Source organism: Arvicanthis niloticus, chromosome 11 (assembly GCF_011762505.2).
Source record: "Arvicanthis niloticus isolate mArvNil1 chromosome 11, mArvNil1.pat.X, whole genome shotgun sequence".
Lineage (NCBI taxonomy): Eukaryota > Metazoa > Chordata > Mammalia > Rodentia > Muridae > Arvicanthis > Arvicanthis niloticus.
Genome location: NC_047668.1, coordinates 11,173,303 through 11,245,391, shown reverse-complemented (window position 1 = coordinate 11,245,391; position 72,089 = coordinate 11,173,303). Strand labels below are relative to the sequence as shown.

At 39.7% G+C, this 72,089-nt stretch overlaps 1 protein-coding gene and 1 long non-coding RNA gene across 4 annotated transcripts in view; both read left to right on the top strand.

The window, feature by feature from the left end:
- Positions 1–15,586, top strand: part of Ttc6 (tetratricopeptide repeat domain 6) — a 204,124-nt gene extending 188,538 nt beyond the window's left edge. For both annotated transcript variants that reach the window (XM_076941850.1, XM_034514438.2), the window contains exons 28-32: positions 1,046–1,256; positions 3,868–4,020; positions 4,809–4,979; positions 14,770–14,995; positions 15,368–15,586. In XM_076941850.1, the coding sequence (XP_076797965.1) occupies positions 1,046–1,256; positions 3,868–4,020; positions 4,809–4,979; positions 14,770–14,995; positions 15,368–15,504 (898 nt within the window). In that variant the 3' untranslated portion in view covers positions 15,505–15,586. The remainder of the gene's footprint in view (positions 1–1,045; positions 1,257–3,867; positions 4,021–4,808; positions 4,980–14,769; positions 14,996–15,367) is intronic.
- A 35,759-nt stretch (positions 15,587–51,345) lies between these two features.
- LOC143443839 (uncharacterized) lies at positions 51,346–71,518 on the top strand. Of its 2 annotated transcripts, none has more exons than XR_013113137.1 (5): positions 51,346–51,764; positions 62,578–62,846; positions 64,701–64,820; positions 66,537–66,701; positions 69,785–71,023. It is a non-coding gene; the product is annotated as an uncharacterized LOC143443839 (long non-coding RNA). The 2 variants fall into 2 exon arrangements; XR_013113136.1 differs by having other exon boundaries at positions 51,347–51,764; positions 69,788–71,518.
- Positions 71,519–72,089: the final 571 nt, after the last annotated feature.

Here is a 72,089-nt window from a genome sequence, read left to right as displayed (position 1 = left end):
TGAGTTTATGTGTATCACATGTATGCAGGGTGTCTATGGAGGCCATCAGTTCTCTGGAGGCTGATATGATATGCGCTGCCTGATATGGGTGGCTGGGAACCCAACCTGGTCTTCTGCAATAGAAGTAGACATTCTTAGACACGGAAGCATCTCTCAAGCCCTCAATTGTTTTTGTTGCTATTGTGGACAAGCATTGAAAAAATACCTCTTAAACAATATATGAGGCCTCTGATGTTATTTCAATGAAATGGGCATGTTCCTTAAAAAAGGAAATACTAAATATACATACATTTATTTTTACTGTATGCTATAAGTCAGTCAATGATGGGATAAATTCTATAGGAAGCCCTATTAGACAAGTTTGTTTTGATGTGGGAGTCATGAGGTATTCTTATATAAACTAATGTTATGGCATCTGTAGGTGATATAAGCTTATAGGATTATCACTGTAAAAATGGTCCTCTGTAAACTGAAGCATTATTGGGTATATTGAGACTGTAACTTAAATATCGTATGTTATCAATATAGTACATGTTTTTCTATGTTGGTAACATATCATAGTTAAAACAAAGTTTAGGACTGCCATTTAGACTTCTATATTTCTGGAAAATAAAATTCTAAAGTAATATTACACATTCTTCTGTGAAAATGGTATTTATTTATTTTTTATTTATGTGTGTGTGTGTGTGTGCATGCGCAAATGTGGATGTTAGATGGCTTTTCTTCTACCACATGAGTTACTGGGATCAAACTCAGGTCATCAGGCTTGGCGGCAAGTGCCTTTACCCATTGAGCCATCTTGCAGCCCTTCAAAATGGTTTTTACTTTTCTCCTTCTCCTCACCAAAAATCTCTGGAGATTCTTCTTGACTTTTTTTAGATCATCTAATTTATATAATTTCTACATAATAGAAATCTTATATAATAAAAGTAAGAGATTTTCTATAAATGTCACTACATTTTGGAGAAGTCGTATGCAGAAAACGTTGACTAGCTTGCTAGCGATCAGTGCGCTGCTGGAAGGGATTTCATTTTCTATTTTTCAGAATTAAAGAATTTGAAGGAGCTGTTGAATTCTTTACCAGAGCTATTAAAATTAATCCACATTATGTGGATGCTTATATTGGACGGGGGAATTCTTACATGGAATACGGACAGGATGAAGCTATGATCCAAGCCCAGAAGGACTTTCTGAAAGCACTTCATACTGACCCATCATGTTTAAAAGCCAGAATTAGTCTAGGCTATAATTTGCAGGTAAAATGTAACAACATTTTTCACACTGAGAACACTGTTTGGACAGGAGAAAGAGATATTTGGTTCTTTACCGGTAAGGCTGTCAAATATTATTTCTCAGGTTAACATTTAGTTTGCCTTTAGTCTGGTTATGGAAGGTAGGAATGGAGGGCAAGGGCTCAATTAAATTCAGAGACCTTGCTTTGATGAGTCTGAGCTCATCGAAGATTCATGATAACGTCTAATGCCGGAAGTGACAGTTGTCACCATGATGAATGCCCAGGAATGTGTTAGTAAGAGAAAAATGATTGCTTTACTAGAATTAAACCTAAGGTTAGCATTATGATCACGATATAAACAATGCACAGTTTATTTAAAGAATGGATTAGACGACTTTCAAAGAGCTGGAGCTGAATGGCAGCCAATGCAATGCTTGCACCATTTACAGGCTGAGCACCCAATATGGACAAAGACTTGCTCCCAGCCCCCAGAGACAGCAGTCTATAAGAAACAAAGTTTCTTTTGGATTGATAAACTCCTAGTTTAGAGAGAGAGGCATTGTTATGTGTACGAGTAATTATTTGATTATAGCTGTGATAAATGTAATAGAAACAAAATGAAAAACAAACCCCAAAGAGTTTTTAGTAGAAAGGAGTCCAACCAAGGGGTAAGAGAACTTACTGATAAATTATGCTGGGGTATGAAAGACTAGTATTTAGGTTGAGGGAGGGACAGAGGCTAGGATTTATTTAGTCTTGGTGACAGAGGGAACAACCCTTTAGGAAACATTGTAAGAAGAGGCAAGGGGCCAATATAAGCAGAATGTAGTGGCAAGAGAGTGATCTGAGATGACATTAGGTAATTAGACATGAACTGGAATAAAAGCCTTGAAGTCCAGTTAAAATAGGAGTATCACCAATCAGAGACATGACATCAAGTTTGTGCCTCGTGAAAATCCTACTGGGTATATAACCAGGAAGGGCCATTGAGAAGCACATCAGTATGTAGGAGTGAATCAGGAAAGGGAGGGGCCAATAAAGAAGAGTTAGGCCATCCAAGTGCTGTTCAGGGAAAGAATGGCGGTCTTTCCTACAGATACATATAGATTCCTTGCTGTTTGCCAAGGACTGGGATTATCACAGTGAGCACAGCAGGTATCAAGAGCAGCTGGCAAATTAAATCCTTTCATGAGGTGGTTTGCCATTTAATATTATTACAGTGCAACCTCACTTTGCCTACTTTGCTTAAGTCAACTTGTGACGGCCACACAGATGTTTGCTAGTTAGAAATCAGGATCTAGTTCCCTTAATAGATACCTTTCCTCACAGCTTTATGTGAGAGTCACTAGGTTCAGGTTAGTTAGAATGTGCCAGCCTTTGAGATCCTGGCAAGTTGAGTTTTTGAGCCTGTGAGAAAAAGAACAGAAGCTGGACCATCATGAATTAATTAACTCCCTGCCTGCCTGTGGGAAGGTGTTTAGTTGCCAGATGGCCTGCTCTGGGAAATACTCTGACATCTTCTATTAATGGTTCCCATCTTCTGATCTTTTTTCTTTTCTTTTTTTTTTCCCAGTTGGCACAAAAATTGTTATAAACAGATGCTTGGTAGATTTACATGGTCTTCTGTGGAGTATGTTGCTAAAATTTCACATGCTGGAGCAATTCATTTGTATTATTATTTCATTTATTTATGTAGCACACACTAATTTTGTTTTGTGTGTTATGCATATATTATAGATATCTGGTGTCTTAGTTGGGGTTTCTATTGCTGTGAAGAGACACCATGACCACTGCAACTCTTAAAAGGAAAAACACTTAGTTGGGGCTGGCTTATAGTTTTAGAGGCTTAGTCCATTATCGTCATGGCAGGAAAACATGGCAACTGGCAACATACAGGCAGATATGGTGCTGGAGATAAGCTGAGGATTCTACATTTGATCCATAGGCAGCAGGGACTGTGAGCCATACTTGGAGTAGCTTGAGCATAGGAGACCTCAAGGTCCAGTCCCTGTTCAGTGACATACTTCTTTCAACAAGTGCACATCTGCTCCAAAAAGGCCACACCTCCTAATAGTACCACTCCCTATAGGCTAAGCATTTAAACACATGATTCTATAGGGGCCATTCTTATTCAAACCACCACATCTGGAGATATTTATCTCTGTCTATCTATCTATCTATCTATCTATCTATCTATCTATCTATCTATCTATCTCTGTATCATCTATCTACACATCTACACACACACACACACACACACACACACACACACACACACACACTCTTACTTGAGACAGTGTCTCACTATACTTATCAGGCTGGCCTCAAACCCACAGAAATCTGTCTACCTTTGCCTCCTGAGTACTGGGTTCAAAGGTGTGTGCTACCACTTCTAGCTATTTGTGGATATCAATGTAAGTTTTTTGTTAGTTAACAGAAGAACAGTTTACATATAGTAGTTATGACTTTAGGTTGTTTAAGATTACTATAGTAAATGACAATACAATTATATTTACTTGAACATAATTTGATTATAGATGCTTAGAGGTAATTAGTCAATTGAAGATACTCATAGTTTGTTTTGTCATGTTAAGTACTGTTTCTTGCTTCATGATATTGTATAACTATTTTAGGCCCAAGGAAAATTCCAGAAAGCTTGGATACACTTTACTATTGGCATAGAAACTAATCCAAAGAGCTATCTAGCCTATGAAGGACGAGCTGTGGTTTGTCTTCAAATGAGTAATTACTTTGCTGCAATGCAGGATATCAATTGTGCCATAAAGGTAAACAATCTATATTGATGATACTGTTAATAAGATTAATGGTTATTCACACCATCAGTGAATAAGTCTAAGTGTGTTAGTCTTTGTTACCTATTTAAAGTGATATGTAGAGAAATAATGTTTTGGTCCCCCAGAGTTTGCTTGTTTTGCAGTCTAAATGCATTTAAAAATTAAAAGCACATTCTTGATAAGTATTGATCTCTCTTAGCAAATGCAGCTTGTATGTTTCATGGGACCATAATAGTATTTTGTAATACAAGATGGAGTCAGATTGTAACAGTGATATCCTATGTTTGAAGCTATTGGAAATCAGCATAGATGTTTGACGTCTCCCTGTAGTGAAAGAACCACCTTCTCGTGCTTTGAATTCTCATCTAGCTGTTCAGTTTTGTTTCTATAATTTTGAGATATTACTAGGGTGATATAAAAAAAGGTAAAAGAATGAAAGTAATTGTTTCTACATAGGACAGTGAAGTACGTTAACTGTTCAATTTAATGCCTTCTCTCGTTTAACAAATAAACAGATAAATGTCCCCCATGCCCATTCCTTGCAAAGGACTTAAGTAAAGCTCTACAATTATTTGTTTTATGGCAGCCATTCAATAAGCCATTGACAAACCAATTCCGTACTATGCCCTTTCTGAAAACATTTGCTCTAATTTTTTTTTTACTTGCACTGTAAAAATACTTGTTCCCTCAAGTGGATTTCAGAACATTCACTCCACAGACATGATATTGGAGGTCAATACTATTCCTAGAGGGCAAATCCTTCTGTGATTATGTTGCAGATCAATTCGACAGCAGAATTCCTAACAAACCGTGGCGTGATTCATGAGTTTATGGGTCAACGACACAGCGCAATGGCAGACTATCAAGCAGCGATTTCTCTGGACCCCAACTACTCGCTCGCTTACTTTAACGCGGGAAACATCTACCTTCACCACCGGCAGTTCTCTCAGGCAATGTGCATTTTCCTTAACACTTTCTTTGGGCACTATACGCTTCTTTGTTATATAGAATTTTGAAGCTCGGCCTTGATATCTCAGGCTAATAAATAACGCTCCGTTCCATAAAGCTGCTTATAATTGTCAATGGTTACATGTGCATACTTGTGCAGATGAACGCCCCTCAGTGTTCCTGACTGTTCAGTATGGCCTAGTAAATGCTGATTTTCATTTCGTAGTGCTTGGCCATCCCCTTTGTCTGATCAGCCTCTAGGTGGGAATCCTGCTCTTCACTGCACTTAACGCCTCCCTCGAGATCCTCTTTATGCTGGGAGCATCTGACCCATCTTAATTTATGTTTTCTAATCCGTCACAGGAGTACAGGAAATAAGAAGACATGTTTAGTTGTGGTTTTATGTGACCATTTAACCTCTAGTCATTTCAGCTTACACTTTACTGTATGAAAAAAGCTTGCTAGACTTTAGTTGAGATATATTTGGGTTTACTGTACTTGGAATATAACCACAGGGAAACCTCTTTTTTTTTTCTTCAATCTTTGTCTTTCTAGGTAAAGTCACTGTTTTTATGCTCCCCCCCACTTCATTCTCTTCAATTTTAAGTTGATTGAATTTTATCAACACTTATTCATTTATATTACAATAGTTTATTAATGCTGTGTCTATTTTCTGAGTGTTGTTTTAGCAGAATCCCATATAGTTTTATTTTTTTTTAAAACCAAGTAAGATACAAATGATATGAAATTGATAATCTTAGCCACTAATTAAATTATATTTCTATCATGGTAAATATATGCCATAATGCTTGCTAGAATTTTGCACACGCAACTTGAATTTTCCTGTTGCTTGGGAATAAATCAGTTGGGAGTTTAATCAGGTGGAAGGATTTTATATTGTCAATGGTCTATGTGTACATTAGATGTATTTTACTCTGTGTTCTGTTCCCTTTTGAGTATTTTATTTTATTTTCTGATTGACAGCAAGGTTTATAGTTTTGCTCTAGTGACTATAAAACTACCTTTATGACCCTTAGTCATTATTTCTTTACTTTCTCTACTATGAGCAAAAATTACACTTGAATGTCCTTCTCATCAACACAGCAGCACAGATCTATACCCTTCATCCTTGTTTTTGCTTTCGATCTTTTGATACAGTCTCCCTTCATAGCCCAGACTAGTATCTAACTCGAGGTCTTTCGGATTTGCGTCTCCAGAGAGTGCAGTGCTGGGATTATAGGTGTGCAGATATGATGCTGGCTGCGATCTTTAAGAGGAGGTAATTCATACCTACTCTAGCCCCCTCCTCCACTTCAATACCGATCTCCACAGAAGGACCCTTTAAGTAATGCCTACAGTGGTTGTCTCAGCCTCTGTCTTACATTCTCCACACATCTGCCTTCTCATTTCAGCCTTTGCCCCACTTCTCCCCCAGCTTCTTCTTGCCAGCATTCCAGTGACTCCTCTAACCTCCTTTCCTGGACCCCTCAGGAGCATTTGATGTAGGGCACTTACTGATTCACAAACATTTTTCCACTTGTTGATACTGTTCTGTCCTGTCTTTCTTGTCATACAGCTGTCTGGGTGTTCCATGCTCAGTGATGACCCTGCAAACTTGCTGAATTCTGTGATGAATCTGGTTGATCTTGGTATGGATTAGATGCAAGGACAGTCATCAAAGGTGTAATTATCTAAGACATGAATGGGGTTGTCATTACTTAGATGCAACTGGGCAGACTGACAAACCAATGCCTTAAATTTTAGATTATTTTGCATCGTAAGACAGGTAAAAAGACTGGGCTCAGTGGCACAAACCTATAATGCTAGATACTAGAAAGACTGAGGCAGGAGGATTGCAAGTTCAAAGCAACTCTTAACACCTTAGTGTTCAAAGCAACCTATCTCAACAAATAAAAAACACATTGGTGATCTGCCGCTCTGCTCATGGTATTGTACTTGTTTAGCATATGTGAGGCTCAATGCTCAATTTCCATGACTAAAGACAAAAAAATAATTAATAAGATTTAGAAAAATAAAATTCCCAAAGCAAAATTCTGTTTCTAGGGATGATTAAACTCTGCAGGAGGGAGAACTTTACTCTTTAAATTTATTTATCTTTAATAACTCAGTGACCATCATATATAAAATTTTTAGTTTAGCTCTAACATGTATCTCAGACTTAAAATAAATCTGTTTAGGGATGGGAGAAAGGATGACTCAGTGGTTAAGAACACTTTAAGGGCACTTGCTGTTTTTGCTGAGGACCAAGGTTCTGTTCTTAACACCCACATGGTGGCTCACAATCATCTGTAACTTCAGATCAGGGGATCTGGTGCTTTTTTTTCTGGCCTCTTTCAGTACCAGGTATACATGTGGTACACGTATATACATACTGACACTCATCCATACACATAAAAATAAATCTCAAAATGTTTAAAGTATGGTTCTATTCTCCCAACATTGCATTTGTTTTACTTTCACAAACACATCATCTAAAGTGATTTCCTGTCTTGATGATGTGAATGCCTGAGAGTTACTTCAGAGACTAACAAATGGGTTTTTTTTTAGATTTTTTATTAGATATTTTATTTATTTACAGTACAGACATCATCCCCTTTCTGCATTTCCCCTCCCCAGAATCCCCTATCCTATACCCCCTCCTCCTTTTTGCTTTTATACCATTTTGATTACATGCATGTAATAAGGTCAGTTCTAGGTTGAGGATCTAGCAATACAATAGATGCAAATAGTCGAGGAACAAGCAATACAATAAAGAAAAATAGTCACAGAAAAAGCAAGGCATTAAACCCAGTTATGTAAACAATCTCGTGATCACTGTTTCTAAAGGTTTACCAGGATGACCAAAGTATCTGAGCCTACTTCCTTATCCTAGCCCAAGGTCATTTTCATGTCTGAAGCCTACTTCCTTGTTCTAGCCTAAAATTTAGAATCCTGTCTGAAATTACTTCTTTGTTCTGGCCTAATATTTAGATTTCTGCCTGAGATTACTTCTTTGTTGAAGCCTTTGATTTAGACTCCTACCTGAAATTACTTCTTTGTTCTAGTCTAATATCAGATTCCTGCTTGAAGCTTACTTCCTTGTCCTTGGCCTATGTCATATTCCTGCCAAGCAGCCTCTTTTCTTGTCCTTGGCCCATGTCAGCTTCTTGCCAAGCAGCCCCAAAGGCTGTCCACCTTTCCTCCTTTTTAATTTTGTTAACAAGACTGAACCTGTCTTAGGTCATTCTGACAAGAATGCCTTCCTTACCCATCATGGAATATGCATTATCAAAGGCAATGCATTTCTGTCTTAGGTTGGTAAGGCTCTGTGCATAATCTTACCAGTCCTTGGCTTGCCAGCCTGTTAATTTAATAACTTTGTCTGGGAGTCCATTTTCAGGTTTAAGCCTTGTACTTTGGCTGCCAACATGTTAATGTTGTTAAAGGTAAGCTTTAACAAGATGGGCAGGAATAAAAGTATTCCCAGGATAAAAAGGACTAGCCTGAGCAAGCTATATATGCCATTCCTGAGTTTCTCCAAAATAGAAATACTGAGCTCAGGCCATGGATAATTTTATTGGGATTATATATAGCATCAAAGGTCAACAAAGCAGCATTCTTTAAATTCATAATCTCATTATGCAAAGTTAACACACCCAGAGAGGTGTTAGGATTATGCCAAATATCCTACAGGTGTCTTTAAACTTTTTTCTAATTATGACAATCATTGTGAATTTCAAAAGTAACACTACTCCAATAATATTTGTCATGACACTTGGGATGGCTCCTAACTCTTGAACCCTGAACCTCCTTCAGATAATTTGAATGGGTTATAGAGCATCTTTCGTTGTTCCAGATACCTATATAAATCCTTTTGTATACTCAATACATTAGTAACATTGTTTGCTAGATGGTTAACAAAAGTAGTTGTCTTAACTCCTTGTGTCAGTGCTATTGCAGAAGCAGTGGTACTAGCAATTAATGGATTTAAAGCTGTTATACCAGCAATAATTAGGCCTGCTACCCGCTTGCTTCTGCTTAAAGCCTAACTCACTTCTTCCAGCACTTTCAAGCTTTTTTCAGAGAATCAAGGTCTTCCAATACTCAGGGCAGTGAGACAAAAGCTGGTTGATAGACCCCCGTAACAGACATGCCAGGTTTCAACACACTAACATAATTGGAAATTATACAGTCAATACGACTTTCAATAAATACTGCAGAAGAGACAAAACCAGTTTTAGATTGACAATTAAAAGAGCCTTAAAACATGCACTAACCCTTGTTTGAAATACAGAGCCTGTCCCAACATTATCTCTTGCTATTCTAATATCATAGCAAGCTACAGATAGCTTCCAAATATGTTCCAGACAGAGTCCAAATACAGTCTTCTGAAAGTAGACTGTTATTTTCCATATAATTGATTGATTTCCATATAAAGGATTGATTTCCAGACCAGCACATGATTGAGTCCTAATAGTGAAGCACCTTTAAGAAGAATACAAGAGACATAGTTTCTCTTTTCAATTCTCTATCCCACAGGGTCTAAAAACTTGAGGCAAGGCAGCTTGTCCCATCTGGAATATAGTCAAGCAAAGGTGGGTCAGAAACATATGTCCAATGCAGCTCTCCAGTCACCCTTATCAGGGCACTCAGCAAGCTCACAGGTCGGCATCATTCTTTGTCTCAGCAACAGTGTGTCTCACCAATCTTTTTAAAGTTCTATGGGCCTCTTCCACAATACCTTATTCTTGAGGATTATACAAAATCCCAATAATAAATTGTTGACAAAAAGTCTCAACTGCTCAACTATAATTGCCAGACCCTTTATCTTTATTTTTTTTAATTGGATATTTTATTTATTTACCCTTCAATGTTATCTCCTCCCCCCACCAAAAAAAACCTTACCCCATCCCCCCTTCTCCTATTACTATGAGGGTGTACTCCCACCATCCTCCCATTCTTACCTCCCTGTTCTCGAATTCCCCAACATTAGGGAATCCTAACTTTCAGGCACCAAGGCCGTCCACTTCCACTGATGCCTGGCAAGTCTACCCTCAACTACTTATACAGGTGGAGCCATGAGTCCCTCCCTTTGTGTTCTTGGGCTGGAGATTTTAGAGTGGCTACTCCAGCTTGTTTCTTAGGACCATTTGCTTGAAAAATTGTTTTCCAGCCTTTTACTCTAAAGTAGAGTCTGTCTTTGTCACTGAGGTGGGTTTCCTGTATGCAGCAAAATGCTGGGTCCTGTTTGCGTATCCAGTCTGTTAGCCTATAACTTTTAATTGGGAAATTGAGTCCATTGATGTTAAGAGATATTAAGGAGAAGTGATTGTTGTTTCCTGTTATTTTTGTTATTAGAGATGGAATTATCTTTGTGTGGCTATCTTCTTTTGGATTTGTTGGAAGACAAATCCAAAGATTTGTTTCTTGCTCTTTCTAGGGTATAATCGCCCTCCTTGTATTGGAGCTTTCCCACTATTATCCTTTGTAATGCTGAGTTTGTGGAAAGATACTGTGTAAATTTGGTTTTGCCGTCTGTGATAATTGAGAGTTTTTCTGGGTATAGTAGCCTGGGCTGGCATTTGTGTTCTCTTAGGGTCTATATGACATCTGTTCATCATCTTCTAGCTTTTATAGTATCTGGTGAGAAGTCTGGTGTAATTCTGATAGGTCTGCCTTTGTATGTTACTTGGCCTTTGTTCCTTACTGCATTTAATATTCTTTCTTTGTTTTGTGCATTTGATGTTTTGATTGTTATGTGAAGGGAGGTATTTCTTTTCTGGTCTAGTATATTTGGCGTTCTATAGGCTTCTTGTATGTTTATGGGCATCTCGTTCTTTAGGTTAGGGAAGTTTGCTTCTACAACTTTGTTGAAGGTATTTATTGGCCCTTTAAGTTGGGAATCTTCACTCTCATCTGTACCTATTATCCTTAAGGTTTGGTCTTCTCATTGTGTCCTGGATTCCCTGGATGGTTTTTGCTAAGAACTTTTTGCATTTTGCATTTTCTTTGACAGTTGTGTCAATGTTTTCTATGGTATCTTCTGCACCTGAGATTCTCTCTTCTATCTCTTATATTCTGTTGGTGATGTTTGTGTTTATGACTCCTGATTTCTTTCCTAGGTTTTCTATCTCCATCGTAGTCTCCCTTTGTGATTTCTTGATTGTTTCTACTTCCATTTTTATGTCCTGGATGGGTTTGTTCAATTCCTTCACCTGTTTGGTTGTGTTCTCTTGTAATTCTTTAAGGGATTTTTGTGTTTCCTCTTTAAAGGCTTCTACCTGTTTACCTGTGTTCTCCTCAAATTCTTTGAGAGTGTTATTTATGTCCTTAAAGTCCTGTAACATCATCATTAGAAGTGATTTTAATTCTGAATCTTGCTTTCCTAGTGACATGGGGAATTCAGGACTTTCTAGTGTGGGAGAACTGGGTTCTAATGATGCCAAGTACCCTATGTTGCTGATACTTATGTTCTTGAGCTTGCCTTTATCATCTGGATCTTCTTAGTGCTATTTGCCCTGTCTCTGACTGGAGCCTGTCCTTCCTATTATCTGGGTTGTATCAGAACTGTGTGGGGTAGGTGTTACTACTGGGGTTAGAGCTGAGGCCCAGGATCTGCTCAGTGCTCAAGATCAGACAGGAAGAAACCAGTGCTCCAGGCCAGGATGACTTCATGGGTCTTAGTGGATCCCAGTTACTCCCTGTTTGGGGCGGGTGTTGCTGTCTCCTTACCTAAGATACTGCCTGGGTTAGAGCTCCTGGGAGCCCTGTTTCCTCTGGGTTTTGTGAGCTTGGGGGTAGAGCTGCCACCTGGGATCTGTTCAGTGCCTTGGCCCAGACCAGAAGCAACAAATGTTAAATATAACTTCTCAGCTGTGCTGCAATGTCTGGGTCCTTCTGTGAGGAAAATGGCTTCCTTGTCCTCTCCCCTTTCCCTTACAGTTGTTTCTGAAAGAAGATATTGGAACTGGAGAAAAAGTTCACGAAGGATTATTTGAAATTCTTCTTTTATGGAAATTTCATTTCATTTCATTGAAAGAAAAATTTACCTATAGTAATTGACTGAACACTACTACAGTTTGCACACTTCTCTCAGTACTTTACATATACGCTCTTTTCGTCTCTACGTCAACAATGGAAGTAAGAGTGAGCCACTTTCTTTGGAAGATTAAGAAACTAATACAAATAGAGCTTTATGACTCAGCCAATATAGAGGCAGGATCTGAACCCATCATTCTGGTTTTGTGGTCTTAGCTGAAGCCATCATGCCATTAATATTTATACTAGCCCAGAGAGAAGATGATCTTGAGGAAAGATCCCTGGGAAAACTGGAGGGAAATGGTTTTAATGATGGAAGAAAATGGTCTAAGAGGGAGAGTCACAATGGAGGATAAAAAGTCCAAGCCCAATTTGGAATTTGTAAACTCATCAAAACCCACCAATCCCTGAGCCTGAAATCCCACCAATCCATGATCTTACAATCCCACCAATCTCTGGGATTGATTTGAAATTCTATCAATCCCCACCCTGGAAATCTCCACCCTGGAAAACTTGTCCCCCACGAAACCCTATAAAAGCCTGTTTCCTGCTCAGTTTCTTCCTGCTTCTCACTGAGCAGAGGCAGCTACCCTCTTGTGTCTCTCCCAATAAATCTCTTGGGTGAGGTTTCTTGTGCCATGTGAATTTTTTTTTATCTACCACAAAGTCCTGGCTGCTGGCTAACAAGACACCTTTTCCTTCCAGAGATCCCCAGGGTCTAAACCATCAGCCTGGGAGCACATAGGAGGGGACCCATGACTCCATCTGTATATGTAGGGGAGGATGGCCTTGTCAGGCATAAGTGGGAGAGGAGATCCTTGGTCCCATGAAGGCTGAACACCGAGTGAAGGGGGAATTCGAGGGTAGGGAGGTTGGATTGGGGAGGGTAGGTAGGGGCACATCCTCATAGAAGCAGGAGGAGGAGGATGGGATAGGAGGTTCCTGGGTGGTGGGTGGAATGGGGTAAGGGGATAAAATCTGAAATGTAAATATAATATCCAATAAAAAAGATACCTTTTCCTTTAGAGATGCCACATTTCCATTGGTGAAACCTTCCCCCTCAGAGCTGTAGCACCACTGTTGGGGAAGCCTTCCCCTCAGAGCTGTAACACATACAGAGAGAGAAATTTAAGGACAGAAAAATGAAGAGTGTCTATGCCACAGAAATGCTTTGGAGAAAACAACTGAAAAATGTCCACAAGACTTGAGGACATTCACAGCCCTATCCAGAATAGAACTCGTAGAAAGGATGGAGTCCAGGTTGCAAAGAGACTGAGAGGCACACTGCCTGAGAGGCCAAGCTGGGTTTGATACTCATTTTCCTTTATAGGCAAACTTTAAATTAGGAGTCAGATGTTCATCCCTCACTGAGTTAGAAGTGAATTTCTTAACAGGAATAGAATGGTGTCAGATCAGCATCTTGTCTCTGTGTGATAGGAAGTTTTCGTTGTTGTTTTTAAAATTCTGCCTAATGTACATCAGTATTCTTAAAACAGAATCTAATGAATTAACTAAAACAGGATCATGTGATGAGATGCCACAGTTGTGTCCAGGGATGATAGAAGTTACTGGTTTATTCTAAATGTTGATACTTTCCTCTCTGCAGGCTTGTAACAGTTTATTCTTGGGCCAGGATTGGAGACCTCATTTTGAAAATCCCTTTGAAAACCAAATCACAAATGAAGTTTAAAATAAAAGCATTGGCAGATTTTATTGAGAAACAGAATAGATTTGTAAGTGGATGACTCCAGTTCAGTTTAAACTAAGAAAGTTTCACCAAAGAGAAGGAGAAAACTGAAGTTTTTTTAAGGTTGAGAAATCCACATATAATCTGAGGCTTACAGAGCAGTTCTCTTTTAACCAAACTGTAGCCATCTTCACCTTCATGTCCACATCTTCCAAGTCCATGTCAACTCTGAATACTTTAATCTTCACTTATATTAACAACTTTGTTTACTTCCTCTTCTTATAATTTTCATAGTACAATCAATTTTATGTTGCTTTTGGTGTGGTTTATACTCTTCTTCTGAAAACTCATCAATCTCTTCACTTCATCTCTTTATCTGTTATTACCCAAATTTCATTTTTTTCCCATCTGGTCTCTAATTTACCTGTTGTTTTTGTTGTTGTTGTTGTTGTTCTGTTCAGGCATATGAGATTTGGGCTTGTGGGAAGTGGGAACATTTCATTTTATCAAGTAAGTATTTTACCATTAGCATTGTCTGGAATGCTGGCACATGGTAATATGTCTTAGATCCTAAGTTTCTCCTTGCCATAAGCTGATGTCATAGTCTCCAGCTGAGGTTGGAGCCAGGGCTGGCATGGCCCCGAAGGAGGTACCAATCCCTGAAGCCCCCTTTCTTTTTTTCCCCAGGCTTCCATAAGGTAAGCAGACTCTTGCCTCATGCTCCCACCAGGATATATTTACTGTGTGGACACAAACCAAGGCGACAGGCCAGGGGCCAGGGTTTGGAACCTCACAGCCAGTCCTAAACAGACAGTTTACCCATGTTTATCTCCCTTAAATGTTTCATCACATTTACAGAAAATTAACTAGAAACCAAACAACAGAGGACAGCTTTTAGTTCTTGTTTTTCTTTTAGAAAATACATTTCTGTATTTGGGATGAAATGCCATCATTGCCTGCTTAGAAATCTGTTGGCCTCAGCTCTAAATGAAAAGAAAAGTACTCCAAATTTCTTGAAATCTGCTAATGAAAGCCCATTAAATTATCATTATTCTTACATTTTATAGGCCAGCGACTACTTCTCAACAGCCTTGAAGATTAATCCAGAAAATGATTATGCTCTCATGAATCGAGCTGTTACAAACTCAGTATTAAAGAAATATGAAGAAGCAGAAAGAGATTTTTCACACGCCATGGAACGCTGTCCCCACTGGGCTGCACTGTACTTTAATAGAGCGAGTTTCCATTTCTACTTAAAGAAATATGAGCTTGCAGAAAAGGACCTTGGCATAGGTAGGTGTATTTCTTAATCCTGTCAAGAAGATTGCAGTGATTATTGTACCTTCTTTTCAGGCTCCCCCCAAAAAAGAATTTCATCAAGTCATTTGTTTATATAGAACCAATGGATGTAGTCCTGTGTCCTTAATGTGACCAATACAGAGTGCTTTGCACAATGTCTCATCATAAAGCATTTGTAAAATGAGTTCGAATTATTAGGAAACAACATACAAACAATGCTAGTCCAAGGACTGTACCATGGTCCCATAATTAAAAACATCTGATATTTCTAATTGAATTGCATTGTTACAATTGAATAGAAACATTTAAAATGAGAACGATGGGGGAGTTTACATCAATGTATCTCGATTTTGTTTTCTCTTGCAGCCCTGTCTTTGAAGCCCGATGAAGCTATAATGTACAATCTCAGAGCACAAGTTCGTGGCAAAATAGGACTGATAGCGGAAGCTATGAGTGACTATAACCAAGCCCTTGATCTTGAAGAGTGCTCCACAGCAGTGTGAATACAGACCCTTGTGGTTTCTGTAGTAGGTTAAGTATGTTTTCTTCCTGAAGCTGAAATATATTTGTTGTTTAGAAACGCCACCATTGTTGTTGTATTTATCACACTTATCAAGTGGTTATTCTTTAAAACCACTTAACATTTCTTAATACATTAAGTATTAAATAAAGTTTGTTAAATAAACCTTAGAAAAATATTTATGTTATACATTAACTACAAAACCTTTACATGAGTTCAGGTATGAGTTGGTTGTCCAATACTCTCCTTGTTTATCAATAGTGAAGTAAAAAGAAAAGATTCCCTAATCCATTTAGTACCTGGATAGATGAATATCTTCTTGGGATAGAAGGTCTTAAAAAGGAATATTAATGCCTACATTATTTTCTGACATAGTAGAATGATAGAGAAAGTATCACCAAATGTTTCTTCAGTGCCTATTTAAACATATTCAACAATATCCAGCTTGAAAAGAATAAATGTTAGCCGATGGATAATATACCCCCTCTCTCCCTTGAAATGCTGTAATACCAGCCTGGCTTCTTCTTGGTACTGGAGTTCTTCCAATACAAAACACACTTCTTTCTTATGTGCTGCTTGACTTCCAGAATAACATTCACAACGATTTTGAGCATCCCGTTTCCTTGACACAATCCATTCTTTCTCTCGTTCAGATTTCACAAACATACAAATAAATATTTATAAAAATCTGTGTACACTTATCACTAATGCTTCATAATGAATGTGAACAAAACCGAAACAGTTGATTTTTTTTTTCCAAAAAAAGTCTCACCAGGTGCTTAGTCTAAGTCAGCTTTGAACTCATGATCATCCTGCTCCAATCTCCCAAGTGTAAGATTTCAGTTATCTGAAAATAACACAATGCCAGCTTTAAAAGTATTTTTTGTCATATAATTTCATTTTTTGTGTATTCATTTTACATCCTGCTTACTGCCCCACTCCTGGTCACCCCCTTTAACAATTCTTCTCCTCTATCCCCTCCCCTTCTCCTATGAGGTGCTGGGGGCCCCCTGAATATCTCCTGACCCTGGCACTTCATGTCTCCGTGAGGGTAGGTATTTCCTCTCCCACTGAAGCCAGACAAGACAGCCCAGATAGAAGAACATATTTCACATGCAGGCAATAGCTTTTGGGATAGCCCCTGCTCCAGTTGTTTGAGACCCTCATGAAGACTAAGCTGCACATCTGCTACATATGTGTAGGGAGGCCTACGTTCAGCCTGTTTATGTTCTTTGGTTGGTGGTTTGGACTCTGAGAGCCCCCAAGGGTCTTGGTTAGTTGACTCTGTTGGTCATCCTGTGAAGTTATTATTCCCTTCAGGACTGCAATTCTTCTTCTTCTTATTCATCTACAAAAGTCCCCAAGCTCCATCCACTGTTTGGCTGTAGGTATCTGTATCTGTCTGAATCAGTTGCTGGGTGATGCCTCTAAGAAGACAACATGCTCCTGTCTACCAGCATAATAGAGCATCATTAATTGTGTTAGGGATTTGTTAGGAGCCGCGTGAGGGTGATAGCATTCGCCATTACAAGATGGCGCGGGCATCCTGTCCTCCCACTAGTAAACAACTAACTATGCAGGTGCAAAAGGCAAAAAGCGCGCCAAAGTCACTGCCCATCCCGGGGCGTATTATGGGTAATGAGTGAACAGCCAATCAGAAGTGAACACGCCACTCTAGGGTACATATAGCAGTGCCTTTTCTGGGCTTGGGGTCTTTCCGCTTCTGCTGATACAAGAATAAAGCCTCGCTGTGGTAACCACCCGAACACGGCCTCACGTGTCTCTTTCGCTGGCGAGGGGGACACGGAGGGGCTCAGAACAGGGATTGGTACTTGCCTATGGGATGGGTCTCAAGTTAGCCAGTTATTGTTTGAGCATTCCTTACAGTCTCTGCTCCATCTCTCATGCCTGCATTCTTTGTCAAAGATCCAGGATAAATTTTGGGTTGAAAGTTTTGTAGGTAGGTTGGTGTCTCTATCACTCCACTGGGGTTCCTGTCTGGCTACAGGAGGTGACTTCTTCAGGTTCCATATTTCCAATGTAGTGAGTCACAGCTAAGGTCACTACCATTGATTCTTATCCCAGGTCTCTGTCACCCTGGAGATTCCCCTCCCCCACCTCCTCACTCCCTTCAGTTGCAGATTTCCATTTATTTTCGTGGCCATCTAGCCATCTCTCCTATCCTTCCCATACTTGATCTTGAATGCCCCATTTTCCTCCCCTCCCAATCCCTTTTCCTCCCACTTCCCTTCCTCCATCTGCCTCTTATGACTATTTTATTCCCCCTTCTAAGTGAGATTCAAGCTTCCTTGCTTGGGTCTTCCTTTTTGTTTAGTTTCTTTGGGTCTGTGAAATGTAACATGGTAGCTGTATTTTATGGCTAATATCTTCTCATAAGTGAGTACATACCATGCATGTCCTTTGGAACTGTTTTTCCTTACTTAGGATAATATTTTTAAGTTCCATCCATTTGCCTGCAAAATTCATGAAGTCTTGGTTTTTAGTAGCTGAATAGTATCCCATTGTGTAGATATACCACATTTTCTTTGTGTATTCTACAGTTGAGGAACAACTAGGTTGTTTTCAGTTTCTGTTTATTACAAATGAAGCTGCTATGAACATAGCTGAGTGAGTGTCTTTGTGGGATGTTGGAGAATCTTTTAGGTATATGCCCAGGAGTTGTGTAGCTGAGTCTTAAGGTAGAAACTATTCCCAGTTTTCTAGAGAAATATCAAATTGATTTCCAAAGTGGTTGTAAAAGTTTGCACTCCCACCAGCAATGAAGAAGTATTTCCCCTGCTCCACATCCTTGCCAGCATGTGCTGTCTCTTGAGTTTTTTACCTTAGCCATTCTGATGGGTGTAAGATGAGACCTCATGGTTGTTTTGATTTGCATTTCCCTGATGACTAAGGACTTTGAATATTTTTTTAAGTGCTTCTTGGCCACTTGAGGTTCCTCTGTTGAGAATTCTTTGTATAGTTCCTTACCCCAGTTTTTATTTAAGTTATTTGAGTTGTTGGTGTCTAACTTCTTGAGTTCTTTGTAAATTTTGGATATTAGCCCTCTGTCAGTTGTAGGGTTGGTGAAGATCCTTTCTCAGTCTGTGGACTGCAGATTTGTCCTATTGACAGTGTCCTTTGCCTTATAGAAGCTCTGCAGTTTCATGAGGTCTCATTTATCAACAGTTGATCTTAGAGCCTGAACCATTGGTGTTCTGTTCAGGAACTTGTCTCTTGAACCAATGCATTCAAGGGTATTTTTCACTTTCTCTTCTATGAGATTTAGTGTGTCTGGTTTTATGTTGAGGCCTTTGATACACTTGGACTTGAGTTCTGTGCAGGGTGATAAGTATGGATCTAATTTTCTTCTTCTACATGTAGACATTCCATTTGTCCAGCATCATTTGTTGAAGATAATTTCATTTTCCGTTGTATAGTTTTGGCTTCTTTATCAAAAATCAAGTGTCTATAGGTGTATTTGATTATTTCTGGGTCTTCAATTTGATTCCATTGATCAACAAACATGTCTGTTTCTATACCAATAGCATGAAGTGGTTGTTTTTTTTTTTTTTTTTTTTTTTTTTTTTTTTTTTTTTTTTTTTTTTTTTTTATCACTATTACCCTGTAGTATAGCTTGTTGTGGGATATTTCCGAAGGATCTTTCAGTGAACTAGAGTCCTTTATTTTGCCTCACTTTAAATGTTCAAGGCTTCCTGATTTCTAATTTACTCAGATTTGCTTCACTCAGATCATATTCCTTCTTGGTGTTTTATTCTAGTATATCTCCAGCACAGCACTTTGGAGGACTGCTTTCACGGTGACAAGGAATAGTTTTCCCCTTAACTTTTTTTTTTACTTTTGACTTGATAGCCAACATGATATAATAGAAAGTTGATGGTTGTTTGTAAGTACAGTGAGGACATGTTACCTCACTTAGGGTTAATTTTTCTGGCAGGATACACAGATCCATGTGAGAATCAATTCATCTCAGTGAGTTATTTCAGCCTATTAATAAAACACATTTAACCCATCTTTTAGAATCTTCTTGCTCTGCTAGTCTTCCAGTCCTTTTGTCCTTGCATGATTGACCCTGTGGCACATATATGTCCTTCACTGTCCTGGGTTTCTTTGCTGAAGTGCAAGTGTTAGATGCATGCTGGATATAGGAAACCTAGCCAACTATGTGGTACTAATTAAGTTGTGGATCTTGGAAGAAAACCTACAAGCACTAGTTTACTAATCTAGAGTAATTCCTTAGCAGAAATCTAAATATTGTCCTTATACCCACAAAAAAGTGTTGTCCTTGCCCCTCATCAAAGAAACTTCTCTTTGCAGCAGAAAGAAACCACTATAAAAAACGATAGCCAATCAAATGCAGAGTTGTGAACATTACAAAAAAATGACATGGGTCAGAAACATTGTAAGAGCCAGAGGATCAGAGAATTTGCTGTGAAATTTTCTCTCCTAGTAATACTAGAAGCTATACCCATAGAATCTCACCAGTATGAATGCCTAATATTTATTACTGTATACATATACACATACATATATGTGTGCATATACAGATACATATATGCTTGTAACAGCAATTAAGGAAAAATGTTATGAAATTTAAAGAAAGCAAGTAGGGTGTATTGGAAGGTTTAGAGGGATTAAAGAGAAGGAAGAAATGATGCACTGTAGTATAATTTAAAATTTTTATTTTTAAAAATCCTCAGTCTTTTTCCATTGATAGTTAAAGTGGACTCTTGAGCTAGACCCAACAGGGCAAAGGCTTGAAAGAGCCCACTCAGTCAGACAGATCATGCTACAAGGTATGATGTTCCATTCTGATTACACCCTGGTCATCTCTTAGGAACTACTAGATGGTGTGTATGTGTGTGTGGGGTTAAATAAAGTTTCTTGAACATCAGAATGTGTATGGCCCTCATGCCTCACTGAACAACGACAGAAGGACCAGAGCCATTACAAGGTCCCCTTTAATTACTGGAGGTCAGGCCTCTATCCCCGCCTTTGCAAGATTGGAATTGCCACAGTCCTTCTATACTTGAAGAAGGGAGAAGATGTTAGGGGAAGCCTTGCTTATACACTGAAGGCCTAAAATCAGCCATAGGCCTAAGTCAGCCTGCTAACACAAAGCCTTGGTCTCTGTGGAAAAACACTGAAACAGATAGCTGTAAGATATTGTAAACAGGCAGCTTTGGTGGAAATTTCCCAGCCTGGATAAGAACTAATAGCCATAGATCTTGTAGATAGGTAACCTTGGTGGATAGTACCAGCTTAGATAAGAAACAAGTGATTCACAGACAGAGTCATAGTGACATGTTCTCTGAATCTTCTTCACCCAGCCGATACTCTGTTCTGGAAGATATCTGTACTCCCCCTGAACACCTATGCTCCTGTGTCATCCCCTTCCCCACATCCTGCCTTTTTGTGTTTATAACCCCTGTGTGAAAAAGTAAAAATCAAAGTTTGATTAAAAAATAAAATAAAATAAAAAATAAAGTTTCTTGAAATACATCTAAAGTGATGAGGTATATTTCACTTATGTGAGTAAAGAAAATGTGGATAATTTGTTGTCTACAATGTGGGCCAACTGATGTCTTTTAACCTTCCTAGAAATACAATTTAATATATTTACAGAAGGAGGAGGCATTAACTTGCATGGAGTCATGTGATGTTTTCCCTTATTTTGGAACTTTCATTTTTCTAAAAATATAAAGATTACTAAAGCCTCCGATTAAAAACTAAAACCACTGAAAATGTCTCAAAATATCTAACAGCCTTATGACACAAATTTTAGTAGAAATCAGAATATTGGGAGACTGATGTTTTATGCTGAAGATAATTCATGGTTTTATAGCCATTATCTAGAATTACTTAGGAGTAATAGCTTAAGGTTTTATGCCATGAACAGACACTATGACCATGACAATCCCTATAAAAACAACATTTAATTGGGGCTGGCTTACAGGTTCAGAGATTCAGTATATTATCATAAAGGTGGGAGCATGGCAGCATTTTAGGCAGGCATGGTGTTGGAGGAGCTCTGAGTTCTACATCTTCATCTGAAGGCTTCTAGCAGAAGACTAGCTTCCAGGCAGCTAGGATGAAAGTCTTAATGCCCACACCTACAGTGACACACCTACTCCAACAAAGACACACCTCTAAATATTCTATCTCCCTGGGCTGAGTATATACAAACCATTACATTGTGCTCTCTTGCCCCCATAAACTTGTTCAAATGTATGAGTCTATGGGAGCCATACCTAAACATAGCATAATGCAAAATACATTTAGTCTAACTTCAAAAGTCCCCATAGTCTATAGCAGTCTCAACAGTGTTGAAAGTCCAAAGTTCAAAGTCACTTCTGTGATTCATCCAATCATTTGGTTGTAATCCTCAAAGCAAGTCAAAAAACCAGTTGGGCAAACTCTAAATTCTGCATCTCTGTGTCTGATGTCAAAGCAGTCTTCAGATCTCCAACTCCTTTTTCATCTTTGCTGACTGCAACAAACTTTTTTCTTCTGGGCAGGTTCTATTTATTCCCTGTTAGTAGCTTTCCTCAGCAGATATCCCATGTGTCTGGATCTCCAACATCTTGGAGTCTTCAAGGCAACTTCAAAGTTACAGCTTCTTGTTATAGTGTCTGGGATCCACACTTGATCTGGCCTCCTCCAAAGGACTCAGTCACATCTGCTTTGCCCTCAGTAGCACTCTAGGCTCTGGTTGACTCAACTTCACTGCCACTACTGTTCTTGGTGATCATCCCATGGTACTGGCATCTCCAATATCCTGGAGTCTTCTATTACAATTAAACGTTTCCAATAGCCTCTCATAGATTCTCTTTATGGTGCTAAGCCTCAACTTCTTTGCATGTTCTCCAGTACCAGGCCATCAACTGCAACTGAGGTTGCACCTTCCCCAGTGGCCTTCCATGGCCTCTCACAGTGCCAAGCCTCAGCTGCTATCCATGACCCCTTAATACCTTCAAAACCAGTACCACCTTGGTGATTCTAACATACTACCAAGTCCAGCTAAAGCATGAGGTACAACCATGGCTATCTCTGGAACACAGCTTCTTTGTGCTCTCAGAAAACACTTTCCAGATTTCTCCTCACTGATGCTGGTTTCTTCTTCTCCTTCTCCTCCTTGTCCTCCTCCTCGTCCTCCTCGTCCTCCTCCTCCTCCTTGTCCTCCTCCTCCTCCTTCCTCTTCTTCCTCCTCTTCTTCCTCCTCCTCCTCCTCTTCTTCCTCTTCCTCCTCCTCTTCTTCTTCTTTCTCTTCCTCCTTCTTCCTCTTCTTCCTCTTCCTCCTCCTCTTCTTCCTCTTTCTCCTTCTCTTCTTCCTCTTTCTCTTCCTCCTTCTTCCTCTTCTTCCTCTTCCTCCTCCTCCTTCCTCTTCTTCCTCTTCTTCCTCCTCCTTCTTCCTCTTCTTCCTCTTCCTCCTCCTCCTCTTCTTCCTCTTCCTCCTCCTCCTCTTCTTCCTCTTCCTCCTCCTCTTCTTCCTCTTTCTCTTCCTCCTTCTTCCTCTTCTTCCTCTTCCTCCTCCTCCTCCTTCCTCTTCCTCCTCCTCCTCTTCTTCTTCTTCCTCCTCCTCCTTCTTCCTCTTCTTCCTCTTCCTCCTCCTCCTCTTCTTCCTCCTCCTTCTCCTTATTTATTTTTTATTGGATATTTTATTTATTTACATTTTAAATGTAAATAAATAAATAAACCTTTCCTGGTTTCCCTCCCAGAACCCCCCCTATCCCATCCCCCTTCCTCTGCTTCTCTGAGGGTATTCCCCCACCCACACATCCTCCTCTGCCTCCCCGCTCTCTAATCCCCCTACACTGGGGCATCTAGTCTTACAAGGATGCTGGCCTCTTCTTAATCACTATTGTCCCAGAAGTAACTTTTATTCTTTTTTTTAATTAATTTTTTATTGAATATTTTATTTACATTTCTGATGTTAACCCCTTTCCTCATTTCACCTCACCCAGAAACCCCCTATCCCATGCCCCCTCCTCCTGCTTCTATGAGAATATGCCCCCACCCACTCACCCACTCCCACCTCCCCACTCTTGAATTCCCCCACACTGGGGCATCAGCCTTCACAGGACCAAGGGCCTCCTAATCTTGACTCTAAAGCCAGAGCCACACGGCTGAATTCTGATGCTTGCTGGGGCCAGAATATCCCCCCCGCCCCCATTACTGGAACAATCCATTTTATAGTTTTCTTAGCTTTCTTCTTTTCATTAAAATGTTCTTCATAAGAACAAAGAGAACAAATTCTCTGCTGGGCTTTCTTGAGACTTCTATTGTTATTGCAATTAATATAAATCCCTCTACTTTAGGTTCAGGTAGATTGGTCAAACAAGCACAAAAAGCAGCCACATTCTTCACCAAAATATTACAAGAACAGTCTCTATGGCACATACTGAAATTCTTCTCCACTGAAACCTCTTGGGTCAGAGCTACACAGTTCAAATCACTCTTAGCAACAAAGTCTTCCATGTTCCTACTAGAATAACCCATTAAGCCCCACTTAAAGCATTTCCAAATCCAAAGTCCCCAAATCCATATTCTTCCAAACAAAAGCATAGTCAGACCTATCATAGCAATACCCCAGTCCCTAGTACCAACCTCTGTCTAGTTAGGGTTTTACTTCTCTGAAGAGACGCCATGATCAAGGCAACTCTTTTAAGGACAACATTTAATTGTGGCAGGCTTACAGGTTCATAGGTTCAATCCAGTATCATCTAGGCAGGAACACATTAAATAGTGTCTTCAAATAGTGCCACTTCCTGGGCCAAGCAGCACAAGTATAGAATTTATGTAGAAGAAGTATTGTTTATAGACTGATATAAACATATCACTTTATTCAAATGGGTAATAGGTTAGACAAGTCTATGTCAAGCTGCCCCACATTTTGTCACAAGACACTTTGAAATATACATTTTATTTATATGGTTCTAAGTTCTATGGGAAAGATCTCTACTGTTTTGCATGAATAGTTAATCCCTTTTATCTGTAAAGTTCTTTTAGCTCTATATAAGCTTGTAAATCATATTTCATGTATAAGCTTAAATCATATTTCAAGAAACTGAAAGTAACTGGAAATTAACTTGTTCTATTGGAGTTCTGACAAGCAGTGTTTGTTTATTCATTCATTTATCCATTCATTCATTTTGCTGTTGTTTTTGTCTTTTTTTATTCATTCTTAGTAGAGCTTGGTATCTAAATCATAATTTTCAAAATTATCTATTTATTTAATTAAATTGGACAAGGTAATACAGAGGAGGTAAAGACTCCTAAGAGTAGGCAAGAATGAGAGATAGACTTGTTCCCACTGTCAGTAGTCCCACAAACTCACCAAGCTAACATCCATGGCATGAATGCAAAGGACCTGGTACAGCGGCGTGTAGCCCGAGTGCTCACTACTTCAGTCAGTGTGAGCCCATATGAGCCTTGCTTAATTAATTCAGTGGCCATGTTTCTTGGTGTCCTCCATTCCCTCTGACGGTCTTTCCTCCCCCTCCTTCTCAGTTCTGAATCTCTGAGGGGAAGGGCCTGATGGAGGTCTCCAACTTAGATATTCTATCTACATAAAATCTGGCTGTGGGTCTCTGCATCAGCTATCATATACTGCTGGAGGAGCATCTCTGATGACAACTGGACATGGCACCATATAGCGGAAGACCATTTAGGAATCCCTTCTTTCTTCCTTCCTTCCTTCCTTCCTTCCTTCCTTCCTTCCTTCCTTCCTTTCTTTCTTTCTTTTCTTTTCTTTCTTTCTTTTTTCTTTCTTTCTCTCAGCTGTTGTGTTTGGTTTAACCCTGGGTCTCTGAATTTCTAAATTTATTAGACTAAGAGACTACTATTTAAATACATTTACTTTCTTAAATTGGTTTATTCCATAAACTGAGAGATTAGTTGTTTGCTTTTTAAAAAATACTAAGGCAATTATTTGATTAGTCTCAGACACCTATTTAGAAAATGTACAAGTTCTCCAGTAGCACTGAACCTTTGAAACATGCTGCATTTCAACACAAGTTTTCTGAGTGTACCTTGCCCTGAATAATGTATGAGGCATGTCATGACTCTGCAGGAAATTCTCCTCTCCACAGAATGCCAGCCTCCTTGTATTGCATCTTCCAGTCTCAATTCTTCAGCCCTTCGCTTACTATATTGGATCTGTGATGGTAAGCAGGCAAGGTGGGGTGAAGCGTAAGAAGTGAAAATCCTTGACAGTCAACGAAATCATTTAATATACTTGAACTCTTCTGACAGTGTTGTTGGGAAAACATGATTTTTCTCAGAGAATTTTCGTTTAGAGTTTCTGAAAGAGGGATTCTTTTACTAGCAGGGGAATAGTGAGTGTCCATGTCCTTATTTTACTTGAATGTTGGAGGGGTGTGCAGGGGTGTGGGGAAGAGGGGGACAGGAGAGAGGAATAACAATTGGAAAGTAATTTTAATTAATTAATTTTTATTAATTGGTTGTTTTCTTTCAAGTGTTATTTCAAATGTTATCCCTCTTCCAAGTCTACCTTCCGCAAACTCCCCATCCCATCCCCTCTCCCCTTTGCCTCTATGAGGGTGCTCCCTCACCCAACCACCTACTCCTGCCTCACTCCTCTAGCATCTCCCTATGCTGGGGAACAGGCCTTCACAGGACCAAGGGTCTCCCCTCCCATTGATGCCAGATAAGACAATCCTCCGCTTCATATGTAGCAGGAGCCATGGACTGGCTCACGTATACTCTTTGCTTGATGCTCTAGTCCCTGGGAGCTCTGGGAGGGTCTGTTTAGTTGATATCATTGTTCTTCCTATGGGGTTACAATCCCCTTCAGCTCCTTCAGTCCTTCCCTACTCTTCCATTGGGGTCCGCAGACTCAGTCCAATGGTTGGCTGTATCTGCACCTGTATTAGTCAGATGCTAGTGGAGCCTCTCAGAGGACAGCCATATGCGGCTCCTGTCTGTAAGCATATCATGACATCAGCAATAGTGCCCAGTTTGATGTCTGCAGATGGGATGCATCCCGAGGTGGGGCAATCTCTAGGTGACCTTTTCTTCAGTCTCTACTCCATTTTTTTGTTCCTGCATTTCCTTTAGGCAGGAACAATTTTGGGTTAAAATATTTGAGATGAGTGGGTGGTCCCATCCATCATCCATCAATAGGTCCCATGCCTATCTACTGTAGGTGGTCTCTTCAGATTCTGTCTCCCCTCTGATGGGTATTTCAGCTAATGTCATCCCTGTTGGGTCCTGGGAACCTCTTGCTTCCCTGGTATTTGGGACTTTCTGTAGGAAGCCGCGGTTAGTGGTGATACATCCGCCATTCCAAGATGGCGCGGACATCGTGTCCTCCCCACTAGTAAACAACTAACTGCGCAGGTGCAAAGGCAAAAAGCGCACCAAAGTCACTGGCCAATCCCGAGGCATAATATTGGGTGATGAGTGAACAGCCAATCAGAAGTGAACACACACCACTCTAGGGCATAAATAGCAGTACCATTCCCGAGGTTCCGCCCTTCCGCAGTCTTCACTTCTGCTGATACAAGATTAAAGCCTCGCTGTGGTAACCACCCGAACACTGCCTCCCGTGTCTCTCTTCCACGGGCGAAAGGGGACACGGGAGGTGCGCGGAACAACTTTCTAGTGATTCTGCTATTCTCCAATCCCCACTGCTACATGTTTCTGTTTATTCTCCCGACCTTCTGGACTTCTCTCCAGTCTCTTCATACCTGATCCTGCCCCCCTTTCCCCTCCTTCTCCTTTTTCCCTCCCAGGTTTCTCCATCCCTCTACCTCTCATGATTATTTAGTTCCCTCTTCTAAGTAGGATTGAAGCATACACACTTTGGTCTTCTTATTACGCTTCATATGATCTGTGAGTTGTATTGTGGGTATTCTGAACTTTCAGGTTAATATCCGCTTATCAGTGAATGCATGTGTATTCCTTTGGATCTGGTTACCTCACTCAGGATGATATTTTCTAGTTCCATTCATTTACCTGCAAAATTCATAAAGTCATCATTTTTAATAGCTGAGCAGTACTCCATTGTACCACATTTTCTGCATCCATTCTTCTATTGAGGGACATCTGGGTTGTTTCCAGCTTCTGGCTATTATAAATAAGGCTGCTATGAACATGGTGGAGCATGTGTCCTTGTTATATGCTGAAGTATCTTTTGGGCATATACCCAGTAGTGGTTTAGCTGGGTCTTCAGGTAGAACTATTTCCAGTTTTCTGAGGAACCACCAGATTGTTTTTCAAAGTGGTTTTACCAGCTTGCAATTCCACCAGCAATGGAGGAGTGTTCATTCTCTGCATTCTTACCAGCAAGTGCTGGTACCTGCTTTTGATCTTAGACATTCTAATTGGTGTGAGGTAGAATCTCAAGGTCATTTTGATTTGCATTTCCCTGATGACTAAGGATGTTGAACATTTCTTTAGATGATTCTGGGCAGGTAGAGATTTCTCGGTTAATAATTCTTTGTTTAGTTCTGAACCCCATTTTTTTTTTTTTTTTTAAATAGGGTTCTTTGGTTCTCTGGAATCCAACTTCTTGAGTTCTTTGTATATTTTGGATATTAGCCCTCTCAGATGTAGGGTTGGTAAAAAAATCTTTTCCCAATCTGTAAGTTGCTGTTTTGTCTTATTGACAGTGTCCTTTGCCTTACAGAAGCGTTTCAATTTTATGAGGTCACATTTGTCAATTGTTGTTCTTACAGCCAGTGCCATTGGTGTTCTGTTCAGGAAAATTTCCCCTGTGCCCATGTGTTCAAGGCTCTTTCCCACTTTATCTTCTATTAGATTCAGTGTTTCTGGTTTTATGTGGCAATCTTTCATTCACTTGGACTTGAGTTTTGTACAAAGAGATAAAAGTGGATCAGTTTGCACTCTTCTACATGCAGACTGCAAGTTGAACCAGCACCATTTGTTAAAAATGCTTTCTTTTTTCCACTGGATGAGTTTGTTTTGTTTTTTGTTTTTTGCCAAAGATCAAGTGACCATAGGTGTGTGGGTTTATTTCTGGGTCTTCAATTCTATTCCATTGATCTACCTATCTGTTTCTGTAATAAAACTATATGGTTCTTATCACTATTGCTCTGTAGTATATCTTGAGGTCAGGGATGGTGATTTCCCCCAGAAGTTCTTTTATTCCTGAGAATATTTTTTGATATCCTTTTTTTTTTGGTTATTCCAGATAAATGTGAGAATCATTCTTTCTATCTTTATGAAAAAATGAGTTGGAATTTTGATGGAGATTGCATTGAATATGTAGATTGCTTTTGGTAAGATGTCCATTTTTACTGTTAATCCTACTGATCCATGGGCATGGGAGACCTTTCCATCTTCTGAGGTCTTCATTGATTTGTTTCTTCAGAGACTTAGAAGACAATATTACACCATGTAGCAAAACTTGAAAACGTCACATAAATTTTTATGAATTTGGAATATAAAAGTCTAAGACTTTGGGGATTATGTTAGAGAGTCTTCTGTTTTTTAGTCCTGTGAAGATAATATTAACACTGAAATGGAGGAAAATTTTATTTTAGATCATTTTTTTAGAGACCTCAATAAAACAATCCTCTGAATCCATTGCTTTGTGCCTGAAGTAAAAACAAAACAAAACAAAACAAAACAAAAACAAGAAAACAAAAAACCAAAAAAAGCATCAAGGTGTCAGAGGAACACTCATCCAGGAGTAAAGAAACAGGAGTTAGGCAAGGTGTGACTCTTACAAACGTGCTCCAGTGACCTGCTTCCTACAACTGGGCCCCACTCCCAAGAAAGTTTCTACCACATTCCATTGCCACCGAAGTATGAATCCATCAATGGATTAGCTCACTGATGAAGGCAGAGCCTTCATGGTCCAATTACTTTCCAAATTCTCCAAAGCCCCACCTCTGAATAATGTACTGAGTGAAACTGAATTAAAATATAATGAAGCAATTTCTTTGGCAGAGGGCTATGAGCAAGCTTCAAACGTCAGACCAGGAGAGTGCAGGTAATGGAGCAACTGTAATTGTTGAAGAGATGAGCTTCTCTGTCAAAGAGAAATCTGGTGCTCAGCATCAGGGCAATGAGAAGTGCACCTTAAGGGCAAGACCCCACCCACAAAAAGCTTCAACTTGTGAAGATTCGATTTTATGTGAAAGGAGAAAGCTTGAACTGTGGTTATGCCTCGGGAACTTCTTGTTCTTCAATGCACAGGCCTAGGAGAGTACTTCAGGTGCAGTTATTATCCAGGGGAGCTAGGCTTGATTCCTAGCTGGGAGAATAATTTGACAGCATCCTCCACACTGTACTTGTTTTATAAGCATGAAAGAGACAAGATTAAGCGGGTATCATAGAGTCTTAGTCCATAATTTCAGAGAAGCTGAGACCAGGCAATGCCTGGCAGGGTATGAGTCCCAGCAAGAAAGCCTGGGGGGCTATTGCTCGAAGCTGTGAAGGCAGATTGTAGGTTACAGTGGAGGCTCCAAGATATTAGAAATACTAGAGCCAAAGTCTGCCAAGGAGGGCTCTGGACATGTAGCATGCCTGGGATTGCTAATCATGGTTGGCAACCTGACTATCAACTAAAAGCCTGGGTGAGTCTATGAGTGATTGTTCTTGCTTGGATCATGAGGAAACCTACCCTCAGTCTGGATCACTTGAGGTTGGAAGATCCACCCTATATCAGGTTACAACTTCTGGTGGTACCTTATATAAAACGACATGAAGGAAGCTTTTGATGTTTTGCCCTCACTCTCTCTGGCAAGTTTATCTATCCTGCTGCTATAGCATTCTTTCACTGGTATTAGAACCTACCATCTTGGGATGCCAATGTATACAGAAGACTGACTGAGACATCAGCCCTTGTGTCAGGAGACAGCCATTGCTCAACTATCCAGACTATGGCCTGTAAGCCACTCTTAATAAATTCTTTTAATATGGATTTATTCTATCAGTTCTGTTCCTTTAGGGAGCGTTGACTAATACGTTGTCAAAGCGAGAGGACATGTGCTTTACAGGTGGGTGTGGAGTGTGATGAGACTATTCAAACCTTTTAAAGCTCAGCTAATTCATCATTCTCTCCAGATACTAAACACGTTGCTGCAAGATTTGATAGTTTCTAGTGTGTTTTGGTCTTGATTCGCTCTGATTATTCTTTGTAAAGTCCTGATTTGTTCTTTGTAGAATAGGAGTATTTTTTTCTGTGCTACTATTTGTTGGAAGTATGTAGCTTGTTTTTATTTTATAGGAGCATAGATAAGAGACTTTGGACTTTTAAAGTGTTGGGACTGCTAATGACTCTACAAACTTTTGATGTTGAACTGAGTAAGTGTTAAGATGGCCACGAGCCTGTGGGGCAAAAGGGTGGAAGCTTATGGCTTGAAAATGATGTTCTTGGGAGTCAGATTGACAAGGGATGGGATGTGAGCTTAGTGTTGTCAGTTTGAAAGACTTTAGAATACTGGTTTGGATCCTGGACTGTGTACATGCAGAAAGGGGCATAAGCAGCAGCATCCTTTATTGCTCTCTGCTTCGTGGCTGCAAATGTGATGTGACCAGCCACTTCAAGCTCTTGCTGCTTTGGCTTCTTCACCAAGATGGGCTGTCTTCTCGAACTATGAGCCAGAATACATTCTTTCTCCCTTAAGTTGCTTTTGCCAGAGTATTGACCACAAGAAAAGAAATTAGAGCAGGAATCAGGACTTCAACACATGAGACTTTTACAGCGAGGAAGTACATCGCCATACACAACCAGAATAGATCTTTCTTTTTGTGAGTGACAAATAAGAAATGTGCTTATATGGGAAAACATCAAATATACAAAATTGATAGTGTCACTTTTACTGAATGTGCATGGCTTATAAGTTTGAAACCATGAGCCATACAATTTGAAACATCCTAGACTGAGGACCATCTGTGTATATATAGCATAATTCATTTCTCAAATTACATTTAGGGATGCACATGATTTTATTTAATAACTTAAGTTCTATCTTCGTGCTTCCCGGGACCTATTCTATTTGTATAAAATATAGAAAATAAGAGAAAAACTTGGTTATTATGTGTCAATGACTCTATATCTTAAACTATTGCAGGTACACCATGAAGTTGATGTGATTAACATGCCCAGGTTATAGATAAAGCTGAAGCAGAAAAAGGCTGGGAAATTTGTTCAAATCATGTATGTAGAGTAAGGACTGAAGTAATTTGGAACTTGTACCTCTGACTTTTTTTAAAATCGGAATTCTGATAGGAAGTGAGAAGTAGAGGCAATCAGGCCTCTTCAGTAGTCTTCAGGCAGGGAGGGCAACTATAGCCTGAAAAGAGTATCTCTTGGCACCCCCAGAAATGATAGGCTTCTTTATGTTTCAGGAATTTAACATTTTGTACTGTTTGGAATAACCCAGGCCAAGTGGACAAAGAAAGCTTATTATGTGAAGAAAATTATGGACTAGACCACCGTTTTAACACTAGTAATTAGCCTCACAACATAGGGGAGTCCTGAAGCTGAAACTTAAGTTCTCTAGATGCTAAGTCACCCTGAGAGGTCTCCCTGAAAGTTCACAGAAAAAAGGAGAGAATCTCTGGGAGAAATGGCTAACACTGACCTTGTGCTCTAAACAGGACAAGGCTTTAAGAGTAATTTCTGCCATTAAGCTCTCCTGTGACCCACAAGCAATAAACGACAGTCTTCTTAAAACGGCGAAGGCTTATCAAATTCTTGAGCATCAAGCAGGAGAGAACTCAAGCAATTTCTTTACACTTGTAATGTCAAGAGGAGTCACACTTGGAGACCTCTGTTATAAAAGAGGAATTGTTTATGGCTATTGAAAAATCCTGGTGGAACTGTCCATCAAACTTTATGAAATGCGTGAGTTACTTAGTTATCAGCTCTCAGATCTAGTTTTCTTTCTAAGGCATTCAGAATCAAACCCTTTCCTGACTGGATGGTTTCATCTTGATAATCAAAAGGCTATTTTTATCTCTCCTTACCTTTCCTACCTCATTTTAGTGGACTCTTTTCATTTTTCCTCTCTAAAAATGAAACAAAAAAGACTCCTACTCTGAGACTGTAATTCAGCATTTCTCAGAATAGGGTTCTGTGGTGTGTGCCAGTCAGAATATCATGACTGCAGCTTATTAAGAATACACACTAACCAGCGTGAGGGTGCACAATTTTAATCCCAGCACTGAGGGGGCAAAGGAAGGCAGACTCCTGTGTGTTAAAGGCCAGCCTGGTCTTCAGACCAGTCAGAGTTACATAGTAAGACCCTGTTTCAAACATAAACAAACAAACAACAAAACCTCCAACACATCACATGCCTTATTTTGACTGTTTTAAACCAGATCCAGTCTGGAAACAAAGGAATCTGCATCATAAGAGTGTGCCAAGGAAGTTCTGATCCAGATTGAAGAGCAAAGATCTTCTCTGGTTTTCAAGCTTTTACAACATAGGCTTGTGGTTCTGCCAGAGTTTCTGATGCAGGAGGACTTCCTGAAGACAGAACTTGTGCTTTCCAATCCAGTTTCTACTCCTAGTTCTGAAAGCTGTCTCTGAGAACGCCCAAGCACTGAGAGGTGCTAATTTAATATTTAAATCTTGAAATAACACAACTCAAGATGCAAATTACATTAATGATTGGACTTGTAAAGACAAAAGTACAACAAAAACATCCCTGAACCCCATTCCCCAGGCCTTCCTGCACAGGGTGACCATCTCCATTGGGCGAGCATGTTTGAGTGGCAAGCTGAGAGTCACTTCTGTCTGCTCCCAAACCTCCTCATTTCTTCAAGGACACCGACTTCTCTCCTTGGGTACTTAGTGCTTAGAGCTTGAGGAAGAGGCTCATCTTTCCCAGCACACCCTTTTGAGTCCTCAGCCATAAGGCTCGCGCCTTTTAAGTTCTGTTTACATGAGACTATAGAAGTAGGGATAGGTCGGCACTCTGCTGGCGTTCACCAGATTTTGGTTAAGAAGTGTGAACCATGGCAGGTAAAGGATACTTGCAGTTTCTTTACATCCTTGTCTGGCACTTGAAGCCCCCTCCTCATGGTAATAAAGCCATGGACTTTTCTGTCACTTTGTTCAAGAGGTAGGCAGCATTTGGGGAAAAACTTTTATATAAGAATTACCAGAATGTAAGGGAAACACATTACTGAATCAATGACTATTGTTGATTACAGAGGGAACTTTTTCTGCTCTGTTTGCACAGTGTTTCTGGGACTAGCCATTCCAATCAGGCCTAACCCTGGAGATGGACAGAAACACAGGCTCTTGAGCCCCATTGTGAGCCCCTGAGTGAGACTCTGAAGGTCCTCTTCTAGTTCTAAGGAACACTGAAGTACTGATAGGAGGTTTCTTTTGAGTAAAACACAGGACTTAGAAGTGGTGGTGATTCAGTATTGGATTTTTTTTTCCTTCTTGTTATTTATTTATTTATTTATTTATTTATTTCAGGATAGTCTCTTAATAACTGGGAATGTAGCTGGAAAGAGAAGGGTTGTAGCCACCTCAAAGGCTCTCATTAAAGGAGTATCATGTCATGCTATACACTATTAGAGAAATATAATTAATCTCAGTATTACCATAAAGTCAGATACCACTGATGTGGTATTTAAGACATAATTAAATACATGAAGCATAGATATGGCATCAATACAATATGAATAGATATTTTAAAAGTTGTTATTCATCCATTTCCTGTAGTCTTTGCCAACCAATACATTTCTAGCTATTTGGCTACAAAGACTTGGAAGTTGCCCTGATGAGTTATATAAAGAAAAACTTATGATACTGAGTACTTTAATTTACAGTCAGAAGAGTCAGTAACCTTTGATATTGAATATTAGTTATGCCGTGTGGCTCCAAATAATGGCATCTTCTCTGAGTTTCATTCATAGCATAACTCATTTGTAAATGAATACAGCATCAAAGGTGTAATTAACAGTTTAAATAAATTGTCAGAACTAAGGGAAAGTGTTTATGTGCTTTGTATTAAAATGTTTGCCCATAATTTAGGGTTTGGCATATGTCATCACTATACAAATATAAAAGCATTCATTTAAGCTTATTTGAGATTACTGTATTTAGAGTATTGATCCTTCTTGCTCTCCTGTGAGTGGATTATGAAATATTTAATGTGTGAGGCTTACATGGGATATGAACTTTCTTGGTTAATAATATCTCTTTCCTTTTATGACAGTTGGGATTCTTGTAAGACACTCATTAGAAAGGTCAGAGGGGCTGCTTTGGAAGTGTTCCGTTAGAAGAGGAGCAGATCTCTCTTGCTATTGAAGGGATTTGGAAACTTTGTCTGTCTTGTTTAATACTATGGTCTTTTTCGTTTCTCTTGGAGGTTTTATGTGACTCAATTCAGCAAAAGAAGAACAGGGTCATTAAAAAGCTATTCAGAATATGGATGACATTCCTGGCTGCAAACACACTTCTTTCTGAGGCCTTGAACTGCTTAGAAAAAATGAATATAACAGTTAATTATCTGAATATCTTCTTTGCATTTTATACAATGTTTCCAGATTTGGAAGAATCGATTCTGTAATGTTGAAGACTTTCAAGTAGGGCACTTACCAACTGTATCTTTTTTTGTTAAACTTCTAGCACATAATAATTAACTTATTATTCATGATAATTTTAATTTTCTGATTTTATCTCTGGTACTATAGAATCGAAAGCAGCCAATTGACACCATCGCTTCAGAATTCAATGAAATCATGATGATCATTAGAAGCGGAAATAAAACCGCCCCCATCTTCTGTGGTTGCAACATTAAAAGTTTTAAAGCAAAAACTACTTTTAGCAGTTACTTGAAGTAGCATTGAAACCTTTTATAAACATCTTTCACCCTGAAGAACTTAACTTTCTTTCATGAGCATAAAAACTCAGAATCCTGGAATTAGTAATAGCGTACATAACCCACAGTAAGCGTTTGTTTCATGTTTATTGAAATTAGTATTTTTTTTAAAAAATTCTTAAAAAAAATACATTTCAACTGTGAACTCAATGCTGAGAGCCAGGGTATAAGAAGTATGTGTGTTTTATAACTGTGTTAGTAAGCAGGTAGGCAGTTTAGTTTTGTATTAATTTTCTTTAATGTTCAGGAGAATAAACTAATCTTCCTATGCCAATTATTTGAATCTAAGTAAATTAAAAGTAAGATAAGGTTGGTTTTTAGTGATGAAATAGTTCAAAAGACTAAGGCTTTTTAAAAAGTGCACATCAGGACTAAGGTTTAGAATTGCATGTCTGGAAAACTATTCATAATCTGCTTTTCTCTCCCTTCCCTTTTATTTTTGCCCGTATTTATTTTGGCCAGCTGGCGAGACAGATCTTTTTCAGGGGCTCAGCCTTCCAGTCTGAGTTTGATTCTCCAAAACCAATCTTGGATCAAATTCCTGTCTTACTTGCTCCGGTGTCTGAATGGTGTTGATGTCACAGGGACATGGTGACTCAGTTGCCTGTCCCAAATAGGTTAGAGCTTGCCAAGTAAAGACCTTAGCTGGGAGACCAGGGGAAAGAAGTTGGAGTGGAATCCTCAGAAGCCCTGTCTCGAATTTGCATTTCCCATGCCAGCTGTTTAATAGGAGCTCTCTCTCTCTCTCTCTCTCTCTCTCTCTCTCTCTCTCTCTCTCTCTCTCTGTAATACCTTGTCTCTTGTCTCTACATCTGATATGCTCAAAGACTTGTCTGTAGAGGCTGGGGATGGACAAGTTTCCATGTTTGGGAAACACCCCATGACTTTGAATTAGGAAAAAAATGTAAAGTTTTGTTCCATTTTAAGTGCAGTTTGTTTTAATGGTTTATTTTAATTAATTAATTAACCAATTAATTAAGACAGAGGATCTCTTGCAGCCCAGGATGTGCTCAAACTTACTGTGTAGTTTGTGCTATCATTGAACCTGTGATCCTTCTACCACTATCATGGAAGTGCTGGGATTGTATGCTTGCACCACCATGCCTGCGTATACTGGGCTTCTAAAATTTTGAACTTTTTGGACCTTGAACATAAGAGCTGGCCTGGGAAGTTGTATCATTTCTCAGAAAGCTCGAGAATTCAGAGCCAGGCACCATTTGCAAATATTGATATACTCGGGGAACTCATTCTTGCTTGGGTGCAAGAACTGGGCAGGTGGGGTAAGAAGCACTGACCTCCGTGACAAACCACAATGTAAATGACCTTATACCTCATATCCTCATTACTTTGAATATGAGGTTCTCAGACAATGTAATAAACAGAGACTTTTTATAATGGAGACCTTTGAAGGCACCAGTCTTCTTCCATGGCCACCCTCCACCATGTGACTCCTTGTGCCTCTTTCTGTGGAGATGGTATAGAGGAAGGCAGAATTGCTGGCAACAGGACATGGTTTTCTAGTTCCATATCCATTCCTGTGTAACCTCAGTTAACTGTTCAGTATCTATTTTCTTATCTTCAGGAAGAGCCTTTAAGTTCTTTCTAACCTTAAGGTCTATGGATTTGGTAGGAATAATATTACCTGCTCAGTCTACCTGACTGTGTTGTTAGGGGGTTAAAGGAGATCATATTTATGAAACTACTCTATAAACCCCCTGCAGAAGATTAAGGAACATGATACTGTTAATTCCCTCTGAAGAATCAGAAGAGCTTGCAATTTACTTTTAATCTTCCAGACTGTGTGTATATCTTTTGTATTCAGATCTCTACTAATGCTGTCTACAAAGCAAGGCAAAGAACAGACTAATCCCTCTTTCCTGGATGTTACCCAAAGTGTCATCCTAAAACAGTATGTGTGGGGAAACTATTATTATTATTATTATTATTATTATTATTATTATTATTATTTCAGAAAACAACTGTGAAAATAATTCCAAGTACCCAGGGTTTATGGGCTCAGGACTCCGCTTCCCCTGACTCCTTTCAAAGTTCTGAAAATCAGTTTCATTCCTGAGACTGATTAAATGGGTCTAAAACTCAGCATTTGTTGATGGTGTGGGGTAAAAAGTGGAGGTGAGGGGGTGAGAAAGTGCTGTCCAAAGCAAAGCACAGCCAGAGTACTGAAGAAGTAAGGGACTGCAGGAGAGAATACTCATGGCCTAAAGAAACAGAATGGGATCCTGGCTGCCTGTGTTAACACGATCTTCTACCAGTTATGATAGTGGAAGAATAATTTATATTTTTTCCAACTCAAAGAATAAAACAGAAAATAAAACACACCTAATGCTTTACATATCTCTCATAGCTTCAACACTACTTATCAGCACACCCATGTACTGTCTAAAGAGATCTGTCTATAATACCGTATCTGTCTATCTAATCATCTATACAGTATCTATCACTTACTTGGTATAACTGGGAGAAATTATAAAAATGAGAATACTCTTTGTATTTACTAAACTCTTTAATTCTTCACACTTATTAACTATCTTACCAACAAAGCTACGTGTTTCTTGACAGCAAGAACAACATCCTGGAGTCTTTTCATATTCTTCTCTGTACTTAACAATATTGAAAACAGTCCTTGGCTCATTATAGGTGGTTAATAATTTACACTGATATCCAGGTGAATGATAAGACATAAAAGTACAGCACTGGAGTCAAAGTGAGATTTAAGCTTATGGTTGAAATTGAGGGTGTAGCAATATCTATCCAGCTGCTAGGGAAACTTGTTAAGATATTACAAGGTGGTACCAAAATGCCTGGGAGGAGTGCTCTGATAGCCTACCTTTGCACATTGCTCTATATTCTAGATCAATTCATGTGATCAATCCATCAGGAGGGGCCACTAAAAAGAGGCTTTGAGAGAACTAGAGCTGGAGAGTGGGTTGGATGAAATCAGAGAGACCAGCGGTGTTTATAATGGTGCTGAAATTTAATTTTAGTGCTGACCTTTCGTTTGACATTTTAGGTAATGCTATGGATGTGTGCAGTTATTTGTTCTTAACATATTTTTCATCTTTTGGGGGGCACTAATCTGCTTAAATTCAATGTCAATAAAAGAATAAAGTAAATTTTTGGTTTAAAAACTACCCTTTTGAAAAAAGTTCATTCGCAATAGCAACAAAATATGCAATGCATATGAATTAGCTTAAGAAGTGTTCATGACCATGAGAAGGTGCAGAAGTTTATGATGAGACTAAAGGTTTAGAAAGGTCACGTTCTGAAAGGAGAAGAGCTCATAGTATACAAATGCTGCATCTTCTAAATTAATATGTGAAGTGAAAAGATTTTAGAACTCGATAATAGATTTTTAAAATTCATTTAGAAACAAAATGAATTGGTCAGTGTCTTAGGGTTTTACTGCTGTGAACAGACACCATGACCAAGGCAATTCTTATAAATGACAACATTTAATTGGGGATAGCTTACAGGTTCAGAAGTTCAGTATATTATCACTAAGGCAGGAACATGGCAGCATCCAAGCAGACATGGTACAGGAAGAGCTGAGAGTTCTAAATCTGCATCCGAAGGCCTCTAGGAGAAGACTGGCTTCCAGGCATTTAGGACAAGGGTCTTAAAGCCCATGCCCACAAAGATGCACTTCTTTAAACAAGGCCACACCTCCTAATAGTGCCACTCCCTGGGCCAAACATATTCAACCCTCCCTCCCCCGGTAAGATTGGGGATAGTTGACGAGCTTAAGCACATGAAAGTTGAGATCGTGGAAGGTGGAACCTCATTAGGAAAGTAAATGCTTGGATCCTCTGAGGAGCAACTAGACAATACCTAGGTAGAAAGTGTGTTCAGTCGATCAGTCGATACTTTTACTCATGAGGATGGATTCTTAAGGAACCCCTACCCAGGTTTAGAGACAGACAAGAGGATGCAATGCCACATCCTTATTTAATGAGACATTCTGAAGTAATGCATGGAAGAACCAGAACCATATTTATCAATCACATAAACCTCAGACCTGATGGTAGGCAACAACAATAAAAATAAGAAATGATATTAACATGATGTCAATAAAATTTTCACAGATGTTAATAACAGATACTGTTGGGAAATGCATGCATATGTAGTCAGGGTTCAGAGGGAATAAGACAACAGTCAGCTCTTTTCACTGAGGAGCAACTGAGAACATATAAAAAGCCAGCAACTGTTTTGCTAACACTAAAATCCATAAACTGGTGATAGGTCTATGGGTGCTTGTTTTGTTATTCTGTAAGCTTGTATATATGGTTGAACATTTTCACAATACATCAAAAACTGGTAAACACACGTATGAGACAAACAACAGAACAAAATAAACCAGGAGGACCTCATCACACCAACCTTTGTAGGGTGTGGAAAGGAAAGAGCATAGAACCAGCCAAGGAACAGAAACCACAAAGCAGAAAACCTAAACCACATCCATCTTACCTACAAACATTAGTGTGTAATTAAGTGGATGAAATAGTAGAAAGAAATGAGAGTTTCCCTAAGTGGTGTTGGGACAACTGGGTAGCTATTTTCAGATCACCACCATCCAAAATAACTTTCACAAAGACTAAGGATATCTAAGTGCCAAATCCCTAACCATAGTCTGACAAAGTTTGGTCAATCTCATTATAAACTTTGACACCAAATCCACAATTTTGGAAATAGAAAGGTCAATGAACTTTGCCTACATCAATGCACTTCACAAATGAAAACGTAAACAGATATTAAGTGTATTTTTCAGGGAAAGGTATCCTAGGCTACATGAAACCCTGTCTCAAAAAAATTACACACACACACACACACACACACACACACAGGCACACACATAGTATATATATTTTAAAAGTGAAAATTATAAGTGTGTAATTTTTAAGTACTAGGAAAAACATTTAAAAAGAAAAAATCACAAGTTATATGTATGTAAAATGTTCAATGACAGGGATTAAGGAAAACCTAAAGAAAATAAAGTATATCTTCTTTAACAAATGATAAAATAATGATATTTATTTTAAAGAAATAATCACTTTCATTTTTTAGAGGAAGGACCCCAAATTGGCTTATGATTTTTTGAAGCATTGTCAGTAATAAAAACCCCCTAAGATATGTGTGAGGTTTGGCCTCCTCTAATTAATTTCCTAAGAAAATAATAGAAACATTAAGCAAGTATTAAATATTAGCATCAAAATCAGGCTTTTAAAATTGAAATATTGAAATACATCTAAGTGAGATATAAATCAAAAGAATGTGGTATATTTATATGGGACTGTTATTTCTTTATTAAAACGTATTGTCCTTGAAAGATACGGTCAATGTATTCATTTTGCTAGTATACATTTTCTAAGGAATTTTGATAAAATGAAGATGTGTGTTCTAAAGTTTTAAAAACAAAAAGTAATATCTATCAATTTGATTTTAAGCCCTTTTTAGGTTTTGAAATTATGAAATTAAAGTGTCTCGAGATACTTCAGGGACATGAAACTGGTTTCTACCATTAGAAATTAAATACTGACTTTATCATATATTCTATATCTCAAAATGAAACTCACAATTTCTGCATGCTATTATTACTATTATTACATAATTAACAAGGAAAACACCTACATAGTAAGAGTTTAAGGGAAAAAAAACCCCACAATTTCAGACAGTATGTTTGAGTAAACTAAGAACCTATGACTTGGTTTGTGCGTTGGGAAAGAAGGTTCCAGATCCGCCTGAGGTGAAGGTGCACCGTGAGCAAGTCAGAAAGGCTGAAGGAGGTACCCTCTGTAGGAGATGAAATCTGCCCTGCCTCTCCCTCCAGAAGGCAATCTTAAATAAGTATGTACAACATGACTTGATATCTACATGAATTTTCACTCCCTGAGCATATACCAACTCTCATAGCCCAAGAGAGGATTCTGGGTAATAGAAAGAAATATATTTGGAGTGAAAAAGTAGATGATCAAGGGGCTGAGAGATGCCTCAGCAGTTAAAAACACTGGCTGCTCTTTCAGAGAACCCAGGTTCAATTCCCAGCACCTACATGGCATCTCACAACCATCTGTAACTCCAGTCCCCAGAGAATGTGTGTCTGTGCACCATGTGTATGCAGTGTCCACAGAGGCCAGAAAAAGGTGTATGCGCATGCGCCCGTGCACACAGACACACACATTCATGCAAATACTCATATATGTGAAACGGACAAAACAATCTCGGTGGCCTTGGGTGCTCATCTACTGAATACCACGTGATAGGACCTAGAAAAGCTCTACCGCTTATTAGATCATCAGATGGCATCTGTTACTCTCTAGCTCTGCCTTTACTTTGGTGACTTCCCTGTTGCTAAGCAAAGCCCCTGAGATGTGCATTGATGTCTCCTGCTCCTATGGGTCTTCTTTACTGGTATTGTGATGGGTTTGATTCCTCCAGTGAGTATAGATGGCTTCTGAAGGGTTGGCACGGAGAGAGTGAGGGACTGGATTGTTTTTTTCTCAGCTCACTGACTGTGATAGCCCACATTCTGCATTCTTTCTCTCCCGGATAGTCTCTGTGAATATTATTAGGAGATCTTTGTGCTCACAATGCAGAATCTTAAACGTAGAAATCAGTGATCAAAGGCGTCCATTCAGCTGATTCCTTCGTCATTTTAGAAGCAAACAATGATAAATATTCCCATTTACAAACACCCAAGGACAGAGATTGTAGTGTCCCAACGGCTGAAGAAGTTGTGTTCACACAGTGTTTGCAGGTATTTAGTGTTCTTCCTGGTTGGCTCTGAGCTACTCTTTGGCACCTTTAGAAATGATGGTTTCAGGGCAATCAGTGTCCCTCTGAGCCAGTGAAATAAACTAAGGGTCAGAGGCCCGTCTGCTTGAGGCCCTGTGGGTTGGAGGGACAATGGAAGGGGAAATTACCTCTGGACCAGGTTAGCATGGAAAGACCTCATTCTTCCCCCACAGCGGTGGATGGATGCTGTAGTGTTCTGCACTTCATTTCCTTTGAGCTCCTGCCCTCTCTCCTAATTCTGGCAAGTGCGTGAGTTTGGCGAGGAGGCTGGCAAGCATTTCCCAAGGCAGGAAAGGTTAAAGTATAGTGGAGGTTGTTTAGTGCAGAACTGTAAATATTTGTTGAAAGGTTTGTGGAGCTGCTTCTTTTGATACCTCTAATCCACCGAGACAGAAATAACTTCAAAGCCATGCCTAGTCTGCCTTGGTCCTGGACCAACGGAAAAGATCAGCTACTGCTGAAATGTTTTCACTCGCAGCCAGGCAGCCTGCCTTAGCAGGCGTTCTGGAGGATGAATCATGATTTAATTGTCTTTGGGCACTCGCACATCTGCTTGGGAACGTCTAGAGGGCAGAAGCTGAGCTGCCTGGATAACTGTGAAGGAACTTGAGTTTACACCGTTCCACGCTGTCAGCAGCGGAACGAAAAGTGAGGTTTATGACTGTTCAAAAGAATGGGCTGAGCCCGCTGGGCTGCTCAGTGCGGGGAGGCTTCCCTGGCTTGGCAGCTTGGAATAGAGGAAGAATAAGTATTTGGGCTTCACTAGTGGTTTTTAGAGTAGAAATTTCCAAATTGTCCTAGAGCCCTGAGCCCCTAAAGTTTTCTCAGACTGAAGAAAAAGAAAGGGTAGTACAATTTATTTTTAAATTGAAGGTAGGTGTAAGGAATTTGGATAGTATTTAAAAATATTTTAAATGTATTTGAACAATTTCAAAAGAATCCATTCCTTAATTTTCTGATATCTCCAAGGTATATTTTGATTTTTATTCCATTTATTTCCAGAACCAACAAAGAACACACAAAGTTAATGGGATTCATAGTTCTGTATCGGTAGAAGATAGATTTCAAAAATTTTTATCATGTGACATTAGTAAACATGATATAAAGTGAACAGAACTTTGTGAATATTTTACTGTTTACAACTTTAGTATCTTAACTTTATTTTTTGCTATTGTTACTCTTATTTCTTTAATGACGACTCGATCAATCACATGGATTGCTAGTTATAAACAAATTCTAATTCTACTGTATTAAATTCCATGTCACAACTAAAACATTGATATCAGTCAGCTTGACTTAGCAGTGGAAGAGCTCTGTCTGAGGTTGTCTTTGCTTTAGCCAATGCCCCTTGGATCTTAGGTTAGATTTGGAAGACTACCAGGGCCTCCCAGCTGCCTTTAGGCAGGATCTCCCACTATGCATTTTCCTTGGAGAGGGAGAAGGGAGGGAAATGGAGAAGAGAAACACACACACACAAAAAAAACAAAACAAAAAAACCAAACATTTTATTTGAAAAAATTTAAAAGATGTTGAAAAACAGAAGAATCTTGAGTAAAAATATTTATATGGAATGCTTGAAAAGGAATTTGACTATTCAAGGCTGGTTTATCCTTTTGATAAACAATGACATCTGGCCCTGTGCACTCAGTGATGACCTTTTCTCTACTACCATTGAATCGCTAACAAAAGCTATTACTAAGACTCTATGATATATATTTAGATTAATTTTATAATCCATAATAACCAGCTACTCAGTAATTTACTCATAAAATATTTATTAGGTCAGTATCTTAAAGAAGCATGCGTGCCGAGAATACACATTCAGGTTCTAGACTGATAGCGCTTGTGACGGGTACAGAGGGAAAGAAACACAATGGTGTCAGTATCTTTAGCTAGAAAGACTTGGTTCTTTTCTCTTTAACTAGGAGATGCATCTATTGAAAAAACTATTTGGAAGGACAATATGAGTAGTTACATTATTGTAGATATTCATTATGGTATAAAGAACCATATTAAAGCATAGTAATGTAGAACCAAAAATTGTTAATAATAATAATAACCATTATTATTATTGTTAGATGTCCCCGCTCAGCTTAGAACAGACTACACCAGACCAAATGGTTCCAAGTGGGGTTTATTCAGGAGATAGGGCAAAGATGGTGGGGGGAGAGAAGTAGAAGAAGAAGATGGAAGAAGAGAGAAAGAAGAGAGGGAGAAGAGAGGAAGAAGAGAGAGAGGTCAGGGGGTTCTGCCTGTTTTATATGGGCAGTGACGTAGCCTCTCCCAGTTAAATGTGAGGTAGCCAGGTGGATTCTGGGAATGCATGGCAGTTGCCTTGACAACAATGCAGGGGTCACCTAGATGTGATGTCACTGGGTTTGGAGCCTGATAGCAACAATTATCTCATGAGTTTTAAATGTTAATGGGGCTTGGATGCACAGCTTTCTCAAGATCTCAAAACTAATTTCAGCTGGTTGGTGGCTGAGGCTGGGGCTGTCTGACAGAATTACTGGCCTCCCTCACACAGTTAGCATTTGATGTTTGTTGATGTTGTGATGCACAGATGGGAATGTTCAGCAGATTGCCATGAGTCTTGAGTTTCTCAAGACATGAAGAGTCCACCAAAGTGGAAGCATTCTAGATTCTTCAGACCTTCAGCCTTGGAAATTCTGCAGCAGTGAAAACTTCCCCAGTAAACTCAGTAACAAGTCACACCAGATTGAATGGGGGAAGCCACTATCAAGAATGTGGATTCCAAGAGCTAGTTCACCCTGGAGGGAAGGGAGACTTGTTTGATGTTTGGAGACAAGTTACCACAAAACTCCTGCAAATACCTGGGATAATGGCTGGGGAGAGAGGGTGAGTGATTGATCCAGGATTTAGATGTGGAAGGCATGTCACATCTGAAATGGAAGGCAGACTTTTTTGAAGAGGAGAGACTCTCACAGTTACTCAGTGGATGAAAGCACTGAGCCAGCAGTCCATCTTCTAAGAGGCAGGAGGACGACACGAAGAAGGCCTGAAGTCGGGGCTAGCAATGCATGGGTGCATTACTCATGAAAAGCACTTTCAGATTTAAATGTGTCAGAAAGCCTGGGAAGAAACAGAGCTAAGAGATGTCTTTGTGACTTAACAGAAAAGCCACCGACTCCAAGTGTAATAGAACAAGGATGTGTTGGGAGTTTGGAGACAGAACAACAGAGTGTGTTTGAAAGGACTTCACAAATGAGATGATATAACCTGATGGTAATGATATATTCTGATCCTTGAACGATATATTGGAAGAAAAGTATGTTGAGACTGTGTGTTTTACTGGTGGCACAAAATATCCAGCTTTTGTATGAAACCCATGTTCTTGCCGTTAGAGTATATGAGTATATTGTATATCTGAGCTCTGATCCAGACCACTGAGAATCTTCTCCATGTCATTGTCCACGGTTCTCTTCCTTGGAATGATCCTGAAAGTCACATGATGTTAATGACAGGTAGAGATATAAGTTGGAAGGTCATGAATTTCTTAGTCATCATCTAGAAAAAGGGTTGTCAGATAGAGAAGCTTATGCTGTATTTTAAATGAGTAAGTCTCTCTCTCTCTCTCTCTCTCTCTCTCTCTCTCTCTCTCTCTCTCTCTCTCCTATGCTTGAGACTGGTTCTCCCTAAGTATGGGCTGGTTTAGACCCTCACTATATAATCCAAACTGATCTTGAACTTGGACCCCCTTATCTTCTCTTCTCTTAACCTTACTGTGGAGATTATAGGCATTTACCCCCTTACCCAGCTAGAAAATAAACTTCTCTTGCATTAAGCTCTGACATTTTGGTTTATGTGTTAAAGAAACTATTATTATCTAGAAGCGAAGGACTTATTTTTAAAACAAAATACAGGTTGAAGAGTCAACAGGAGAACTGGAAGAAGGAATAATTGGAGAAATTAATTAAAAATTAAAATAATTGGTTTAAAAGTCAGGGAATGGCATTACTAGGAGGTGAGCCCCTTGGTCTTGTGGAGGTTTGATGACCCAGCATAGGGGAATGCTAGGGCACTGAGGCAGGAGTGAGTGGGCAGGTGGGGGAGCACCCTCATAGAGGCAGGAGGAAGGAGGAGGGGACAGGAGGGTTGTGGAGGGGAAAATGGGAAGGAGATAACTTTTGGATGTAAACAAATAAAATAACCAATAAAAAAAGAAAAAAGAAAAGTCAGAGACACCATGACTATGAAGGTACTGAGTTCTAAGAAGTTCTTGAGTTCTTATATTTTTACATTTGAAAAATTACTTCATATTCATTCTTTTCTTCTTATAACAGACCCATGAGGAAGATGTTCATCACATTTTACAGCCTATGAAATTTAGACTCAAAATAAGTTATGAGAATAAGGTCACAAAAGTTATGCATTGTGTAGAGGCATGACTACGAATTCTGGTTGATGAATTCACAGGGTCATATTCTCTGTCAAGTAATTAAAACTTGATTCATGGGATAAAATGAAAATCATATACTATTAAAACAAATCCATATATTCAAGGAAAGGATTGCTGTTTTGCTAGAAGCTTTTTTGGATGAATTAGAAAAGGGTAGTTATAATTACTGAGCAACTGCAAAGAACTTCATTAAGATGATGGCAATGAAGTGTAAATGAAAGATCTAATAAAAAAAAAAAAAAAAGAAGAAAAAAAAAAAAAAAAAAGATGATGGCAATGAAAGCTGTCAACAGAGAAAAACAGCCAGCAGTCCTATTCCGCTATAGCCCCAACAAATCACAACAATGTAATGTGCAGCGGTGGCACTTATATCCAAAGGTAACCAATAGTCATCCAATTAGACTTAAGGACTTAAGGAGGGAGTTCATTGCCTAACATTGTAAATTAAACCAACTACCCGTGGTTGGTGAGGCCATGGGACCTAGAGGAGAACCTACCTCCGCCAGTTTCCCAAACCAGTAGGATGTTTTAGCTGCATTTTAAACACTTAGCCTTATAGCTACAGCAAAGCGTAACTTCCACTCCCTATTAAATAAGCTCCTTTTTGCAACAGAGATCATCACAGAAAGGCATAACTGGTCAAAACTCAGAGAAAACTGACCATATGGTGTTCACGCCCAATCAATACATATACAAGACAACCCATACACTTAAGGCTCAGGGAGTATTGAGGAGAATGGGGACTTCAACTTTCCTTGAAGAGAGGATGCCTGCTCCTGTTTGGATGATTGGAGAGAGGCGCACACTCCATTTCCATGGCTGTCTTCTAGATTTGAGGCAGATAGGGGAGCAGATGCAGGCACTTTCATGAAGGGCACAAGCCGGACTATGTTAGGACCATTGAGCGCTGTGACAGGGTACAGGACTGAGCCTCCTTTTGCATTTATGCTAGTGAACTATCTAGGTTCTTTCCTTATGAGTGGGATGCCTCTTTTGGCACTTGGCACACCTTTCAGATTTGGGAGCCTGGATGGAGAGATCAAAAAGGCAGAAAGATATTTGGGGATGGTGTCTCCTCAGAAAAAGCCAGTTGCAGGGGAGGCATCTGGGAGTGGGTGGTCTAAACAGGCAAGAAATTCCCACTTCTCGCTTCCCACAAGTAAGACACGTCCATGGAGACTCGGAAGCACCTGGCTAGTGGAAGAAGAGTTTCCATGGAACGCTGGATTAAAGGGCATGCAACATCTGAATTATGGTTGTTCATTAGTTATTTGTTTATGGAGACCAGAGAGCCCCCAGTCTTCCCATTTTTGGTTCCTTTGGACCCACACTGAGAACACAAATGTATTTTGATGAGGATACACCTTCCATACACGAGTTAGGATCATTTAAGGATTGAGCTGTGAACAACAAAAACGCGCTTATTCATACAAACGTAACTTAATCCCGGCCCCTTTTTAAGCTTCTTATTATGCCTAGTTACTTGATGGGACTTGGTCTGGCAGGTCTTTAGTGTTTGAGAGGTTATATTTTCAGAAAATAAGGATTTTTTTTTTTACTTGAATGTTTCAAAATGCTTTCATGGCATCTGAAGAAAGCCACTTGATTAAAGTGTTTGTAGTTTAAGGTAAATCCTTTCTTCTTTCCAAAGAATTCAGAGTCCTGGCACAGGCTAAAAGGGTTAAACTACACCTGCACCTTTCCATTGTGTCGTCGTGAATATTATGAGTGAAGGCCAAAATATGAGTCTGCATGTGAATATTTGGTAACTTCTCACCCGTCCTGCACCCGTTGCCCCACCCCATATATCTCATGATATAAATATGTTACTCATTTATCAAGTATTGTGTGGCAATGAAGCAAATTGGAGCTTTTGACAGCCCTCCATTAGTGCAGAGGGAGAGAACCTGTAGAAACCAAACTTGTGCTCATTAATCTACTCGTTGTTCCAGCTGCTCTCACCGAAGCCGCTAACCAGAGGCCCCTTGGTAATGGAAGAGCTGGCTATTTAAACACGCAGAGCCCATCCACACCCCACGTCAAGAGGAGGCCATCCAAAGCCGTATAATATTATTTGTTTCTATCCTGAGCATCATTACCCCAGACTCCTTCTCTCTTATTTGTCATCCTCTTCAAATAAATAGTTTTTGTGGGAGGAGTGGGGCTGTGCCTTTAGCCCCCAACTTCAGCAAACAAGAATAGATTGCTCTACCGGAACAAATCTGTTTAATTAAAAACATTCAGAGAGATGAGGGGCTGGGATGAGAGAGGGAGAGAGGGAGAGAGAGAAAGAGGGAGAGAGGAAGAGAGGGGGAGAGGGGGAGAGGGGAGAAAGGGAGAGGGAGAGGGGGAGAGGGAGAGGGAGAGGGAGAAGGGGAGGGGAAGAGGGAGAGGTGGAGGGGGAGAGGGAAGAGGGAGAGGTGGAGGGGGAGAGGGAGAGGGGGAGAGGGGGAAGAGGGGGAGAGGGGGAGAGGGGGAGAGGGGGAGAGGGGGAGAGGGGGAGGGAGAGGGGGAGGGGGAGGGGGAGAGGGGGAGGGGGAGAGGGAGAGGGAGAGGGAGAGGGGAGGAGAGGGGAGAGGGGGAGAGGGGGAGAGGGGGAGAGGGGGAGAGGGGGAGAGGGGGAGAGGGGGAGAGGGGGAGAGGGGGAGAGGGGGAGAGGGGGAGAGGGGGAGAGGGGGGAGAGGGGGAGAGGGGGAGAGGGGGGAGAGGGGGAGAGGGGGAGAGGGGGAGAGGGGGAGGGGGAGGGGGAGGGGGAGGGGAAGAGGGAGAGAGGGGAAGAGATAGAGAGAGGGAGAGAGGGGGAGAGAGAGGAGAGGGAGGGGAGAGGGAGAAGGGAGATGGGAGGAGAGGGGAGAGGGGGAGAGGGGGAGAGGGAGAGGGAAAAATTGCTTCTGAGACTCCTTGTGCTCTCCCTACTAACGCAGGCCCTCTCTATTTTAGCCCAGAGGACAGAGAATTGCGGGTCAGCTCTGCCATGTTTTTATCAGTTTTGGACATTGGTAGTGCTGATGATTCTCTGCTGTCTGGGAGCCAAGCTAGAAGCAAAACAAACTGAAGAGTTGGGGGAAGTAGCAGGGCAGAGCATGTTACACAGGCTTAGTCCGGCAATCTCATCGTAATTTTAATCATTATACGTTCGACTTATTTTTTATGGAATACGCTTTAAGGCAAAGTTAGCACATTGATTCACTTCTCAATTATGTATTAATTAAGGGCCTATGATGTGCTGGACTCTGTACCAGGCAGCAAGGATCTGCTATTGAAAGGAAAATGGTCAAGATCACAGTGTCTTTGAAAGTCATTTTCTGGTGGAAAAGAAGACAAAGAAGACAGAAAAAACTTGGTAGGTGAAAACACGGCTATCAACATATAAAATTACAGTTTCAGATATTTCATAATTCCACTTTGAAATGACAAACAATGGCATGCCATCTCACAGCTTAAATCAGAGTTGATTTCAAGCGTGGGTAACTTCCACCTTGTCTCAGCTTACCAGCACAGACTTTGCTTTATCCTGTTTCAAGTCCAGAGCCTAAGTTCAGAATGGGTTGTGTAAGTCTGGTGTCAGAGACTCCCTCCAGCTTAAGTGTTCTGACAAAGCAATTAGGAGGGCAACACCTCAAACCACAGAACCAATGAACCGTGTGGGGTTGGAATAACACTGATAAAAATGTAAGCATCAAGGTTAATGTCTGGAACTTTTATAGAGGTAGAATCAGATACCTTAACCCCTATCCCCAGGCTCTCCAGGCTTTGCTGCCAGGTGACACAGACTTAAGAAATTTCAGGAGCAGAGTGTGAGCAGCACTGTTACCCTGGATCCACCTTCTTCTCTGGCTTGTGAACTGTGGTGAAGGACCATCCAGCGAGATCCAGGACATAGATTTCTGTCTTTAAAAAGGGCAAGAGAAAGAATCCTACGTTTCTGGACCTAATCCAATGGTCCAGACTCATCTTTGCCTCACACACACAAAGAAGAGTGGAACTCACGGTCAAGCCTCATATAAAATTATTCAAAAAATAAATAATAAAAAAGGAAAGCAAGAAGCAGAATACATTCAATGATTCGAGGTAACATGCTCACGTCACGGATGCCATCCATAGTCATACGCTTCAGAGAGTTAAAACAAATTAATTAATAAATTTGTGAAAACTATAGAAAACATTACTAAACAGAAAAACCCAGAAACAACCACAGGAGAGAAACATTTAAAGGACAACAAAGCCATAAAAGTTACAAAAAAACAAAACCAAACAAACAATGCCCCCCAAACCCCCAACCCTTTCAGAAATGTCCAAACTGGGAGGAGAACATATCTAATGTTATCTTAAGAGAAACAGGAGTGGGAAAAATATTACAAAATAAGAAATGAAGAATGTGGGAAAAGTATTTGAAAGTGACAACTACCCGAGTAAGCAAGCACAACCCTATGTGTATCACAGGGACTCTCAAAGAGGAAGCCAAGTAAAACAGCAAATGTTAAAATATATATGTCATAAAATCTCTACTGAAAAAACATCAGGTCTAATATTAAAAGAGAAAATAGTTGGGAAAACTGGTTCTAAAAGCCAAACTGAGGTATATTTTGTTCAACATAGTAGTCCTATGGGTATTCAGATTAAATGATAACCCATATATTAGAAAAACAAACAAAAAACACATGGTCATTTCATCCAAGAGTTACATGCTAGCCAATGACTAATGCCATGGCAGAATTACAACACTTTAGGAAATAACGCAAACACACAATAGACTCACCTTTAAATATGAGGAGTTTGGATGCGTTCTCTATAAGAGCCTGGTCAAAGCTTAGGAGGCATCGGTCTGGTCTTGTGAGTCTTCAGCAGAAAGCTCCAGGAGACTGTGCATGAGAGGCTACAGTGATAAGATCCTTGACATCAGAGATGTGTGGATGAACCCCCTTCACGGGGTGGAGGATGGTGGACCAAAGACACGATCCACTGACAGAAGAAAACAGATCAAAGACAAAGAATGGCTCCAGGAAACATGGTACCAGATATAAAATAACAAAGCCAAGGATAGAACTGACGACACCTCCATGTAGAAAGCTGCTTTACTAGAGGCAATTTGCAGAGGATTCCAAGGCTGAGGAAAATCACACCAGTTGTTCAAAACAAGCCAGGAAATGGAAGGTAAAACATTTTTTTTTTTAAATTTTGTATTTTGAGATTATAATTATGTAATTTCCCTTTTTGCTTTTCTCCCTGAGAATGCACCCATATACCATCCTTGGACTCTTTGAAATTCATATCTGACTTTTTCATTAATTGTTATATATATAACAATAAATATATATATCTTATGTACACACACACACAGATAAAATCTGTTTAGTCTGTTACTTGTATGTATGTTTTCAGGGTTATTGGATAGCTAGTCGGTGTGCTCTTCCCTGGCAAAAACTGTTTCTCCCGCTCTTAGCTTTCGTTAGTTGCCTGGAGCTTCTTTGTGTAATGTCGAGGTCATCTGTGGTCTTTCTGGGGTTCATTTTGGCATGCCTATTGGTGTCTTTCTTGCTTTGTTCAGGGACTTGTGTTGGTGAGACTTTATGGATGTAACATCTAGTATTACCAGGAAACAGTCTCACAACTAACTTCCTGTGCCCCAGTAATCTTTCTGCCCCTCTTCTGCAATGTTTGCCGAGCCTTAGGTGCTGGAGTGTTTTGTAGGTTTGTCTATTGAGTCTGCGATTCACAACTCTGCATTTTGATTTGTGGTAGTTCTCTCTAGTGCTTTCCGTCTGTTGCAGAGAGAAGTTTTCTTTGTGGAGGGACAAGAACTAAACTTATCTGTGGATATAAGGAGGAAGAAATATTTAGAATGTAGTTAGAGATTGTGCTGGTTTGACAAAGTGGTGAAATAATTTATTATTTCCAGCATAAGTAGAAAGTTGTACACGGACTCAAATATTACCATAGTGATATTACTTACATGTAACTTGATCTATTGGTGATTAATATTTACATAGTTATAATTTAAAGGCAGTGATTCAAAAGTAAGATAAATTATGTTTGGGGAGTACTGAAGTAGAAGGGTTAGTATAATTGAACTAATAGTTAATAATAGAAAAAAAGTCAATAACGTGATGTTTGTTGTGGTTTGCATTTGAACAGCCCACCATCTGCTCATGTGGTCTAAACACTTGGTCTCCAGCTGATGGCGCTAGATGGCGCTATTTTGGCAGGCTGTGGAAGCTTTAAGGTTGCCCCTCCCTTGTCCTTCCGAACTGAACTGCACACTGAATGTGGTGGTTGCTTCAAGTTCCTGCCACCATGCCCTCTCTACTAGGACAGACTACATTATCCCTTCTTATACTGAACTCAAAGAAACCCTCCTCACTTAACCTGATGCTTTCCGCAAAGAGAAAAGTAACCAACACACTGGTGAAGGTGAATACAAAGCAGATACAGTGAAAATCTTCAGAAGCAGAAAGTCTTCCTCTCCTTGTGGAGAAGAAAAGGTTGGATAAAGGACCGACCTTTTGGCTCTGATCCTTTAAGTCTTATTTGACTTTGAATTTTTTGCAGGTAAGCTTCGATAGCACATCTTAAAATTTTGGAAAACGTAAAGCTTTCATTGAGTTGCAAAGACAAACCAGTTTTAGTGCCATCTGCGTGTGGGTCCCACGTTCCTGGTGACCCCTCTAGGCATCCTCGTTTTCCTTTGTTCATACTTTGCTTATGGACATGGAATATTCTAGTTCGATCCAAGTCTAATCAAGGAGAACTGACTCCTAAGATAGAAGTTTGGGAACGCCTACGGAGGTCAGGAAGTCAGTCCTTTTGTTTTCCAGATGCAGAAATTCTAGGCTGAGCAGCTTTGTCTCCTGCCCTTGTGACATTCTATCGATGATTACAAAGGGCTGTCCTCAGGAGTCTCGTTCATAGGAGCATCCCCCCACCCCCCAGCTTCTTTTTTTTTTCTTTTTATTAGATATTTTATTTACACTTCAGATGGCATCCCCTATCCCCATTCCCCCCCACCCCCCTTAGGAAACCCCTATCCCATGCCCCCTTTTCCCTTTTGCATTTATACATTTTTTTTTTAAATGTTAATCATAGGCTTTATAAGTTTGGAATTGTTCAATCAGAGGTGTAACCCACTGACCGACCTAGATATAACAACTATCTTTGACTGGTGGAGATACATGAATATCTGCCTCCCTGTCTCCCCCCTCTTTCTCTCTTTCATCACCTAGCTCAGCCCCCAGCTTCTATATCTCCTCACCTCCTTACCCCATTGGTTTTGAGGTCAATTAGGGGAGTTCTATTTGTGGGAGCCACTGCAATTTACCTTGCCCTCTGCTGCCCTCTACTGACACTGACTAGTCTTCTCCATTCACCCTTCCTACCACTGGCCACCAAAGGATGTTTTGGACACAAGTCTCCTAATAACGTTTCTTGGCAGAGTAGTACAATCGAGACTAGTGACATTCCACATTGATTAACCCTATCTGTTAGAAAAGAAACCTCTTGAGCCCTCCCACCGTTTAGTGAATGAGAACCTGCATTTTTAAGCTAGATCCCCAGTGATTCATCTGCTTAGCAAACTCAGAAGCTCTGTTATAAGCTCAGACTCAAGAAAAGGTTAGGAAAGAATTAAAATCCATCTCTTTGAGTCGGTCGTTACCGCGGCCACTCTTGTACACATTCTAGTCCTGCTAGTTGGTCACCGTGAAGTGGACCAGATGTTTTCACAAGAGAGACAGGCATCTCAAATCACAGAAAACAGAAGTTAGTATATATACATTTGGGATCTTAAAACAAAAACCCTACACTAAAAGTGTGGAATGGTACTGGAGAGATGGCTCAGCTGTTAAGAGCACTGGCTGCTCTTTTAGAGGACCTGGGTTCGATTCCCCACACCCACAGGGTAACTCAAAACCATCTGTAATTTAAGTTCCTGGGAATACCCTTCCTGGTCTCCATAGTAATGAGGCACTCATATGATGTACAGACAGATATACAGGGAAAAAACCCCACCCATACACATAAAATTAATTAATTAATTAACTAATTAATTAATTACCAAGGGATCAGTAAAAACCTCCCTAAGTTGGACATTTGTATTTGTGTCTGCATTAGGACAATTGGTTAGCTCAGTGAGGGGTTCTGGAGTGAATCTACCCAACGGCAGTCATAAAGACCTAAGCAACTAGTTGAGTGTCCAGTCTCTTTGAGAACTTCTGAGAACCCACCAATAGCTCAGATGGAGTCTGAGGTGATTTATCTTTCAGCTTAAGACGGAGTCATTTTCTAGACAAACAAAACAAAAATAAACAAGTGATGTTTTTTAGGGTGTTGTTTGATTTCAGATGCCTCGCTAGCCCACGGGGCTTTCCTGAGCTCCCTTTCCAGCAACAAATACAGGCTCAAGTGCAGAGCTGCATGCTGAGGAACGAAGAGCATTTAATAGAGGAGCTTCTGCCCAGGTTTGGGCACCATGGGGTTCGTGGTATTTCAAACAGAACAGGGCTGTCTCCCCGAGGCAGGAATCTGAGGGCTCATACACTTTCACTTCTTGGAAAAGATAATAAATACAGTCAAATGTTCGACTTTCCACAAATATTCCAGCTGCTTTGTCCTGTGAGATTTCTCTTTGTGCCAGTGTGCATGTGTGTGTGTGTGTGTGTGTGTGTGTGTGTGTGTGTGTGTGTGTAAGAAAGAAATGTACTTCTGTTATGACAAGTGCTGAAGGCAGGTCATGCAGCCTTTGGGTTTTATGTGAACCGTAACTTCCTTACAGAAAGTTACTTATCTGTTGGAGAGTTTGTAGGATGAATAAAGTTGGGTGAAGTTGAAAAGAAGACTGGGGACAAAGAACTAGGGACAATAAACACATTGAATATGTTTAAATGTCTTATATCTGCAGCGGCCCGTATAAAAAACCAACCACTGAGAACCATATTCACAACCTCATTAAAAGCCAGAGCTGAAAATGTCTTTTAGAATTTATAGTCAGTTTCACACTCCCTCCTGGCCTGGGCTGGGTTTAGGAAATCAGAGTATACCAGCAGAGGAGAAAGCAAAGTGTGAGGGGAGAGAATTATTTAGAACTTGGAGTTTAAATTGGAAGAAACTGGCCAAACTTAGTTACATTGAGACATAGCACAAGAACTAAAATAACATGTTTTGGGGAAAAATGTAGATTTTTGTACATACCGTCCTTATTACATAACCTATGAAATCTGTATATACACATTCACTGAACAGAACTAAAACAGCTTCTTACCCACAGCTTCCTAAAAGAATATTTATGTGAGGGACTTAAAAATTCCTCGTAGGTTTTCCAGAAACAGGATCATCTCTAAAGGTGCTTAATATTTACCTTCAGAAATGTCAAGGTTAGATGACTTACATTAGCTGCTCCCTTAGGGGGGAAAGAAGGTAAAGTTCTTCATTTGGCAATGGCAAAATTTGTATGCCAAAATCTGATACTTATTTTGGGTGTTTAGGGTAACTGTGGGATACACTATGAAATGTGGTATAGTCTTTTCATTCCAGGTGTGTGTGTGTGTGTGTGTGTGTGTGTGTGTGTGTGTGTGTGTGTGTGTGATGGACATGCTCTATACATGTGTGTATGTCACTCACTTTGGGTTGAGAAGACAAAACCTTAAAATCAACCAGTTCTATGTGGTATTCTCCGCTAATGTTTCTAGATGTCCCAATATAAAGCCTGACAACAAGACCCACGGTAAATTTGACACGGATGGCATTGCAGTAATTGTGTAGAGTTTAAATCATGATAGTGTGGGACAGTGTAGGAAGTTTTTCTTGGCTTTATCCTCTGGGACTCTAGACGAGACAGTGTTATGTGCCAATCCACACGAGGGAGGAGGAATTCCATGGGAAGATCCACTCTTTATTGCTTTGGCTGTCAGGAAGCAACCAGTGAAGGTAGGTCTAGATTTGGCTGACAACTTCCATGTTTTTTGGAAAATTCGTGCCAGTTTAACTTTCTAAAGAAAATATAGCAACATGTGGGAAATAATCACTGCCATAGAAACACTATTTACTTTTATTTATTTAGAAACATTGTTTTATTTGTTAAATAAAAAAGATTTTCAGCCCATCCTTTTTTCTTTTTTTCTTTTTCTGTCAGGTGTGCTTTCTAATTTATTTGGTATGTTGGGTCTGTAGAAGTTCCTCATTCTTAGGAGGCAAGAACTGGTTATTGAAGTGTTGCCAATGGCAACCATGAAAGAAAATATGGAAGAGAATAAAGAAGTTGGGAGATGGAAGAAGTAGAGAAGTTGAATAATTACCAGTTAACATTGTCAATCTAGAAATAGTCCTGCCTACAATTGTTTCATAAGCACTGTTTCTTTGCTTTCTCTCTGATGCAATGGTTACCTTCATGACTTCTGGAGTCATCTTACCCTATGGAAGGCGTCGGGTGCAGTTCACACTGGGACTCCCTGACAGTGCAGCAGTTTTAACCTAGATTCTGATCAGTGAAACCTGAAATTTTGTTTTATTTCTCAAAGAATATTTCTAAGTCTTCAGTACTGCATTTTCCCCCTGATTTCTAGCTCCCTGACTACTGTAATCAGTGTGGTATTTTCCTGTTTCTTTTCTCGATTCCTTCTTGGCTTCCTACTGACCAGCATCTCCATGCTTCTAAGACAATGGTCTCCCACATGTACTTTGTCATAGTGTGTGTTCTCCTTGTGAGACACTTGTCATTATTTTGATCTTGAACTTTTTTGGTAGGCAGCGATTTTCTATAGCTGCCAAGTCCCTCTTCACACCCCCCACCCCCCATCACATCAACCCTGTTCTCCTTTTACCCTAGGAAGGCAATCATCTTTTGGTAACATTCCTCCCCCCCCTCCATATATATATTCAAAAAAAAAAACCTGTTCTTTACTTTTGAAGACTGTCTTGGCAAGTTTTACAATTTTAGGTTTCCAGTTTAAAAGATCAATTAAAATATTTCACTCTACTCTTATTTGCATGTTTTTGGAGAAGTTGGATATAATTCTTCATTATTCTACAAGCAAGATATTTTTCTCTTATTTTTCCCATAAAATTAAAAACATTCACATTTATTTGTTTACTTATTTATCTATTTATTTATGTTCGTATGTGGACCAACGTGCACGGAGGTTAGAGGACAACTTTTGGATACATGTGACTCGCAAAGTCTCAACTCTGTAAAATAATTCCTCTTGGAGGCAGATCTTATTAAGGACAAGATAATCTGGCACTTTTTCAAATGCTTCTTCTTACATATTTTACCATTTCAGTCATTGCTGCTCATACGTGTTACATCTGGGTAGGACTATTGACGGCTTTTCTTTCTTAACAGATTGCACAGCTCCTTCTGTTACTACGAAAACTAGTCCTCAGAGAGGTTTCCAGGCTAATTCCAGCTGGATCCCCTCAAGTCTTCTATTCAAAACGTGTAGTGTCTTCAGCAATAGCGAGTTGCCTTTCATTTCTGGGAAGCAATCAGAGGCAATAGTAATAGTCTATAAATAGTTGTGAGGTCTAGTTGTTTTCTCCTCCTGCTGAAAGCATAAAAAAGTTCCTAGACTTTCTCCTGATGATATTCAGTATGAGAACCTGGTAGAATTCACAGGATATGCTGTAGGCTTAGATTTTCTAAAACCTACTTTAATTATGGTTCTTTAATGCTTCAACATCCTTTCTAGCCCACCACCCACCAGAGGTGAAGGGGAAAGAAAGGTTAATGGGAAACAGGCATTGTATACTTGTTTAGAAATAGTTCTTTGGGGGAGATTATAATTTTCATTGTTAACAAAACACCAAACATGAATCATTAGCAATGGCTACATCTAGAAAAAAAAAAAAACAAAAAAAAAACCTCAAGGCTCTGCCAATTGGCACAAGTGTACAGAAGTGGCAAGAAGCAGCCTTAATACTACCAGAAGTTCTACAGTGCATTTCTCTCTATTAAGTGACCACAAGTGAAGATTGCCAAAGAAAGCAAGGTGAACCAATGCAAGAGTGACTCTTTGTGGTGTTAGACTTTTACCCTTTTCAAACATCACGTGCCTCTCAAGGATCTACTCCAGCAAAGCATCACAAGCTCTTTTACTAGGCAACTTCCAGAAAAACACAAGGTGTCTGTTCTCAGCAAAACGTCCTCTCATAAGACAGTTTCCAAAAAAAAAAAAAAAAAAAAAAAAAAAAAAAAAAAAAAAAAAAAAAAAAATCACATAACACAACTGAGTCTCCAACAAAATCAGAAATTCCCAATTCAATATGCTTTGTGTCTCCCTGGAGTTTCTGTCTCTTAGAATTATTCTCACTGAACTTCCCACTGAATTAATTATAGTTTTCCTGTCTCAGTACTGGTTCTTGCACTAAGTTGTGATTTTCTGTTTCCTATTTATTCCTCAAGTTGATGTCATCAGTTTGTCCTGCAACATCACTTTTTTTTTTCCTGGAGAATATTGTATGTTCAGTTTTTGTTAGAACACCGAGAAGATATCTGGTCTTATATGTTAAGCTGACAGAATAACAAAAGTCCATTTTGAACGACCCCCTTTCTCTGAAGGTGAGGACATGCAGATATTTCTGTCTGTATTTTCATAAAAGTGACATGAGCTTGTAGACTGGCCCGCTGCAGAGCTAGCAAATGTTTACAGTGAGATGACAATCTTTCTCTTCTGTTATTAGGATTTTAAGTACAGATTAAAATGAGATGATCTAATTTGCTTTACAGAGATTTTCTACTCATAGAATACTGGTGCAGGAGTTCTTCCATCTGGATATACAGTCAGTATATTATTATTTACTGAGTGTCCCGTGGGCACCCAGGAATGTGCTAGTGTTCTCCATTTATTCATCCTAAATCTGGAAGGTTGTTTGGCAACATGGACTGACGGAGAAAGTTAGGAGACACAACATGTCTTAGAAACACAAAATCCAAAGAATTGAAACATAAACTTGATATCATGACTTACAAAGCTTTTATTACTTACAGAAATTTACCTCTTTTGCATATGTTCAGTATCCAAAGCCTTCCCTGCTTGGTATCACCTCCATCAGTCATGCGTGTCGATTGTTCGCTTGACATGCGATCAGTCCAAACTACGGTGTGGATTTCAAGGATTTAGCATATCAGAGGAAAAATATATTTAATAATCTTATAAATATGAATTAAGTATTAAGTTGATGCCATATAGAGATATTTGGGTAAATTGTATTATTAAAATTAGTTTTACAGTTTTTATTTTATGTTGTACATGTCTACTGGAAGTTTTAAAATTACATTTCTGCTCACATTCTATTTATGCCTGACAGCACTGATCAAAACAAGAAGGTGAGAGAATTGATATCTATATCTATATCTCTAAATATCTATCTATCTGTCTATCTATCTATCTATCTATCTATCTATCTATCTATGTCCCCAAATTAACAAAGTAACTTTATTAACTAGTACCATATCCAGGGAAGGTGTCCTCTGCTCTTGTTTATGAAGTTCACTCTGGAGAAAGAGTCTGAGATATTCACTAGTCATCATAGGACTGTCCCTTCAGCTCAAGGCCAGTCAGATGTGCTGGCTTGCATACCAGTATCCCACTTACCTGGCTGACTCTGTGACAGTTTGTCTGCCTGCCACAGTCTCTCAGAGTCAATGTTTCCTTGTTTACTTTCAGGTCTGCAAGAGACAGTCTGCAGGGTGCCTAGAGCTCTGTGAATTTGTAAGACTTGGTGCCAGTAGCTCTGTGGCCAGTAGCATCATTCCAGTGAAATAGAAGTATCTTCCCTATACATGCATCATCCTTACTGGACCCTCACATCCCAACGCCTCCTTGATATACCTATTCTGAATACATTCTCTAGGTATCAAAACAAAATCGAATTGATAGTGGATGAAGCAGAAAATGTCAAAAAACAAACAAAACCCCAAAATGGTGGAGTGGCAATTTTACTTATCTCATTAGTTTTTTATGTCAAATCTGTAAGTTAAAGAAAGTAAAATTCTCATTGTATGTACTTGACTCATTAGTTTATACATTTCTTCATTCATCAAAATAGTATCAGCCATCAGCCATTCAGTAGGCTCTACAGTGGACCCAAGGAATATGCACTCCTTTCCTTCAAAGCACTGTTGTGAGCTACATATGCAAATAGGCACACTGTGAGGCTAAATGTGAATATGCCTTTGGAAGTGGTTCCCCCACCTCTGTCCCCCACGGACTTAGAGACAAAAGAACATTTGCTTCAAGTTGACCAGAGAAAGCTAAAACGGAGGTATAATTCTAAATTTTGAGAGATCAAAAGAGTATTTTTTTTTCCAAAAAGGACATTTGGGTCACAAATAAGGTCAAATAATCAAGCAAGAATGTGACATAAGGGAGGATCTGGGGCTGGAATCAGGAGAAGTAGTCAGATTGCATATGACTTTTTAATACTAGGCTGCTGGATACCTCTGATTTTCTCTCACAGCTAGTTTTCACATATCATTCCAGAGGGATTAAAACTGAACTGATTTAAACAAATACACTCAGTGCAAAGAACGCAACATAAATACTATCTACCACAGTAGATGGAGTACAAATAAAATAGGCAAGAATGGGTGGCAGAGATGAGTAAATGTCCTCTTTATATTTCCTTGTGAAGCATCATGAAGGAGACCACTGTTGACAGACAGCTTCAACCCAAGCTGTCCCCTCATCCCCCAGACTCACATATTTAATGCTCAGTATCTGGTTTGTGGGACTAGTTTAAAAGTTCTCCTTTAGGAGATGGGGACTGGCTGGCAGGTACCAATGCCAGGCATATGAGGATCATGCCCATTTCTGGTTCTGGCAGGTTCTCTCTGCTTCCTAGTGTAGGCCATTTGAGGAGCTCCCACACATTTTCACACCAGTGATGGAGCAATTCATACTGCCTTCTCTGCCATCACGGATGATGATGTCACTCTGAAACTATGAGTTAGAAGAAACCTTCCCTTCTCTTATATGTTCTTTGTCATATGCTCTGGGCTGTGTAGAATATTACAATTAATCTTATCTCTGTCTATCTCCAAATAAATGAGACTCAAGCTATGGTATTTACTGCATAATTACTGGGAGACGACCCCTAATCTAAATCTCTAATGCTAGTCTGGCTATTACCAATGTGCTCCCCAAAGACTTGCTGTTTGAGATTCTCTAGATTATTTCTGCTCCAGTGGTCTCTGTCCTGGGGAAATATTTTACTCTGGATAGTCCTGCTGCTCCATCATGATTAATGGAGATATGTTCTCTCTGTCTTCTCCTCTGTGCTCCTTCTCTCTTTCTCTCTCCTCTCTCCTCCTCATGGTCCCTACCTGTGACTCCCAGCTCGGCAACTCAAACTCCACCTCTCTCTATTCCCCCAGTAATTGGCTATAGCCAGTTTTATTTAACCAGTAGTTTTAAGTTGGGGAGCAAAGTTTACTCAACAAAGGCTGGATCCCCTCCTCTCATCTTGGAGCAACCAGATCTTGGGGTACAGAATCTAGCATTTGAATACAAACATCACAGAGCAACCTCCTACAGGGCTGTGATGAGAAAACTGACAAGATTTTTATGGTTAATGAGGTAAGAACATTAGTTGTGTAGAAAAAACTGAATTTTTGTTAGAATCAAATTTAAAAGAAATCTTTGAAATGTGCTAAACCATGTGCAGAAAGTTCTGAACTAAGAATCAGTAGGGTGACCTTATCTATGACTCACAACAAAGGGGATATGGAACCTGAAGAGGCCCCTCCTGTAGCCAGGCAGGAACCTAAGTGGAGTGATAGAGACACCAACTTACCCACAAAACTCACAACCCAAAATTTATCCTGTATACAAGAAATTCAGGCACGGGGGTTGGGGGGAGGGAAGAAATGAAACAGAGACTGAGGGAATGGCCAACCATTAACTGGCCCAAGTTGAGATCCATGCCATGGGCAAGCACAGTCCCTAACACTATTAATGACACTCTGTTATGCTTGCAGACAGGAGCATGCTGTCCTATGAGAGGCTCCACTCAGCATCTGACTCAGACAAATACAGAGACCCAACAGCCAAATAGTGAATGGAGCTTGGGGACTCTAATGGAAGAATGGAAGAAGGACTGAGGGCCCCGAAGGGCTAGGAACTCCACAAGAAGACCAAGAGAGTCAACTAACCTGGACACTTGTTGCTCTCAGAGTCTGAACCACCAACCAAAGAAGATACAAGGACTGGACCTAGGATTCCCTGCAAATACGTAGCAGATGTGCAGGTTGGTTTTCATGTGGGTCCTGAACAATAGCTAGAATGGGGGCTAGCCCAAAAGCTGTTGCCTTTATGTGGGGTATGTTCTTCTACCTGGGCTGACTTATCTGACGTCAGTAGGAGTGAAGCGCCTAACCTTGCAGAGACTTGAAGTGCCAGGGTCAAGGGACACCCAGGGGACCCCCACTGGCTCAGAGGAGAAGAGGATGGAGGAAGAATTGAGGGAGGGGGGTAACAAGGAGGGGAGGAGGATGTAAAGTAAATGATAATAATAATAATAATAATAATAATAATAATAATAATAATAAATAAATTTTTAAAAAGAGAGAAATCTACAAGTCTTCCAGGGAGTAGAGTGGGTGGAGTTCCAAACCTATACAAATTCATTTCAATATTCTTTCATACAAGCAGAGAGAAAACACCCTGTAAATAGTGCTTTCTTTCCATTAAAATATTTATTTGTGTATGTATGTTTATGTGTGAGTGTGTGCACATGTATATATTCCTGTGAGTGCACACAGTGGCCAGAAGAGGGCGTCGAGTGCCGCATGCTCTCCTCTATCAGTCTCCTTGCAGTCTTTGTCACCCTGGGGCTCATGTTTTCTTATTGAGGCTGGAAACTAGCAAGCATCCTTGCTTCATCTTCACTCTTCTTCCCACTCCAATGCTGGGTTATTGTCATGTGTGGGATGCCCAGCTTCTTACATGGGTGTTGGGATCTGAACTCTGTCCTTATGACTGCATAATAAGCGCTCTTACTCGACACCCCTCCTCTCCAGCCCACTGGTGCTTTTGATATGTAACATGTAAAGTTATCTGGGACCTTACTAATATGAGTAGTTTCTCAATGGGCCTCAAACACTGCCATTTCTGACAAGATCCCTGCCATAGAATTTTTGCCTTTCTGAAACTCACGTTGAAATTTAATTCTCATTGTAACTAGTTTAAGAGATGTGACCTTGAATATGAATACTTTGGGTAAGAAAGCTTGGTCTCTTTGATTTCTGTCATGTGAAGCACTAGCTTCCCTCCCTTTGGAGGATACAGTGTGCCAGGTGCCAAGTTTACTGGGTGACCTTAGATTTTTATGTCAGAGTTTAAAACCAATACATAGCTTTTTTTTTTTTTTTTTAAACAAATTGCTATCTCAGGCATTTGTTTCAGCAGTACAAAATGAACAAAGACAGCCTTCTGGTACTGCAACTGGCCTGCAGCACATACATCAAGTAGAAAGAGTGGGCCAGTGGGAAAATCTGGAAGAACAGGAGATCATAAAAGAGATGCATGGAATGTTTGTGTGAAGGTGTAGCCATTTAATAGTCCTGATGTAGAGCCAAGACCTTTTCTTTATGATGTAATCTGGATGAAGTGTACATTTAAGTTTCTACAGTTCTAGGAATTTGCAGGTTTTATAGTTTTTCCAGTTTCAACGATAGAGCCGTTAGCACATCATTTACCAAGTGTATGCAAAGCAAACAAGCCTTCACAGAAGCAAGAATTGTTTTTAACCCACATTTGGATCTCAAAGAATACTTAGCCAAATTATGAAATTACTGTAATAAATTATCCTGTAAAAATAGGCTTGAAAGAAATAGATTCTTGGTAAGTAAGTAACAGAGGAGTCAGGCTTGCTCAGATTTGTTAGCTTTGAGCATCCAGCTAGGCTTGGGCTTTCTTTAGCATGTTTTAAGATGGAGCATTTGTTAACCAGCAGGTGGATAATGGGAGGTCAGACAGTGTGACTGAAAGACAACATAAGTTAAAGATTCATCTCTCTGAGAATTTGGATGTGTACTTAGGGTTGATCAAAAGCTCAGAACAAAACAAGGCACAATCTTGATGACACAATGTTCTTCCTTAGATATTGGATTTTGACTTTTCATGAGACATGAACATCAGCTGGTTCCACAATGTGTCCTCTGGCAAAACCTTTGGAAAAGAACAGTCCTGAGAATCTCCTGGGAAATCTTCCTGGTTCAGAGTGAGCTACATGAATGATATCTACAGTCTAATGGTTCTGGAAGCCCCAGATGATGTGGAACCGGGTGATTTTTAGTGAAATCAAACTCAAACCCATAGAACTTCTAGTGTGTACTAATAGCCACACTCACTCAGGCTAACTAACACACCCAGGCTCTCATGACTAAATAGTGGTGCACAAACGACAAAATATAGCCAACTGTTTTCAGCAATAAGGTTTAAGGATGACTGCCAAGAACATATAAAATACTCCCACATATAGATAAGAAAACAAACCTAACTGCCAAAAGGGCAAAGTATATGAACTGATAATTTACTCAAGGTGGTCTCAGAGAAATCAGATGGAGATAAGCTATTGGGTTAATAAAATATGATAATAGGCATAATATCATGTGTTGGCATGGTTGTGAGTCAATAGGCTTAACATACAACACTGCAGTGTGTACACTGATGGTCCCTTTAAAGGACAATGGCACAAAACATGCATCTTGAGTAACTGAGTAACTCCCGAGTACTGGCATTGCTTAATGGGCCAGAAGTCTAACAGTAAAAGACCAAATTCCTCTTCTCATAAAACTTTCTTTTTAGTGGAGGGAGTTAAACAATAAGAAAATAGGTTCTGGTTTGATAAAACCTAAGCATAAAGTTAAGCAGGACAAAGTAAAAGAAAAAGAGAGAAAGGTGGGGTGCCATTTCACATAGAATAGTCAGGGACAGCAGCTTCACATTTGACTAGCTGCTATATTGGAAGGATACAATTACATGCATTTAAGGATCTCCATGAAGCACTATTTAAAATAGCAAGTTGAAAAATGTCTTGGGTATGATCTCTATGCTAAAATGTGTCTGTGTTTACATATATGAATATATCTAACATGATATTTTAAACACATGGAAAGGCACACAGGCTTACATGACCAAACCTCTAAAGCTGGCTGTCTCTGCATTTGATTGCATAGACTGTGGTATGAAGAAGGAAGATAAAATGCTGTATTACCCAGGTAAATGGTTTTTTAACAAAAGCAATGTTTACTTGACAAAATAAAATGCTGGGAGGCATTATATTATTTCCTTTTTACTAGAGACAAAATAATCTGACAGAAACATTTTGAAATTGATTTTGGATCCTGGTTTGAGAAGAGTTCCTTTTTTTTTTTTTTGGCAAGGAAGGCATGTGGGCAGTGAGTTCTCTGCAGCCAGACTGTGTAGCACATGCTGATCCAATCATAATAAACTAGAAGAGTGAGCAGGAAATGGTGGTGGAACCTTCAAAATCCCACCTCTGATACCAACTTCCCTCAGTTGGGCCCCACCTCCTAAAGGTTCTACAGCTTCCAGAACAGCAACCCCAACTGGGGACCAAAATTTCAAAATCTTAACTGGCATTAAGAAAAACAAAACAACAACAAAGAAAGAAACAAACATCACCCCCACCCAAAAATTGGAGATGCCAATAATGATAAAACATGTAAAAATTAAAATGAAGAATTTGGGTACTGTGCATATGAAATAAAAAAATATAAGCAGGTTTTTAGAAAGCACAGCAAGAAGAAAAGCCAGACGTGGTCATGGTTGTAGAGTACAGCACAGATCAGAGGGCAGCTCACATCCAGTGACCCTACCTACTAATGGTCCTAGACCACTTACCCACCCTTTGTGTTTGCACATCTGATGGCATTATGGGTAATAAATGAGTAGCTTTATATTCAACTTTCAGAATACGGATGCAGTTGAATGCTTCACTAATGTTACGTGAAGGGTGCCCAGTCTCACTGAGGTCAGGATCTCCTGAGCCTCCACACAAGGCAGGCAGTCTACTAACAGAAGTGGAACATCTTGACCTGCACTTCAGGATCTTGGCACCTCAACAACATCTGTGAAGGTTGGAAAATAGATGTTTGGTCATCAGAGTAAAGACAAATGACTGATGTGTAGAGTAAAGGGCAGGACATAAGTGAGGGACATAGTATCACTCAGATTCCAAACCCATCACTTATTAGCTGTCACTTTTGTTAGAGAAAACTAAACAGGTCTCCAGATCTCAGCTGGGACATCAGTTACACGCATGTGTGGACAGAAGTATGACATCGGGCTGACCTTTTTTGCAATACTGACATTTGCCTTAATAAGCTGTATTGCCAGTTCTCAGAAAGTAAAGAGGCTTAGCTATCTTCCTAGGTTTCTAGGAAATACAAGTTTACACATCTCAAGTGAGCAATTAACTTTGAAACAAATTACTACACTTGTTATTGCCTTAAAATATTTATGGTACATTGCTACTCTAATATTTTTAAGTTTTCATAAAACAATCTCCCAGCTCTGACAAGCTCTGGCAATAGTGGGTGACAATTAATTTTGCCTCACACAAATGTGAAGTGACCTCTCCAAACTTCCACTGAGATAATAGAAAACAATTCCCCAATGTTCCTCTGGATATCCCTTTTCTTATTTGTTAGATAAAGTTTCTTTCTTGCCCTCAATAATAATGTTGCCAAGGGCTGAGCCTGCAAGTGCTCTCCAAAGGCCTATGTTTTAAGAAGTTGCCTGCCACACTCTGGCACTATAGAGGTAGTAGGACTCTTAAGAACCTTCTTAAGGTTATGGGTAGCATGCCCGTTGATATGGGACTCCAGCTCCCTTTTTGTCTCTTATTTTTCAAACAGATGTCTTCAATACACATACTTGTTATAATATACTGTTGCCTCAGGACATGGCCAAGCTGTAATGGACAGAAATAATCAGCCCAAACAAATTTTCATTTTTAATGGTTACAAATACACTGTCAAAGATGGATTGCCAACTAATACACCATATGTGTCAAAGTATAGAATGAACTTCTCATTCTATAGGCTCATTCAGGGTTACCACACTTTGAGAGCTTTGTGACAAAGTTCAGGCCTCTCACAATACACCTGATCCTGTGGCAGTAGATCCCATCATTGAGTATGTAGATGGTCACAGGTCACTTGTGAAGCCAAATTCAGAAGGGTTTCTGTCATCCATTAGTATCTTTTTTCTTTCTACTAATTTCCTTTTTCTTCTCATTAAGTTCTTGTTTCCAGTTTTTACTACTACACAGTGTATTCTCCTTTTTATTTCCATTGTGTTTCTATGTAAAATGCTCACCCACACTGTGCTTACAATTTTATGTTTACCCTAAGATCTCCAAGGACACATAAAACAGCTATGTCTGCAGGTACAGTCTTAGATGAAACAAAATGGTCACACACAAAACTGTAACAGGCTTGTTCAAACTTCTTCCATGTGAAATATTATCAACCATGATTTAAAAGTGCTCCTTAGTGTCTTTTAGAAATTACATCTTTGGAGTGAGAGTTATAATTTATTGGGAGAAACTCCATTTAACAAGCCTATGTACTCTCACAATAAAGGGACCAAGCAACATTTGTCCCTGTCTCTGAGTGTTTAAGAATTTAACATGAATGTAGGGGCAGTGTTATGGCAGATGGTGGCTTCTTGGGACTCAGAGAGTGTTTCTGGGGTTTTCTTGGTTGATGTCTGTTGTGGCAGATACCCACGTTCTGTTTTCTCCACTTGCAAAGGGGACTCAGGGGCTAGTCCCTTGAAGTGTGAACAAAAGAACAGTGGCTTTATGAAGCTCATTTGTAGTCCTTATCAAGATTGCATCATTGTCTTTCAACTAGAAATATTAGTGAGGATTTAGGGAAATAAACCTGCTCTCTAATTAGATGAAATTGGAGGCTTATTCCCTCATCCACAAATGATCTTCGAGGTGTTAGTAATTCAACCAGAGCTCTGATGACTGCTATGTGAAGCCCATTGATAATATTATTCAGTGAACACGGGTTGGGGAAGTGGGAATAATTAACAGAAATTGTGTTCACAAGCTAATGGTAACACTTGAGGGCAATGCTATCATTAGCTCATGAGCAAAACAAATTTTGCTCACAAGGATAGCGACTCCTAACATCAAGATGGGTCATGTAATGGTGAACTATTAGTCAGCGTAGTCACTGGATTTGGTCTGTTATGTGCTCAGCTACACAAGGAAGATATATATTACTCCATCTGGCTATTAGGGCTAATATTCTGGTCTAATGTTAGACTAATGTACGTGTTTCTGTTCTGTCCTGTAGTACTCAGCACTCCAGTATGGTATCTCTGGTGTGCTGATTTTTTAGGACTCCCATATGGTCTCTCTCCAGGGAACACCAGTAGGAAAGAAACAAAAATAATTTCCATGTCATGCCACTGACTCTGTGGCATCAATAATACTAGCTATGAGATCTTGCCATTCTTTTTCTCTATTCACACTGCATCTGCATTAGTTTCCTAGTCTTTAGACAATGAAATTGGATATTGGTCACCCCAAAAGTATCATGGGAGAAATACACAGACACACAGACACACACACACACACAGACACACACACACACACACACACACAGAGAGAGAGAGAGAGAGAGAGAGAGAGAGAGAGAGAGAGAGAGAGAGAGAGAGAGAGAGAGAGAGAAAGGATCCACTCTAGGGCATACTGTTAAGAACTCCTGCCACCTTCTGCCAGGCTCTTCATTTCTCTACTTTTATTGGTCTGCTTCTTGCTTATCCTTTCAGAGCATCTTTGTGTGATATAAAACTAGATGCATTTCTCTACTATGTATGTCACTGGCACTTATTTTCTCATAGCGAAGCTGGCATGTTTTAGGGATGGATCTGATAAAATAATCAAATGGACTGCCGTGCTCCCTGTACTATGGCAGTTTCTTCATAAGCAAACTAAAACCCAGTGCAAACGATGAATAGTAAAATAAAATTAAAGCTTACCCAGTCACACTATAGCTAGAGATGTTCTACTTGAACCAAATAAACACTTTATTTTCTTGCTTTGAGCTATGTAAAAGCTTCCCCCTCTTCTGCTTTAAATAGTGAGCTGAACTGCTTGCCATCTGGTACAAGTTTTAATGCTCTGAAATTACCTTTCAGCAGATTATGTCTTACCACTGGAATTAAAAGGAACAGAAGAAGATGAAAGCCATCGGTAACATTGATGTGAAGTCAGAGGATGCTGCATGGATCCACAACTCCACCTATTCTTTCCTCTGGTGAAAGAGGCAAACTCACTCCTGACACATGACACAGAAGGATAACCATCACTAGGGGTCTACTGAATCAGAGCCCATCTAGGGGATCAATTTTGGCACAGCCGTTGATCCAAAGCACCTCTAGGAAGGCTGTAGAAGCCAGAGCCATGTCCTGTTTACATTCTCATGGTGAAACTGAAAGCAGGTTTTGTAGAAGCTGCATATCTGCCAAAGGGTCCTAGTTTCATTTCCTGTTGCTGTGATAAACTATGCTGACAAAAGTAACATTAAAAAAAATGGGTTTATTCTGGCTGCAGTTTAAGCCCATCATGGTGACCAGGTAAGGCAGCAGGAGCTCAAAGCAGCTGGTCACATCGCAGCCACTGGCAGGAAGCAGGAAGCAGGAATCAGGAAGAAGGAAGCAGGAAGCAGGAAGCAGGAAGTAGGAAACAGGAAGCATTGAGTGCTGGTGCTCAGCTCAGGTTCTCCTTTTCTGTCCCAGGATCTCAGGCAGAGAATGGTGCCACCCACAGTGGCTGGGTCTTGCTATCTTAATTAATGCAGGCAAGATAATCCCACACAGGAATACCACAGAGACTCATCTCCCAGGTTATTCTATATTTTATCAAGTTGACAACAATACATGGTTTGGTCCTTAATTTTTAAAAAGACTCCTGTACTAAATTCCAGCTTATGCAGGATAACTCCAAAATACCTGTTTTATCAATGCCGTTATGACAATGAATGTGTTACTCTTCTTTTAAAGATGTTCCTGGAAAACATTTTATGCAGTAGTTTTAGTAACGTGAGTAGAAAGAAGCACCTACCATATTATGTGCTGTGTGATGGAAAAGCTTAATTTGCATTCTGAGGAGGACCATGGATCTTTAACGTTATGCTCAGCTGTTCATTCCACGAATAGCAGCATCAAATATCAGAAACTGGATGGCCTTCCTCAGTTGCACACCTGAGGTTGCCCTCCACTTCCCACATGTGCATCTGTAGAGTGAAAAATTCGAGACTTGAGTAAGGGTCTCCCGAGTTTGGGGGTCCACAGTTTGGGGTCCACATCCACAGCTACAAGTGTGCATATACAGAGAAACATGCACACACACACACACACGCACACGCATACGCACACGCACACGCACATGCACACGCACACGCACACGCACACACACACCCCAAAAGAAAAGAGGAAAGACAGAGTTTGTCTCAACTTCTATTACTGTCTTCTAGGACACTGCTATTCAAAGTCCTATCTATGGCCAGTGCCGGCCTTGCGAATTGTTTGATACAGAATGTGAGAATAGATATTTAAGAACATGTAGAATTTTGGCAGCACCATGATGTCCAAGCGCACAGTTAAGGGACTTGTATTGTTGAAGAGGTCTAGACAAAGTCTAGGGTCAGAAGTGCATTTCACACACAAAGAGTTGAACTAAATGTGCCAAGTAGAGACCAACCGTACATACTTTATATTCTAAAGTTGGTAAACTTGAATCCAGAATGGGATTAAATCTGAAATCCATTACTTTCACTGAAATAATTGGAATTGAATTTTTGTCTTTATAAGTTACTGTGAATTTTTATTGATTAGCACAGAAGCATAATGATCCTTCTTTCATTTGGATATGGAAGACAAACTCTTCAAAGACAGTGCTATTTCATATTGGAAAAGCTATTGATGGAAATTTCTTGTCCATGTATATGACTCCTTTCTCTGCTTTTATTAGAAAAAAACAGAAACTTAATCAGCCACTATCACCTATAGTTTGTTTCAACTCAACTTGATTTAGGTAAATTCATAGGAAGAAGCAAGTTCCTTTGTTTGCCCAAACACTCAACTGTTAATATGTATGGTATTTGAACAAGTCACCTATAGGCTTATTCATGTGTTGACCATTATTTAATTTATAAAATCCTATTTGGATAACAGAATGATTATAAGAGGCAATTATATTAAAGAGTAGCTGTTTTCTATATATACTTTAAAGAAATGATGAGCATGATTTTGGCTTTTTTATTTTACTTTTTAAAACTTTTCTTATTCTATCTATTAAATTTTATTCTATGTATATTGAACCTAATAACAAAAGATTTAGGTTTGAGTATTGTACCTTTGCTTTTTTTTTTTTTTTTTTGCATTCTCCTAGTGATTATATTATGATTTGAATATGGCTCATTCCACCCAGAAATCATGTTGG